Source organism: Chrysemys picta, unplaced genomic scaffold (assembly GCF_011386835.1).
Source record: "Chrysemys picta bellii isolate R12L10 unplaced genomic scaffold, ASM1138683v2 scaf354, whole genome shotgun sequence".
Taxonomy (NCBI): domain Eukaryota; kingdom Metazoa; phylum Chordata; order Testudines; family Emydidae; genus Chrysemys; species Chrysemys picta.
Genome location: NW_027053061.1, coordinates 1 through 65,492, shown reverse-complemented (window position 1 = coordinate 65,492; position 65,492 = coordinate 1). Strand labels below are relative to the sequence as shown.

Below are 65,492 nucleotides of genomic sequence, written 5' to 3'. Positions count from 1 at the left end.
CTGGCATTTCCAAATTAAGTACTTAACTTTATAACTTAAAGTTCTTTTGACATATTTTTGTATGTTATGTATTAATAGATGATATGCAGTGTTGTAGCCATGTCAGTCCCAGGATATTAGGGAGACAAGGCGGGTGAGGCAATATCTTTTATTGGGCCAGCTTCTGTTGGAGAGAAAGACATGCTTTTGAACTACACAGAGTTCTTCTTCAGGTCTGGGAAAGGCACTAAGGCCATGTCTACACTAGCGAGCTTACAGTGGCACAGCTGTGATGCAGCTGCGCTGCTGTAAGATCACTTGTGTAGCCGCTCTATGCCGATGGGCGAGAGCTTCTCCTGTTGATATAGCGCTGTGCACACTACCACTTATGCTGGCGAAACTTACGTTTTTTTCATACCCTGGAGTGACATAAATTTTGCCGACATAAGTGGTAGTGTAGACATAATCCAAGTGTGGCGTGCTAAACTATCTGTTCCATCTTGTATTTAGCTGTAAGTAGTTAGCACATATTCTAAGGGACCATTCAAGGTGAAGTGGCCCATTAACATATGACTACAGGGGGGTTAATGGGCCACTTCACCTTGAATGATCCCTTAGAATATACACTATCTGTTCCATCTTGTGTTTTAGTGGTGGGCATGACTACACTAGAGAGTTTACAGTATCATGCAGCTGCGCCGCTGTAAGCTCTCTGCCAATGGGAGAGAGCTCTCCCGTCAGCTTAATTAATCCACCCGCAACGAGAGGCAGTAGCTATGTCAGTGGGAGAAGCTCTCCCACCACCATAGAGCGGTCCACACCGGGGCTTAGGTTGGTGTAACATATGTCGCTCAGGTTGGTTTATTCACACCCCTAAGCAATATAAGTTATGCCGACATAAGCTGTAGTGTAGACATAACGTCAGTATCTTTCCCAGACCTGAAGAATTGCTCTGTGTAGCTCGAAAGCTTGTCTTTCTCACCAACAGAAGTTGGTCCAATAAAATATATTAACTCACCCACCTTGTCTCATATATTCATAGAGTTTAAGGCCAGAAGGGAGCATCAGATCATCTAGCCTGACCTGTATGTAACAGGCTGTTAAATTTCACCTTGTTGCATCTGTTGTGGAGCCCAGTAACTTATGTTTGACATACTAGTCATTAAGTTAAGCAAATAAGACTTTGAATACATCCAGGAAGTAGAATTGCTGCGGAAGAAAGTTACATTTTAATGTCACTTTTTGGGGTGGAGCTACACTTGAAGAGTGTGGAGGTAAATTAGAAAAAGCAAGTGAATTTAGAAAGCCATAATTCAATTAATTTGAGGTGAATAAGGAGAATTCCAGTTTTGTCTGGTTCTACAGAAACTTTGCCCACCAAAGCTTCTCAGAAGGATAACCAGTTACATCATGAGAACAATGTTTCATTGGCTAATTACAGCCAGAGGGTGGGATGCTGTTACTCTCAGATCTTCCTAGATGTCTCTAGCTTTTCTTACAGATTGGAGTCGGTTTCCCCCTACCTATCACAATCATTTTAATAGATTATGTAATTCTCATGGCCTTTTCACTAAATTTAATGAAGTGTATCTAGTGAATATAACTTGGGCTTCAGTGTCTTTCTTTTGCTAACTCTTTGTGGCAGAACACATCACGTTTTCGGAAATTTAAAATGGTCTGTTAAGAAATATTTATCTCCTATCAGACAGTGCCATCTAGTGACTAGATGTAGAAACGGATATAAGTATAATGTAACTAATGGAGCTTCTTGTCAGATAAATAAGTAGTTTCAGGATAAATAAGTAACATTTTCAAAATGAATGAGTTTTACAAATTGAGTTTATCATTGTAAGTTAATAGCATTTTGGCAGACGCAAAAATGTTATGCTTGTGCATACAGTATGTTGCTTGTATGGGGATCATCAATGGGTAGTAACATTTACTTATTTAGATTTTTATGGCACTAATTTCTGACACTGACACTTTGCAATATTTGAAATCAATTCTAGTAATGTATCAAATGTGTATATCGATAATTTGCTTCTGGCTCCACCATTATCAGTAGTTAAGCAACCTTTTCCACAGCAGAGGCAACAATCACAAAAGAAACCCACCACCTCAAGCCTGTCACCAAACTTCACCCTGAAGCCCCTGAAAAGATTGGGATCATAAAGGTCAAAGGCCCAATCCAAGGCTTATTGCATATATAGGCCCTAAATTAGTCTAGAAGAAGTTGATTGTAAATGTTAATGTCTTCATAATGATCTCATTTCATCTGGCCATGCTCTGCCTATCCCTCCTGCACTACTTCTATTGTTGGGCCACACCCCAGGCTGCCCTTTTATGCCTGACACAAAATGCTGCCATTCTCTCTTCATTCAAATCCCTCCGTAAAATACAATTCTTCCTCCATTCCCACCCCGAGTTAGCACACGCAACTTGTATGTGCTGCTACACACACAATACCAGGGGTACTCAAACTGGGGGTCGGGACCCCTCAAGGAGTTGTGAGGCTATTACATGGGGGGGGTGAGTTGTCAGCCTCTACCCCAAACGCCGCTTTGCTTCCAGCATTTACAATGGTGTTCAATATATTAAAAAGCCTTTTTAATTTATAAAGGGGGGGTGTCACACTCCGACGCTTGCTATGGGAAAGGAGTCACCAGTACAAAAGTTTGAGAACCACTGCACAATACTTTTTATTTTCTAGTTAAACCACTCTGATAGAATTCCACTGGTGATCCAAGGGAATTTGTATTGTTCTGCTTATCCATTTAGATGCTGATCTCCATAAGTAGGGACCGTGTCTTCCCGTGGCTTTTATGGCACCACACATGGAATAAGAATTTAACAAATATTAATATTTGTATTTAAAAGCGACAATAAAGGGACATTATTTCTCCTGTACCTTAGAGTTGCATTCAGCATTAATCAATGGGAAAAGATGCTCCCCTTTAGGCCCAAAGCTATTTCTGCTTTTTCCCCCTTCTTTCTTCCCCACGTTCCTTTCTTGTTTCTCTCTGCACCTTAGCTGAGGCTATGTCTACACTACTTATGTCGGGATAACTTATGTCGCTCGGGGATATGAATAAGCCACCCCGTGAGCGATATAAGTTACACCGACCTAAGCACCAATGTGGGCAGCGCTATGTCAGCGGGAGAGCTTCTCTTGCGGACACAGCTACTGCCGCTCATTGGGGGAGGATTAATTAAGTTGACGGAAGAGAGCTCTCCCATCAGCTTAGAATGGCTACACTTGAGAATGGCACAGCTGCATCAGTGCAGCCATTGTGCTGCTGTAGTGCTTCAGTATAGCCACTCACGGCAGAGATGGGAGGGGTCCTCCCATTGCTCTAGTTAATCCATCTCCCCACAAGTCAGGAGCTAGGTTGACAGCAGAATTCTCCCGCTGACCTAGTGCTGTCTACACCGGGAGAGCGGGGGGGGAGATTAGATCAGTTTAACTACGTCACCCAGGGGTGTGGTTTTATCACACCCCTAAGCGATGTAGATGGGTATACTTAACTTTTTATTGGCCTTAGTTTTCTATATTTCCTTCCATGCAGCAACTCCCAGCTCCTGTCCCCAGCTCCAGTCCTATTTCATCCACTAAATGACCAGCAATGAAATAGTTCATGCTTACATTGAAGTGTCCTTGTTGGACCTTAGCATTAACACTTCATCAAGATTACTTGTGGGGGGGTGAAATCTGAAGATGTTCATACCCCCCAGCCTCATTGTTTCAAGCTGGCTGCAGACTCAGGAAGACAACACTACTTTGTTTACCCTTGGTTACATTTAGAAAGAAGGTTCTCTCTCTGACCATAAGGCCTAGTAACTTCTGTTTTGTTTTATTTAAATCTTAAATTCCAAACATTATCTGGGTCCCGTGTAGCCTGCCTACCAAGCGTTTGACACCACTGACACAGAGGGAGAGTCCCTACCCTGAAGAGTTTGTAACCTTGATTAAGATATAAAACATGAATGTATTAAATAAACGAAGAGAAAGAGAGGGTGAGAGTAAAAGTGAAAGGAACACTTGGCTCCATCAGTAGCTTTGTGAACAATTAGATCATCTCAACGCAAAAAAAATTAATTATAAGAAATAAACAAAAACCAAAATAGATTTCACTAATGGCTGCTGGCCCCCTGCCTAGCCATGGAAGAAAAAGTCATTATCATTTGAGTTACTCTGGTTACAAAAAATAGACTACAAGGTGCACAGCTACTCTCATTCCAGTGGGAATTTAATTTAATTAGTGTCTAATTTCAGATCACATTTCTGGCAGCTGTGTTTATTGCACATTCTTTAAAGCCAGAAATTAGCATGCATTGAAGTTACCATCAAAGCTCATTTATCCGTATGTCTACATCCTGCCGGCTTGTAGCAATCTGGGCTTGTGTGTTTATTTAGCACTTTATTAAAGTTACAGTAAATAAGATTTCAGTAGATATTCTAGGTTTGTCACAGTATTTAGTATGGACTTGTTACACTGTCATGTTACAGCCTTCATTGGAAGTTTGATCAGAGAAATGCTGTTCAGTATAGTAGATGGTATATTAATATGGTGGCATATTGGTAACAAGAATATGCTCCGATCTTGATAACAGCATGCTCGCTCTCTCACACACCCCTCTCCTGCTCTCTCATTAACAATAAAAGCTCTAGTTGACCTTTCACTCCTAAAGCTACTGAAAACTTTATGAAACTGTAAGTTGATCACGTTGTTGGTCTTTGTAACTTCTTATAGGTTTAGGAGAAAGATTTGCTCTTTAGTCAACCCAGCAGTCCCTGTCATAGCTGCTTGGTCTATTTGCCAGCACTTGCAGAGGCACTATCTGATGAAACAAGGCAGTGTGACAGACAAGGAACTGATATATATTAATTTATGAAGATTGATATGGAATAATGGTTTGAATATTGTAAATGACCTAGTCAATCAGGTAAAATTATTGTATAACTATGTTGGGTTATTAGAATTACCTGTATGGATCTAACTTAATAGGGGGTAGTGGGAAAAGCAAACAAGAAAGCAACACAATATATCTAAATAAGAACACACCACCAGCACAGATTTTAAACTCTGCGACAAACTATCATCTCCAAGGATGCTGTCTCCATCAAGTTGCAAGCCTTTTTTTGCCAACGCTAGGAGCCTTGAAATGAAATAAACACTAAAGAGTTTAAAAGTACTTCTCAAGGGAAGAAAGGAGTGTCAGCAGCTGTTTAGGAAGACAGGTAGAGAGAGAAAGATGCTGTAGAGGGAGCCTAAAGAAGGTTTCCTTCCCAGATCCAGGGAATGGTAAGACTTAGGGAAAAGCCAGAAATGCTTTCAGTATATTTGTTGTTTTAAGATCCATTTTCTCTTAAATGTTTTTGTTCAAAATAAATAATACTTTGCTCCAAGGAGGCTGTTCACTCCCAGTCACTGCTGTCATTGCTCGTGGAGAGAACAAAACTTCAGAGTCTGAGCCTAAGTCAGGCCTGCTGAGGTCTGGTTAATGCCTGGGGACTGCAGCCAAGGCCCAGTCTCGGAGTGGGAGAATTGCATGACTCCACTCAAAGCCAGGTGACAGCTGGAGGCCTAAAAACACGAAGGGGATGCACTCGACAAGACCAGAGGTCAGGGATGCAGTTTGCCTGGGAACTGTGACAGACAGCGTAAGCTGTATTAGGCTAGCAGGGTTGGGGAGAAATACAGCTTTCTGTCTGATGTAAACAATAATCTTCATTGAGGTAGTAAAGAACTCCCCATAGCTTCATTACAGCTGAGTCCTGTCTCTTCTTTTACACGAGGGATGCTCCAGGCCCAAATAGAAACACCAAATCCAGTTCTCCTTGAATCCTGAGGAAGTCCTAATTTGGGTCTACATCTGAAAATAACTGTTCTAGCCAGGAATGGCACTAATGGAGGAACATGAGAGTGTCCAACAACCTAATCCCAAATATGTATCTATAGGGGGATGTGACAGGGAGGCATCACACCCTCTACATTATAAAGTTTGCTGGCACATCAGTGATTGTGTTGGTACACTTAGAAATCCTGCAGAGGGAAACAAAATCAGTTACCAGTATTGTGCATTCCAGATTTTTGTATAGATTTATATTTGTTGTATTGTCCAGAACCACTGTTCTACAAACAAGGCTCAGGACCTTGTGTTTATTTGTGGCCTGCTCCTCTCTGCATAGTAGGCCCCTGTTGACACACAAACTTTCCAGTGGAAAGAGGGGGGGAAATGAAGATGTTCTGTGTTATCAAGGGGCTTATAAAGGGGATGGGTGGAGAAGAGGAAATCAGAACTTTTACAGATGAAGTCTGCATCTGACCCACTAACCTCCTGTCTCACCACACTCAGCACCTTGTTTAACTTGCAATCCTGGATTAAGCTCTTACCCTCTGTAACACACTGCTGGGGATACGCAGAACTGTGAGTCACTGTGTTACCTCTCTGCCTGAGCAAGAATGAGTTTAGCTGGCAATTAGAGTGTGTGTCAGCTCCCTGCCACACCAGCCTGTCTTCCTCAGTAGCAAACTCCTCAAGGTTCGTCCAGCCCAGACTTTGCCTAGCAGATAACCATCAGTGAACTCCAGCCCCCCAAGTTCCTCAAAGATGTTTCTCTGCAATGCACAGTCCCTACATTCTTCAGTCTTCATTCACAGAAGAGATTGTTTGCTGCTCTGTTAAAGAGTCAGTACGTCACAGCTTATTAATTTAACTGAGGTAAATACTCCCCTTCAAACACAGCACTGAATTGGTTTATAGTAAAAGTGAAAAGTTTATTAACAGAAGAGTATGGATTAAGTATATCAAGTAAAAGAGATAAAGATAGAAATGGTTACAAGCAAATAAAAGTGAAAACACACATTTAAAAGTCAAAAACTTGATCTAGCAAGATAGTTTCTCTTACCCCGAGTCTCCTTTCCAGCTTTTTACGGCCTGGCCTGGCCAGGACCCATCACAGAGATCCGATCACTTGGTTTAATTGTCTCCTTAAGGTGCAGGATCAAGATGGAGAGTCTCTCTGTTCTTTCTATTCCCAAAGGGATATCTTCGTTTTACAGGTCAGAAAGGTGTCCTGGGACTCAGTCACCTGTGTTCCTCTGGGGTGCAAGAGCCAGATTAATTCTCTGTCTTTCAAGTTCAGTCTCAAGATAACCCCCACTGCTTTCAATGATTTCAATGAAATCCTAGTGAACTTTAAAAATCCAAAGTACTAGAATCTAACTCAAAACATTCATCCTTGGTAATAATCCTACAAAGGAGCAGCAGCCAAACAAATCTCAGTTTTGTGCTTTTTCTTTCATTACTAGGTAAAAATGAGAAGACTATTTCAAGACCTGAAGGATGAGCTGAACCGCACTTATCAACTAGACCCTTCCATCAGCTACACTGGCATACAGCATAGTGATACCAGCACCTTTAAAACATGTTTTTAGCGTATTACTATCAAGTCACATTGATTTTTTTTCCATTTCCAGACACTTCAGGAGACAAACATAGAAAGACATCAAACTAGACTAATTAGCATGAATTGTACTGCGAGCCTTGCACAAAAAGGAAAAATCCAGCCAATGCATTCTCTGCAACAGAATATACAATTGTTTAATATCACTGTTGTAATCAGGGCCGGCTTTAGACCGATTCAGCCGAATTGGGCCCCGCGCCAAGAGGGCCCCGCGCTGCAGCTGTTCACCCCGCCCACTTCCCCCTCCTCCCCTGCCCTGCACGCCCCGCCCCCTCCCCTGCTTCCCGCGAATCAAAGATTCGCGGGAAGTCTGAGACTAAGCAGCAGGGGCGGGCCGGCCGGCAGCACGAGGTAAGCTGGGGTGGGGGCGGGAGAAGGGCTCTGGGGAGGCGCAGCCCGTTCCCGCAGGCCCCAGCACGGCCCCCGTGGCCCGGCTCCGGCCCGGTCCCCGCGGCTCGGGCCCCCCCGGCCCCCCTGCGGCTCGGCTCGGGGCCCCCCGGCCCCCCTGCGGCTCGGCTCGGGGCCCCCCGGCCCCCCTGCGGCTCGGCTCGGGGCCCCCCGGCCCCCCTGCGGCACGGCGCGGCTGGGCTCGGGTCCCCCCCTGCGGCGCGGCTGGGCTCGGCTCGGGGCCCCCCCGGCGGCGCGGCTGGGCTCGGGTCCCCCCCGGCCCCCCTGTGGCGCGGCTCGGGTCCCCCCCGGCCCCCCCAGCGGCGCGGGGCGGCAGGGCTCGGGGCCCCCCCGGCGGCGCGGCTGGGCTCGGGGCCCCCCCGGCCCCCCTGTGGCGCGGCGCGGCTGGGCTCGGGTCCCCCCCGGCCCCCCCCGCGGCGCGGCTCAGGGCCCCCCCGGCCCCCCTGTGGCGCGGCGCGGCTGGGCTCGGGTCCCCCCCGGCCCCCCTGCGGCGCGGCTCGGCTCGGGGCCCCCCGGCCCCCCTGCGGCGCGGCTGGGCTCGGGTCCCCCCCGGCCCCCCCGGCGGCGCGGCTCGGGTCCTGGGGGTGGGGCTTACAGCAAGCCCCGCCCCCAGGAATCGGGCCCCGCTCTTGCTAAAGCCGGCCCTGGTTGTAATAGTCAGATTACTGTACACAGAACAATACTGGAGTGCCAATGACAGCATTTGTATGGAGACTTTCATAAATCAAAATGGAGTGTTAAGGACAAGTGTGCTTTCACTGATGATTTATCAGCCCTGGCTCAGAAAGTTGCCTTAATTTATACAACCATCTTACCTGGAATTTACTCTAGGAATTCTTCTTGTTTTATGTACCACACACCTGATTAGAGATAGATTAGAAATTAAGAACTGAGGGTAAAATGTTCAAAATCACCTAAACAACTCAGGAGATCATGTCCCGTTTGTTTCCAGAGACTTAAGCTCCTAAGCAATTTGGGAGCCTTTGAAAATTTTATCATACAAAAAAATTAAGTTTAGAGGGAGTTAAGGTAGAGAGTCCATAGCACTAAATCACATTACAGGAATGCTTTAAATTTTCCCAAAACTAAGCACCACAAATGCAGGAAATTCAATGTTAAAGTTACATTTAAAAAGTAGTACAAATAGATTAAGAAATTAAAATACACAGTTAACACAACCTTAACTCTTCCCTGTAGTGACACCATGCAATAACCGTAGGACAATAAATGTTTTCGTTTTTGTGACCTCAGTTCAGCTAAAACTGATTTTTTTTAAAGACTTTTTTCCAAACTCGTCTCCCTCCTGTCGTCACTACAAAGTCAAGATGGGATGGGAAAAATTATAAAACCCCTATAATCTCTTTTACCCTTACATTACTGATATATACTCACAACCATAACTTCATCTTAATGTACATTTTGTATGAGTTTCGTTAATTTTTAATTACCAAAAATTTCACACATGATCACCAAACAAGGAATCAAAAGAAAATGCTACTACGATATTTCTAATTAGTAGAAGATATGCAGTGTCAATCTTTAATCATTTTATTTTAATTTTAACTTTCAAGGTCAGATTTGCTGGCATACCAGAACAGCCTAAAGCAGCCAGGACGCATTGGCCATTTAAACTTAATGCTAATTGGCATCACTAGAACAACACAAAGCCGATAAAGTATAGCGGTGAATCTGTCTCTTAATTTGCAATTGACTGGTTGCTTTAGAGAGCGGTATTATTGAGATTCATGCTATGTGAAAAGGGGGTGGGTAAAGCACAGTCTGCAAGTCTCAATATCTGTGAAATTTAAAGACTCCTCCTATGCGCCTCAGTTTCCCTGCAGGGGCTGCCTGGGTGCACAATAGAGATAAGGCAGCAGTGTCATCGGGAGCCTTTCAGGCATTGATACCCAAGCTAGTGTGCCAGCATGGAACCTTCAAAGAGCTGCGAAATTGGGCCAACTAATCTACCAATAAGCACTCCACTCATGTCCAGTCTCCTTCATCCAGAGTCATTACACCCCATAGAACTATTGCATGAAAAATAACTTGAGAGAAAGGGGGGTGGGATTGGTGAAATTGCATCTGATGTCACAATGGTCCCAATTAAAAGTTACCTGACCGGTTGAACTGACCCTGTGTGTAGTCTATATAACAATTAGATTAAAAAAATCCTTAAAATAGCTTAATTGCAACCTAATTTCTTGCAATATAGCCTACACACAAGTTTTCAATTAATTTTAACTATATAAAACATTTGAAGAGTTTATGTTAAGATCATTTGGGACATAGAAGAGAGTGATACAAATGCTAAATTTCTTAAGGGTCCCAGTTTTCAATTAATTTAACTAATTAATTTATTTTCTTGTAATTCTCAGAAAATTCATTCTGTGCTCAAAAGGAAAGTACTGTAAGTTTGAGCAGGCAGGATAATGCTGTGTTTTCCATACATAAAAGACGTTGAATCCTTATTTGAGTCTAAAGCTCAACCTGAATTATGCTTAATTTTTTCTTCCAACTCAGATCAGTAACAACTGAAGAAGAGAGACTGTAAAAAGTAGAAGATACAAAGAAAAAATGAAATCATCTATATATATTATGCAAGTTACAGTCTTACAGTGTTAATATTAGTGTCATAGCCGATCTGATTTTTCTAATACATGGCCTGGATAGGGAAACATGATCAGCAATGCTTTGGGAAAAGTCATTTCTACTCAGTTGGACAATTATTGATTTTAATTGATTCGGCTGATGTGACCCTTTATATGTTCCACTGCATTGCGGTGGGCTGCTAGATTGAGCCCACTGAGGCCTTTTGAAGTGATGAATACATTTTTTTAATGTAGAGTTTATTTGGAATGATTTATCCCAAACTCAAGTGCATTATGATGAACAAAGAGGAATTCCCATTTTTACTGAAATGCAGCTAGGCTTGTAGACATTCTACTGTGGACTTAATCATCCACTTGTATGTCATCCTTTGTCCATTAAACTTTGTTATATTTACAGTACATTCTATTAATAGCCTCAGGTAAAGATGGACTGAGAAGTTGAAATGATAAGAGCTGGAGGCCAAGACCTCTGGGAAACCCTTCTTCAGAGGTTTAGCCGTTAGATGGTATCTTCTGCCTTTCCAAGTAACTGGAAGGAGTCCAACACCATTCTGCTGTGCAAGAAGTGATCGTGAAGATCTAAAGAACTTTTGTCCAATATGCCTGCTCTCACATGTCTACAAGCGGTTCACCAAAATAATAACAAACCGACTCTCACAGAGTGTGGACGAGCAACAGCCCAGAGAACAGGCAGGTTTTCGGAGGAATTTCAGCACATGGACCATATTTTCACTATATTCCCTTTATGTATTGCCTTTGTCGACTATGAAAAAGCGTTGGACAGCATAGAGATCAATACAGTGTTGAATGCTCTTGCAGAGCAGGGCATCGACACAAATGATATCAAACTATTAAAGGAAGCAAATTGACGGCACAACTGATACAATCTTATTTGATACTCCCCATCCCAGTTAAGAACAGTGTGAAACAAGGCGACATGGTTTCACCGAAACTCTTCACAGCCTGCCTCAAAATAGTAATGAGGCAGATGAATTGGAAGGGTGGAATCAACATCAACAGAGAGCAGTTTTACCATCTTGGATTCATGGGCTATATTGTGTTGATTGCCAAAAATGCTAGCAAAACTACAGAAAATGCTGCGAGAACTCAACACAAAAAGCAGCCAAGTCAGATTGAAAATTAACCGCTCCAAAACAAAATGTATACGATATACCACCTTGCCAAAAGCCCAAATAACAATGAAGGGAGAACAAATAGAAGTTGAGCAATATATCTATTTGGGCCAAGGAATTAACATGCGCCACGATCAGGAAGCTGAACTCTCGCGAAGAAAGAACGCACATTGGTGTGCATTCAGTTCTATCAAGGATGTCCTCCAAGGAAAAATCAACAAGGCAACATGTGCCAGCCTCTTCAGCTAAACAGTACAGTAACTCCTCATTTAAAGTCATCCCTGTTAACGGTGTTTCATTGTTATGTTGCTCATTAATTACAGAACACGCTAGTTTAAAGTTGTGCAATTGTTAGTGGGGGAATGGTCCCGCTATTGTGGGGAACTTTCCTGGCTTCTGCACTACCCCGGTGAAGTGGGCTAGCGAAAGGATCTGAGTCCTCGCTCCCACTCCCTTTACCCAGAGGCCTCCCTGCCCTTGAGGGCTCCCCTTCCACTCTCCTGTCTGGCAGAGTCCTCGTAACCCTAACAAGGCTGGGCCCAGGATTGCTGTGCCCAGGATTCCTGGGGGGCTCAACCCCCAACCCTGCTGTGGTCACCTAGGACAGGGGTTAGGGTGTCCCCACTCTGGGGTACCCTCTCTGCACTGGGCACCTCCCTGACCCACTGATTATTCCATACAATTTAAAGCAAATACAAGTTGTTTAATTAACAATTAATCTAAAGAAAAGAACAAGGAAAAATGGGAAAGGTTAAAGGAAAACACATCACCCTGCTCTGTGGCAGGGAACATCACAAACAGTGTCTCTGGACATCAGGGCACTTCGCAGTCTGTTCCTTGTAGGTCCCAGATTTCCTTCTCAGGCCCTGGCTGTGCTGCAGGTATGCTGCGGGTTGGACACTTGCAATGGTGGTGGCCACACACCTCCGGGCTTTGAGTGGTGGGACCCTTCTTTCCAGCGTCAGCCCCCCGTCAGGTTAAGGTCCCCCGCCCGGTCTGGCGTGCAAGGGCCCTTGGCTAGGGGTGTCTTTCTGTGCTGGGCCCTTTGCCCGAGGTCCCCCTTTGGCTGGTCCCAGTTGCTCACCACACCTGGCTCTGTGGCTGCAGCTCTGCTCCCAGCACAGGATCTGCTCTCCCTGGGCTGCGTCTCTGGCTGTGCCTCTGGGTCTGGCACAGTTCTGCTCTCCAGCTCAGCTTGGGCCCCTGCTTTCTCCTTAGCTCGGCCCCACTCAGTCTGACCCAGGCAATTCCAACTCACACGGAGGACGGGACCCACCCTGGCCTCCTGTCATGCTGATTAGCCTGCCTGCCCTGTCAATCAGGCTGACCTGAGCATTGGCCTCTCGCCATTGTTCCTGGGGACTGTCAGTCTCAGGGTCCTGATTTCCCATCGACCCCTCCCCTTTTAGTGCTGGGAGCTAGCCAACCAAAACACCCCCACTGAATGTTAGTAAGGGGCAACGGTCCCCTTACACAATGCTGCCTTATGTCATAACAGATAGTTAAGGGTTAATGCCTCTTTTATCTATAAAAGGTTAAGAAGTTCACCTAGTCTAGCTAACACCTGACCAGAGGAACCAATGGGGGGATAAGATGTTTCAAAAGGAAGGAGGGAAGTTTCCTTTGTTTAGTTTCAGTTTAAGTTTTGACCGGAGTGGGCAAGCTCCAGAATTCAGCCTCTTATCAAGTAGTGAGTATTAGTGAAGGAAATAAATAGGTTTATGTTTATTTTCTTTGTAACTTGTCTTGGGCATTAGGGAATAATCAAATTGGGTATTTTTTGTGTAACTAAGTTTTTGCCCAGGGGAACATCCTCTGTGATTTGAAGCTGTTGTCTGTGAGAGTAGCTGGTATGCTAATCTCTCCCAGAGGGTTTTCTTTTACCTTTCTTTTCTTTAAGTAAAAGCCTTCTTTTTAAGAACCTGCTTGATTTTTCCTTGTTTTAAGATCCAAGGGGGTTGGATCTGGACTCACCTGGAATTGGTGGTGGGAAAGGAGGGGGAATGGTTAAATTCTCCTTGTTTTAAGATCCAAGGGTTTGGATCGGTGTTCACCAGGGAATTGGTGAAGAAGTCTCTCAAGGGTACTGTAATAGGTCCTAGCCGGGGCTCGACCCTTCCGGGCAGGAGGGGAGCCACACCGACTCGCTACTGTGGGAACAAGAAGTCAGTTAGTCTCGAAGCTCCGGCTCTTTGGTGCAGGACCGGCGCGACCACAGTTAAAGCTCAGGCCCTTGACTGCAGGGGCCGCGCGAGCCAACAGTTCAGAGCCCAGGCCCTGGATCAGGGCGGGGCAAACACAGTTAAGCTCTGGCCCTTGTTGGCAGGGGCTGAGCGAGCAGGCAGTTCAGAGCCCAGGCCCTGGATCAGGGCGGGGCAAACACAGTTAAGCTCAGGCCCTTGTTTGCAGGGGGCTGAGCGAGCAAATAGTTCAGAAGCCCAGGTAAGGCACGCCTAGGCTTTCTGTAGCCGAGCGTTGGGTGAGGGGGAAACCTGCCACCCGTGAGCAGGGGTGGCAGGGGGGAACGCAGGCCCACCCACTCCACTGCGTTCCAGCCTGGGGCCCTAGCAGCGGTTACTGCCGCTGCTGGTCAGTGGGGTATCCAGACCGCAACACACTGACATAGGCTCACACTCGGTTGCAGCTGGACCGGGGTCGGCTACCCCTGGGCTACTTCCACGATCCCCCTCAAAGCCTACCTCGTTCGTCGCGCCGGGCTCGGGCCAGTCCATCTGCATGGGCTCCTCTCTGCCAGGGCTCGGTGGCAGGTCCGGTAGCTCTGCCGGGAAGTCAGGCCAACGGTCCTCAGGCGGCTCCTCTGGGTAGCAGCAGGGGCGGAGGGGTTCGGGTACAGTCTCACCCTCAGGGTTGGTGGGGTGGGGTTCCCAGGGATTCTCCCAGTGACGGGAGCGGACGGGCTCCGATGGCTCCTCCTCGTAGCGTGCCCGGGGTAGCTCGGGCCAGCTAGGGTCCAGGCCACGGTCTTCGGCGGTCTCCTGGCCGGGAGCTCCCGGCCACACGTCTGCTCCCTGCGGTGGTTGGCCGCCAACTGAGCTCTGGCGGCCGGCCTTTATACTTCCTGTCCCGCCCCTTGACTTCCGGGGGGCGGGGACAGGCGGTGGTGGTCCCACCCACTCTGGTGCCTGCACGTGGGCTCCCTCTTCTGGGCAGGAGGGGAGCCACACCGACTCACTACAGGTACCCAGGAAGGGAGTTAGCACTTGGGAGTGGTGGCAGCAAAACCAGATCTAAGCTGGTAATTCAGTTTAGAGGTTCACATGCAGGCCCCCATCTCTGTACTCTAAAGTCCAGAGTGGGGATGAAACTTAGGACACCTTATAACGTCGTTTGGCAGCCGCCTGCTTTGTCCACTGCTTGCAGGAAGAGCAGCCTGTTGCAGCTAGCTGCTGAGGGCTTAGAATCTGGGTGGACCAGCAGCCTCCCCTTTCAGCTCCCCACTCCCCTAGGTTCCCTGTGCAGCAGCTGCCCAGCCAGCTATCAATTGCGGGCAGTTCAGATGTCCCTCCGCCCACTGCCATGTGCTGCTCCTGCCCTCTGCCTTGGAGCTGCTCTTGGGAGCCTCCTGCTTGCTGTGCAAGGGGGGGGGCTAATATCAGGGTTTCCCCCTCTCCCCTGCTCCTGCACCCCACTTACCCCTTCTCCATATACAGCAGGGTGGGGACACTGATGGAGAGAGACAGAGAGAGCTTGGGGCAGCAGCTGCTGTCTCAACTCCCAATAGACTTAAAAAGACAGTGTACTTACGAGTGGGGTCAGCATACTTAAAGGGGCAATGTGCATATCTCTCTCCCTCTCCCACACACAGGGTGCGTGTCTCTGTTTGCCATGCTGTCTCCCCCCATTGGTGCTGCCTTGTAGAGTGTGAGGCTACATTAACAACATTTTAACCCTTGAAGGCTCAGCCAAAAGCTAGTTCATCATTTAGCAGTAAGGCATTCCCTGGGGAAATATCTCACTCGCTTCCACCCCCTCAACCAAGCTTCACAATCGTCATCGCTGTGTACAGTATTAAAGTGTTTGTTTAAAATATGGTGTGTGTGTGTATAGTTTTTCCTCTGGTGAAAAAAATTTCCCTGGAACCTAACCCCACCCATTTATATTAATTCTTATGGGGAAATTGGTTTTGCTTTCCAATGTTTCGCGTAAAGTCATATTTTTCAGGAACATAACTACAACGTTAAGCGAGGAATTACTGTACTGCAATGTTGTATGGTAGTGAAACATGGGTGCTGACAGAGGAGCAGCAACTGTTGTCATGGAGAGTGTGATGGAAAGAAGAATTCTGGGAATTTCAATCCACGACCGAGTCCCCAATGAAGAGATCAGACAGCAGAGTGGAGTGCTGAACGTCGTTGTTGAGAGCAGGCATAGTAAAATGCGATAGGCGGGCATATAGTGAGGCTCACTGACAATCGATGGACTAGCAGCTGCACTCGGCCAAACTCCAAAGAGATGGGAAGATGTTACCATGAAAAGACATGGCCGCACATGGAGAAGGAAGGCCATGATACAAGAAGAATGGAAGACGTGTTGTGATTGGTGCAATCGAGACGAGGGCTGAAGGACCAATCGATCAAGGTGATCAAGGTGAACTTCTAGTAATGAATAGTCTCAGAAATGTGTTTTGGAAATTTAATGAAACATCTATATACAGAAGGAATACTGCTAATGTAATATGTGGTTTGGTATTTAACTGCATTTCTATTAAATTTTATCTCAAACAAGTTTCTACAGAATTATTTACAGAACATTGTACAGCGATCAGCTATATTACCAACATGTTGTGAAATAAAAATGGATATGACCATTCTTTCAAGATAGCTTTCCTGACATAGTTCTCAGGAAATGTTTAACAACAAGACCTGTAAAAATGATTTAGTGTTCAAAGTATTATACAAATTATTTTGACAAAAAATAGTGAGCATATAGTTTTCATTCCTAGTCATGAAAACTATTTATCTTCCAAAGGTTATCTTGATCTGAAGTGATATAACTGCAGTGTAGAAGTTTCGTGCCGGGGCTCGACCCTCCTGGGCAGGAGTGGAGCCACACCGACTCACTACTGGTGGAACAAACAACCAGTTAGTTCAGGGCTCAGGCCCTCTGGTGCAGGGGCTGAGCAACCGTATAGAGTTAGGAAGCTCAGGCCCTTTGGTGCAGGGACTGAGTAACAATATAACAGCCAGTTGGGAGGCCCAGGCCCTGGATCAGGGCGGGGCACAAACAGTCACAGCTCAGGCTCTCTGGTGCAGGGGCTGAGCAAACAAGCAGCAAGTTCAGGTAGGGCCCAGGCCCTGGATCAGGGCGGGGAACAAACAGTCACAGCTCAGGCCCTTTCGTGCAGGGGCTGAGCAAACAATATCCCAGTTGGGGTAAGCGCAGGCTCCTACACCTCCTGCAGGGGGGGACGCAGGCCCACCCACTCCACTGCGTTCCAGCCCGGGGCCCTAGCAGCGGCTATCACCTCTGCTGGTCAGTGGGGTATCCTGCCCGAAACACGCCGGGCTCGGGCCAGTCCAGCAACATCGGTTCCTCTGGTTCGGGACTTGGGGGCAGGTCTGGCAGCTCCTCGGGGAAATCCGGCCACTGAGGCTCCGGCGGCTCCTCCGGGTAACAGCAGGGGTGGAGGGGCTCTGGGGGCTCCTCGCCTTCATAGTTGGCGTGGGGCAGGTCTGACTGCTCCTCCCAATGACGGGAGCGGACGGGCTCCAGCGGCTCCTCCTCGTAGTGGGCTCGGGGTAGCTCAAGCTAGTTAGGGCAACAGCCTCGGGCCTCGGAGGTCTCCCGGCCGCACGTCTGCTCCCTGCGGTGGCTAGGCCTCACTGAGCTCTGGCGGCCAGCTTTTACACTTCCTGTACCGCCCCTTGACTTTCGGGGGGCGGGAACAGGCGTCGGTGACTCCGCCCACTTGGGTGTCTGTAAGGGCTCTCCCTCTGATGGGCAGGAGGGGAGCCACCCCGAGTCACTACATGCAGGCTAGTAACATAAGGGTCCTAAAGTCAATCCAACCCTAACCCTGTCCCTTGACCCATTAAGCCCCACCCCTTGACCCGTCAAACCCCGCCCACCTGTCAAAGGAAGTCCCGCCCCAGAGGGTATTACTTCCGGGGTCAAAGCAGCCACATGATTATAAGCAAGGTGCCTTCTGTGACCCCTGTAAGAACTCCTCCCACTTCCCTCTACCAATCACCATGGGTTTTGCCCTGATAGGACCTCCCAGAGAGGAGATTTGACCAGTCAGGGTGAGTCCTAGGGCGGGGTGACCTGTTCGGAAGTGGGTCGTGTTACCCCTCTAATAACTCCTCCCAACACCCTCTGCCAGTCAGAGTGCAGCACCATTACCCCAGAAGTCCCAGCTACGGGCAGAAGAGGCCGTCTCTTACCAAGGACACGTGTTTTAGAAATTGTGGAAAGGCTGCTGAGAGGAAAGGTGGACTCCTTTACCACCCCCGTGAGAACTTCGGACTTTGTTTTAGACCTGAGCACCTTTGGACGTGTGTGGAGAAAGCGCTACATCAGTGACAGTTCCAAGGAGGACCTTTTGACTCAACCGTTGATGGATACGTTGGAATCCAACCCCAAAACCCTTGTGAGGCACCCCGATGAGTGTGACGGCCTCTCATTGTTCAACCCCCTAGAGGTGGAAGGTGATCATGGCTTGGAGGAGTCACCGGCGGGCAAGGTGAACGGAAAAGACGTTGCTCAGGTAAATGAATGATTAAGAAGCGAAGGTCGAGGCAGGGCCGGCTCTAACTTTTTTGCCGCCCCAGGCAAAAAAGAAGAGCACCGCCCCGCCGTACCCCGCCCCGTGAGTGACGCACAGCTGAACCCGCCCCGACCAGCGCCGCCGAAATCCCCACACCCCCAGCAGCAGGCTGCCCGAAGCCCCACCCCCCGAGCAAGCCCCTGGCCCCCCAGCGCCGCACCGCCCGAAGCCCCGCCCCCTCCAAGTGCCGCGCCCCACCTCCGAGCGACGTGCCGTTCCAAGCCCCTGCCCCCCCTCTGACCGACGCGCCAAGCCCCCGCCCCTCCGAACGTCATGCTGCCCAAAGCCCCACCCCCGGAGAGCCACGCAAGCCCCCGCTCCCCCAGCGCTATGCCGCCCGAAGCCCTGCCCTTTCCGAGTGCCGTGCCAAGCCGCTGCCCCCCCCTCCGAGCGCTGTGCTGCCCGAAGCCCCACCCCCCGTGCGCCGCGCAAGCCCCCGTGCCCTCGGCGCCGCACCACCCGAAGCCCCGCCCCCTCCAAGCGCCGCGCCGCCTGAAGCCCCCGCACCTCTCCGAGCGACACGCCATGCCAAGACCCTGCTCCCCCTCTGAGCGCAGTGCCAAGCCCCCCGAGAGCCCCGCCACCAAACCAAAATAAATAAATAAATAAAAATCCTAGCGCCACCTCGCTGTAAGGTGCCGCCCCAAGCACGTGCTTGGTCGCCTGGTGCATGGAGCCGGCCCTGGGTCGAGGATGGAGTGTAATGGGGCTAGGAACCAGGGATTGCGTAAATTAACAAATTAAAGCCTTATGGGAGGTACCGTCACAGCATCGTCGAGCTGTTGAGAGATTTTCAGAAAAGCAACAGTGTAAGCACCCCACTGCTGCTTGTTAATTTACGCAATCCCTGGTTCCTTGCCCCATTATACCCCATCCTCGACCGTCGCTTCTTAATCATTCATTTACCTGAGCGACGTCTTTTCTGTTCAGCTTGTTAGCTGGTGACTCCCCTAAGCTATGATCGCCTTCCACCTCTAGAGGGTTGAACAATGAGAGGCCGTCACACTCATCGGGGTGCCTCACAAGGGTTTCGGGGTCGGATTCCAACGTATCCATCAACGGTTGAGTCAAAGGGTCCTCCTCGGGACTGTCACTGATGTAGCGCTTTCTCCACACAAGTCCAAAGGTGCTCGGGGCTAAAACAAAGTCTGAAGTTCTCACAGCGGTGGGAAAGGAGTCCATGTTTCCGCTCAGCAGCCTTTCCACAATTTCTAAAACACGTGTCCTTGGTAAGAGATGGCCTCCTCTGCCCGGAGCTGGGACATATGGGGTAATGGTGCTGCACTCTGACTGGCAGAGGGTGTTGGGAGGAGTTCTTAGAGGGGTCACACGACCCACATCCGGACAGGTCACCCCGCCCTAGGACTCACCCTGACTGGTCAAATCTCCTCTCAGGGTGGTCCTATCGGGGTAAAACCAATACCGAGGAGGAGTTCGTAGGCGGAGGGTCACATGACACACCTTGCTGCCGGTCATGTGGACGTCTTGACCCCGGAACTAACACCCCCTGGGGCGGGACTTCCTGTGACAGGTGGGTGAGGTTTAAGGGGTCAAGGGGCAGGGTAAAGGGGTCAAGAGGCAGGGTTAGGGTTTTATTGACGGTAGGGCCCTTATACTACTCAGGTTTACAGTATTATACAGTTTTGGCCTTCTTCATTTTGCTCAGGTGATGTTTGTGTGCTCAAGGAACATCTGCCTTTGTGAATGTTAATATTCTCCCTAGAGGTCTGAGCAACAGTTTTTGTGGGTTGTTCATTTATGCAAAGAGATCTTGAACTAGATTCCATGGGTTCAATAGCTGTTTCTGCTTCGCACTGTTGAGTATCATCTACCTGCAACACAACAAAAAATAGTCTTGTTAAGTACCAGCAGAAAGTGAGAGACGCATTCCAAGTAACCAAATACCATGAATTAGCAGACACCCGCTAAATGCAAGAATCTTCAGTGTTTATATTGATCACTTTGAAAATACAACAGTGCTGTGCAGAATGCTTTACAGCAACTACCTACTCCTCACCACGTTCAAGTTTTACAAATCGCAAGTCACATAATATAACAAGGTATAGGCAAAGCTAAGGAGTAGTACACAGTAATTCCTTGTCTAGTCTATTCTTGCTCAATCACTAATCTGCAGAACTGTATTTTGAGATATGTAATTTAAGTTTAATTACTGATATTTCATAATGAATTTGTAAATGTCCTATAGTTTATTCTGTAAATAGAATAACACTTGAAAAAGTTGTTTTCTCCTGAAGCATTTACACTGGCCTGCAGAGGATATCTTGTCCAGATGTTCTGCTGTTCAACACTAGCTCTGTAAAACTGTTAAAAAATTTCACAATATTTATACCTTTGGAGTTATCTCAAATTCCAGTCCCCACTGCTATTACAATCATCCTTGGCTCCCCTGCACTTCCCACCAAATGCTGACATGATTTTAGCATTAATTAGTTAAAACTTAAGTAGTTATAAATGTGTGCTTCACGACAATTGAAATCCCAAATGCCACAGCTTCTGATAGTGTAGGTAATTGGTCTCAATTCTCATCCCACTTACACTGATGTGGGTCCTGTGTGAGAGATGAGCATCAGGGCTTATCCTTCTAGCGCCGATATTTATCAAAATAAAAGCTGTTAAAATGTTGATGTCAAGTGGAAAAAGGGAAGACAGTCCTTACAGTTCCGTAATTGTAATAGTAGCTTGAGAAATCTACGGCTAAGTCTAAAAATAAATGATTTTTACCACTGAAAGCAGACACTGTGGAAGCATTCCTTTTTAGACCTAAGAGTTGTGGAGATAGTGTGCCACCTCTCTAATTGTTCCGTCACTCTAACAGTGTTTTTCTAGCAATGGGCAAAATCTCCGATTGTGGACATGCAGTTACCAGGGTCTGGTTGAGGTTATCACAATACAAGCATTAAGACAAAGTACAGTACCAAAACTTCTAAAGAATGAGATCAATTTTCATTCCAGTGTCCTCAATAATTAAAAGCAAAGGAAAAAAATCAGATCAAGTTTGCATAAGGACTGAGAAACGACTTCAGGGTCTGGCCCTAAAAAATGAAAACTCTGGGAACAGAATATCTCTTTAAACAATTTGTTGAAGCATGATTGTTTTTGTAGAGATTGTTACTTAAAGAATGATTTTATGTGTTGTTCACAGCAATGCAACAGCAAAAACAAAATTGTTACCAACATATATTACTGGCAAAGCTAGTAGGATCATTTATTATTAAGGTTACCTGTCTCCTCCCATTACAAGACCCTGTTTTCTGCTGCTTATAACTTTACAAACTTTAATTGCTTGGGCTGAAATTTTCCATGCTGTATGTCTGCCTCATGCTCTTTTTCTTCGGGGGTGGGGGACAGAGGCAGAATTTCAGCCAAAATGGCTAAGCTATTCCCAAGAGCAAGGCTAGGGAAATCTACATTTTTCTCATATTAAAATATTCTGGCAACTTTTCTTTGAAAAGCTCCATGTGTTGGAGCAGGAACTTGTCATTTGGCAGGGAGTGGCCTTTGTGTCAGAGAATGTGCTTTTTGCCATCCCCAGGAAAACTTGCCCAAATTTGGCCAAATTAGAAGCCTTTGAAAAAAAATCACAGTTCACAGACGCTCAGCAGAGAGAATTCTTATATTTTTAGCAGCTAAAATCCCTGAAGATTTCATCCTCGCTGCGTATACTTGGATCTCGCACAGCTCTTAGTGCTAACCAAACTGCGCATGAGCTATTCCCCACAGAGTGACTGCACATCTGCCATTTCCCCCACAGCTCCTGGATATGAAAACACAGCACTGAGCCATCCTCACAGAGCAACTGATATGCTCCAACCCAGGCCTACAGGGGTCAACGCCAGAGTTTCCCTGCAACGGTTCTTCCCAGCTGCTTTGGGCCAAGCACCAGAACTGAGACAGGAACCTTTCTTTCCTGTACTCCCAATGACCCCTCCAAGCTGGTGCACATGCCCGGTGGTGGAGGAAGATACTGGACTCAAATGCAGATGGGACAAAAGGCAAATGGGGGTGGGAGGGTGGGAGGGCAGACTGGGACAAGGAGTATGCCAAGATTGGGACTGGAACGGGGGTGAGGAGAGGGGGCCAAGGACAGGGAGCCAGTAGGCGAGGCTAGGGCTAGAAGACTATGAGAGAAGGCGGGGGTACGGGGAAAGGAATGTGTAGGAGACACTCAGAGAAGACACAGAGCTAAGAGGAGGAGGAGAAGAGAACTGGGGCTGGCTGAACAGAGAGATTGGGACAAGGAGCCTTCATTCCAGCATATCCGAACTTTTGAGTGCTTTTGTGTGTAATCCATCTATGCACGCACACACGCACCCCCTGCTCTAGGCAGCCAGGTCTTTCAAGAAATAATCAAATATTTGTGATGAGCATTAAAGTGGGAAGATTTACCTCATTTCTATTTACCAAGTTAATGAGCACTTGGCATGAGATCACAGATTTGATCACACCAACAATTTTAAGTTTACCATTATGCCCAGATCTTTGTTATATGCCATGCTTTATTGATTGTATTTACATTGATGACCTTGTCTTCACTATATTCATGGCAAATAGAAAGGAGATGTGAATAACACAGCATATCTTCAAACTCACTTGGAGAGATAAATACATGATGTGGATTGCCCATGCCCTGCACATTCAGATACATTTTTAAGATCAGTTACCTTTTGTGATTTGCTGCCACCAGCTGTCGGTTTACAGATCTCCCCAAGATTATCTGACCTGCCTTTTCGTAAAAGTTGGGAACCTGGTGACAATTTTTGGCTTTGGGCAGCAAGACGGGGACTGGTCCTTAGGTGAAAAGTTGTTCTGCACAAAATGTAAGGGTCGGTTTTCACAATAGGAATAGCAGGAAACCCTAAAAAATAAACAGCGTCTATTAACCAAGGTTGCTTAAATTACTTTATTGTTCTAATCAATCTGATCTTGCTCATTTCAAGATGGTGATGACAACTGGTAATAATTTAAGACAGTAAAATGGCATTTACTCACTGAATAAAATATAATGGGGGAATTATTAGGACTATCTTGCGTTCCTAGAATTTTATAGGTGAACTCAGGCAAGGGTGTGGATCTGTGCAACAGCAGCTTTACTAAAATGGCCAAAAGCGTTTTCCCCAAGAAAATGTTCTCTTTTTCCTTTAAAGGAACACCATTAACTGGAAAATCATTTCCATCTGAAAATGATGTCTCTTCTACTGTTCTAGGTGGAGCTGGCCGGAGGGCGACAATTCTGTTTTGCGACACCTTTCGAGGTTTCAAAATTTGTTTTTATTCTAGATTGGAATGAAAACATAAGCCTTTCAAATGCTTTCACAAAATGAAATTGAATCAAAAACATCAGGTTTTCAATTTGGGGGCCTTCCTCCTTGCAAGAGTCCACTTTGCACCTCAGAAACCTTCCCAGCAAAAACTTTGTCTGAATCAATACATCTCCGTGAAACATTTCGGCTTTGACAATGCAGCACATTTCAATGAAAAAACATTCAGTTAAAAATGTTTCAGCAAAAATTTCCCCCCTTCCTCTCAACCAGAAGAAAAAGGTGTTTTATACTGGGAATGGCTGGGCCTAGAATCCCTCTCTTTTTGCCAGAGGTCTTTTGCAAAGTTTTTGGAGGAGTCCCAAAGTCAACAACATGTATCTAGACTGATTTTCAAAACTACAACCTGATATTAGGATTCTGGATTTCAGAATTTTTGGCTGTTTTGCTTTTGTCATCAAATACTACAAAATTGTACAGATGGGAAGACATCACACAGACCAAAAACCAAAACCACTAGAAATTACATACATCTACAACAAAATATACTAGCCCCCTATAGCCTCAATTGTATACTAGGGCTTTTTTTTAAAGCACATGCGGCTAAACTCAGCTCTGACAAGCAGTTGAGTTAAATGGACTTATGCAACCTATACGAGGGCTGAATCTGGCCGATGATGTCCAAGTTTTTACAATGCTTCCAAGTCACGCATATGACAAGACGATTCTCTAGATAAGCGTGCGCGCACACACTCCCCACCAATGTGGTCTCTTCTCCTCTAAAGAAGTAACAATTACCTTTTTTCACCACCTCTGGGAGTCCGTCTAGCTCATACTCTGGCTCATTCTCATGTAGGGAGATGGCAACCTCATCAGCACCTGACCAAAGGAAAGAGTCATTACCTGTACAAAAAACTTTAAGGAGACTCTGGAAAGATGAGTTTAGAATGCAATGATCTCAATCATTCATTTGTTAGTTAAGTACATAAGATGTGTGCTTGTGCAACCACAGTAAACTATACCAAATAAAACAAACCAGACATCACGTAAAGGTTACTTTACAGAAGAGATCTCTGTTGATACCATATTTACTGTCAGGGTGCCAGGTACCCCGATTCGTTGGAATCTGACCCTGGACACACAAAGCATGGGCAACATTAATTCTGGCATTTCCTAACATTTAAGTGCTTAACATTACCACCTTACCATTATTTTAACAATTTTTGGGTATATAATTGAATATAGCTCGTCTCAGAAATATGGATCTCTTTTTATACCGCTAGTGATTCTGCTTATTGGACACTCATGAATATTTGCTAGCCTAACTTACCCTAGCTAATGGCAGACAAGTTGTAGTATATTTTACACACTGTGGTGACCACTTTAAACTGTTGTCCTATTAGCTCTATACTTAGCCCCTGACAACTCTTGAAATGACTGAAGCTTGTGATCAATAAAACCCCAATGTATGTGTCTTAAAAAACATTTGTTAAAGTTAATAAACTCCAGCATTTCCTGGTCCCAGAAAGCTGCAACTAGTACCAGGCTGATGATAGTTAGAAAATGGAGGAACTGTCTGAAGCATGTTTCTTCAGATGCAAGTAATGGAAATTTCCAGAGGCAGGTATAAATCAGTATGGAGATAACGAGGTTAGTTCAATCAGAGAGGGTGAGGTGCTCTGCTAGCAGTTGAGGTGTGAACACCAAGGGAGGAGAAACTGCTTCTGTAGTTGGATAGCCATTCACAGTCTTTGTTTAATCTGATCTGTTGGTGTCAAATTTGCAAATGAACTGGAGCTCAGCAGTTTCTCTTTGGAGTCTGGTCCTGAAGTTTTTTGCTGTAAGATGGCTACCTTCACACCTGCGATTGTGTGGCCAGGGAGGTTGAAGTGTTCTCCTATAGATTTTTGTATATTGCCATTCCTGATGGCTGATTTGTGTCCATTTATCCTCTTGCGTAGTGACTGTCCAGTTTGGCCAATGTACATAGCAGAGGGGCACTGCTGGCACATGATGGCATATATAACATTGGTGGACGTGCAGGTGAATGAGCCGGTGATGTTGTAGCTGATCTGGTTAGGTCCTGTGATGGTGTTGCTGGTGTAGATATGTGGGCAGAGTTGGCATCGAGGTTTGTTGCATGGCTTGGTTCCTGAGTTAGAGTTGTTATGGTGCAGTGCGTGGTTGCTGGTGAGAATATGCCTAAGGTTGGCTGGTTGTCTGTGGGCGAGGACTGGCCTGCCTCCCAAGGTCTGTGAAAGTGAGGGATCATTGTCCAGGATGGATTGTAGATCACTGATGATCACTTCAACCTCCCTGGCCACACAATCGCAGGTGTAAAGGTAGCCATCTTACAGCAAAAAAACTTCAGGACCAGACTCCAAAGAGAAACTGCTGAGCTCCAGTTCATTTGCAAATTTGACACCATCAGATCAGGATTAAACAAAGACTGTGAATGGCTATCCAACAACAGAAGCAGTTTCTCCTCCCTTGGTGTTCACACCTCAACTGCTAGCAGAGCACCTCACCCTCCCTGATTGAACTAACCTCGTTATCTCCATACTGATTTATACCTGCCTCTGGAAATTTCCATTACTTGCATCTGAAGAAGTGAGGTTCTTACCCACGAAAGCTTATGCTCCCAATACTTCTGTTAGTCTTAAAGGTGCCACAGGACCCTCTGTTGCTTTTTACAGATTTAGACTAACACGGCTACCCCTCTGATACTTGTCTGAATCATAACACTTTAAGAGTTGCTCCTCTCTCCCTGTCTACAAGCCAGAAGGACACCAAAAGCTGTTTGGAAGGACATATGTATAAACTCTAAAAGATGTCAATTTCTCCATGGTGGATGCTGAACTATCAGCCATCTATACCCAGAATGTGAATTTTCTTTGTTGTGATGGCCAGCAACGGAAAGAACAGACACACTCCAACATTTTACACTCTCATGTCTCAAACAAAGCATTGTAAGAAGTTATACACACCACTCTAATGTTCTTTAAAAAATAGCCTCCCCTTCATCCTAAGGTCATTTTTGATTTCAAAACATAGGCATTGGAAATCTATATTCATAACATATAAGGAGACTCTGAAATTTGAGGAGACAGATCTTGGGCCAAATTCTCAGCTGGTGTGAATGGCAGAGCTTCAGAAACTATACTGATTTACACCAGCTGAGGATGTGGCGCCTCATCTGAATCAAACGTAATAATGCATGTTTTGAAAACATATTGTATAAATAAATGCATTAAGGTTAGAAACAGGATCATGATTAAGGCTATGTTTTAGTCTCGGGTATTTTTAGTAAAAGTCATGGAGAGGTCACGGGCAATAAACAAAAAGTCACGGCCCCATGACCTGTTCATGACTTTTACTAAAAATACTGGTGACTAAATCTTACCTACTGGGAAGGGGGACGCTCCTGAAGACTGCTGAGGAGTGGGGGAGAGAGAACAGGGTGACGCTGTTGCTGGGGGGATGCCCAGGATCCCACTGCCACTAGTCCCAGACTCCTGCTCCAGGGCAGTACCTGGGACCATGCCTAGTGCTGCCGGAGCAACGGCCAGTGCAGCTGGCTCCGGGGCTTCCCCAGCTGATGGGGTGGTCCTGGGATCAGCTGCACCAGCACTGCAAAATTCACAGAGGTCACAGAAACCGTGACTTCCATGAATGATTTGCAGCCTTACAATAACATTCTAGTAGAGCATTTCCTTCTTAAAACTACCCCATACTTGGCTTTTGCTCCTTTAATGGAGCACCATGTTCAGCAATTTGTTTCTGCAATTTTTTTTTCCCTTCTCTAGCTGCTTACAGGATTTCATCCACGTCTTCGTCTCATTGCAAGCAAATCCATTTTGCTTTTTCAGTTGAATTCTAGACTTCAGATTGTCCAACTATAAAATAAAAAATTGTTTGTAGTTGCTAATAGGAAACTTCATTCTTCTGTATAAGCATTATACTCTCACTAATGGCATCTCACCTGTCATTAAAAGTTCAGTGCAACTAAAAAACCAGACAAAAGTTATAATATGCATTTGTATAATAGATTCACTTAGTAATATACAATTGAATTATAGCAGCTTCTAATTCCAACAGAGAAACATTAAAGTCATGTTTCTTGGAAAGCTACATGTGTGTAGATTTCCTTGATAGAGAAATAATAATCTAAATAGAATATTCAAAATAACCAAATGACAAAACCCAGCTGAAAAGCATGTGGTCCAGGCAGGTTTGTCCACCCTATGTGCATTGGAATGCCAAAATAAAGGGATGGTGGATATCTGGCAGCCTTATAAAACACACTTCAGGATAACGTAAATATCAAGCACAGTGCTCCATTAGCTGGGCATGGAGTGAGCACTGTAACTCAGTGCCTGCTTGCCACAATGCAGGCTCCACACTGTGCTACATGATTGCTTTTTCATGTGTTTATTTCTGAAGCGAGAGCACAGAACTACAGTCCGGCATTCACCGCAAATGGAAGAGAAAAAGACTGCAGGCTAGAAAATGAAGAGGGAATTGATAAGAAGAAATTCACCTAGATGGACAGGTTTAAAAACTAAAAACGCCTATCTAAATTATTAGCAAAAATAGTGCTGTCATAAGAAGAATCACTTAATTAATAATTTAGATGGAAATTCTGCATACATCAGAACTGATATGCTCTCACAAGTTGCGTGTGACATAATGAGGTAATAGAAGCAGTTTAAAGACAATTGGGGCACGTCTACAGTGGGAAGTTTCACAAGGTATTAATTAATGTGTTCATTAACATGATGTTACAACATGCAGTGTAGACACTGCATTGTTATGTTTAATATCACATCAGTCAGTTATGGTTAATCTTAGGGGCAGAGTGAAAAGACATGTTTAAACACGGTCTAATTTTGAAGTACAGACCCTGGCAAGTAAGGTATTGTTTCCTTTGCACCATAAGTGGAGGCATGGCGATGTCTCTCTCTGGTAGGACTACTGCTGCACTTAGGTTCCCCAAACTTTCAAATTTTCCTTACATTTTAGTTTAACATCTAGTTTTAACCGGAAATGATGATCTCAAAGGAGGAAAGCATGAGAAACTAGATAGTTTATTATTATTGAGGTTTTTTTCAAGACACTGGCTTCCGGTGATGGGAGAGTCATGTGGGTTTGGGATTTCTTTTTTGTGTGGTTGTGTACATGGGGTACTTCCCCCGATTGTTTACAGAAGTGAGGTAGCACGCTAATCACCCTGCTCTGGGCATTTCTCAACTAAGTAGGGGTACTGAGACAAATGCTGATTGTTGGAATAGCTTGCTAGATGGCCCCAGGCGCCTGAAAGGGTGTCTGTCTACATCCTTCCGAAGAGAATTAGTACCACTTGGGGGTTTTTACTCAGTAAAGCAGGAGCCATTTTGAACATGGGAAGGGATTTCTCCTTGATGCCTCTGTAATCCCCTGATGGTGCAGCTACATAAGGAATGGAATTCTTATGTGCCTCTGTTCTGGGCACACACTGTCTAAAGTGCTCTTTAATCCTTCAATGCTGAGCAAGCCTATGGAGAGGGGGAGGAGACTCCAAACTCCTTTCCCTGGTAAAGCCTGGGTCCTTCACCTGATAAACGGACAGGGACAATTCCCACTCCATTGTGACCTCAAATTTGGGCCCCCTTCCCTGGTTGAAAGAGGATCCCAGGTTGAAAAGCAGAGATGAACAATTTACATTACCCTGCCACCTGAGACAGGGCTTCACAGAAGTAACACATGTCTCTGCACACCCAGATGTACTCCAGGGTGGGAGGAGGCAGTGAGTCTGATACAGAGCACTCCAGGAGACCCGCATATAGGAGAAAACCCCAGCAAACACATCCTAAGGATGGGAAGGCAAGAGAAAAGATTTAAAGCCTGATGTTTATACTTCCTGCTCATTAATTATACATATTACTTCCTTACAAAGGGGACAATTCCATTTGTCTTTTTGGGACCCAGAGCATATGGAGTTTCCAAGTGTTATTCCTGAGCAGACTATGTGGAGTTCTCATCTCCTTGAGAATCCTCATGCTCCTTCTCACAATGGAGTCAGGGCTTCAAATGGGTGTGTTTATGTGCGCATGCAGGGCACTAGTGCGCTGGCCCAACAAAGCCCCATCCCCTCACACAGCAAGGGTTGGTGGCTTGTAGCAGCAAGACGTAGGTTACCCTCTAAGACCCCTAAAAAGCTGCCCACTGAACTACTTGGACTTAGCTTGATTTTGCTGGGCTTTTCTACCACAGCACTAGTGGTCAAAGGGAGTTATTGAGAAGTGCTGTGTTTGCGGATCCAGAGAACTTACTTGAGGAGAGAGAAAGAGGAGCAAGAAGTTGAAATGAAATCAATGTAGCAGAAAAATGAACAAAAATTCATGATAAAACAAAGTTGTCGGGAGAAACTGAACCGCCAACTTGTTCTGCTGGTGGACACAATTTCTGGTGGCCTGAGGTGAAGGATGGAGCTTAGTCCTGGAGCCTTCAGCAACAACACTGGTCCACCTCCCAGTTCTACGGGTGAGAGGAATCACCTCTTTGTTCCAAATGAGGAGAAAAGCTGGGCCACAGAACAGACAAAACGTGCACATTTTATCATGTTTTCAGGTGTCCCGCTAAAGACCTCCTGTATCTTTGATAGCCAGAAGTTTATAAGGTAACAGATTTAATGAGATTTCCATGCTACTAATGGAGAAGTTATAGCAAATGTTATATTAGAATAGAGACTAGATATTATAAAGGACACAAATAAATATTTTGGCTCTTAAAAGCTTAAGTATAAAATGCCTTATTAAACTATATGAAAAACTTATGTTTGTTTCTAGTAAGTCTACTTTTTCTTCTTCTAAAGCCTTCTTAAGGGTTCCATTTTCAAGCTGTAGCTCCTGGACTGAATCCTGGAGCAATTTATTGTTGTTTTTTAAATGCTGAAGCTCGGCTTCTTGTGCTTCCAGTTCTATTTTCTGAGACAAACTCTTATCTATAGTAATAAAAAAAATTAAGTGGTTAATTTGTGAAAGCAAACAATGTCAAATATGCAATATTAGCTTTTATGGGTAACACTATAAAATGGCAATATTGACAGTTTTCAATTTTTCACCTAGCAATAAATTTTCTTAGTATTTCAGAATATAATTACGTATGTGTTCTAAAACTGCCTTTATTCCCAAACCATGAAATTGTATAGCATTGCCAGAATTCAGTTTTGCAGAAAGAACATACTGCTAGTCAAATCGCTCTATGCTTCACAATTGTAACTCTGTTTCTACAGCCCATCTTCACTGAGGTCTGATGGCTTGTACTCTGAAACTCATGGTTGACAGGTAACAGTATCAATGGCTAGATAAAGAATTTTGGTGCCCTATTTGTCCATTTTCCTGTCTTCAAAATCCAGAATATATAAAAATGATCAAGGTGTTTGATGGACTGATGTATGGAGTAAAATTAAGAGAGACAGACAATACAAGAGATTTCCTGTATTGCAAAGAGAATTCTATTGAATAACACCAACTCATCAGTGATTGGGGAGGCAGCTACAGCTGGGCCACGCCCCCATCAGGCCACAGCTGGCCCTTATAAAAGGGCTGTGAGCCAAACACTCAGTCAATCTTCCTCTAGCTCTGAAGGGAGAGGGACCTAGCTGTTTGGGAAGCTAAGGGTACTGGAGTGAAGCAGGGCTAGGGAAAGGCCAGAGGAGCTGGGGAGCTCCAGGCTGACAACTCCCCAGGCTGCAGGGCCTTGTCCAAGGCCCAGAGTGGTACTGAGTTGTAGGGAAAGGCAGCAGGTCCAAAGTCCCCTGCCAATGATGAGTGGCCATTACAGACTGCAGTCGGCCCTAGTGAAACAGGGCTAGATGGTGACTGGCAGTAGCCACTGAGGCAAGGTGGAGGATAGCGGGGGGGGGGGGGGATTCCCCTGGGTGGGAATCCCCAGATAGTGGGTTACTGTTGTGAGCAGGACCCTTACAGGGGAGGACACCAGGGTCCGGGAGGGACATGGGGGCTAATGTCGAGCAGGATGGTGACCATCAGAGGGTGCTCTGGCTAGAAATGAGCTAAGTCCCTGGATGACCAGAAGGGGGCGCCGCAGGGGTGAGTCCCACACCATTACAAGGGGGAAAAGGTATAACTAGAGAGGATAATCAGAGACTTCTTAGAGAGGAAGAACCGTCCGGGGGTTAAGAGTGACAGTCTAGGACTCTGGGCACCAACATTCAGTTATGTTTCAATTAGGACAAGTTATTGTTGGCTGCAGTGAAGAGCTACAGCACAAACATCTTCTGACTTATTTTTTTGTTCATAATTATTCCCTCCAGAAAACTGAGAGAATGCTCCCATTTGACACCTTAAGAACCACAGATAAAAGGTAGCGAAAGCAAGAAAATGGGCTTAGAAGGCATTACATTTTCTTAGCTAGCCGAAAGTGCTGCCACTTGCCAAGAATAAGATCAAAACGCAAAGCAGTTATTTGGATGGCCTCATGGATTGGAGAGTGCAGAAATACTGATTAAAATAGGAGCAGGACTAGGTCCATAAATTTAATTTTGAAATCTCATTAAGTGAGGTTAGACTTCTACAGCGATAAGTGGGAGCAGTCTCCTTCTTTACAATGGCTATTTAGCAGAATTACCTGTTCTCTCAAACCTCAGTCTGCAAAATGCATTTTCCCAACCAGATAGACAAATGTAGGGAAAAGTCAAATTAGGGCTCGGCGGGTAACATTTCATCACGTTTTAGCTTGATGGAGTCCATATACAAGCTAAAGGATAATAGTTTGAGGTATATTTGTTTGCTTGGGATTTTAAAACACAGGAGCACATTGTAGTATTTAATTTGCTGACCATATAGTTTTGTTTGGGACATATTTATTCCTCATTTTAAATCGCTTTAAAACCATATAATTTTATGAGTTAGTATATTTGTATAAAGAAGTTCCATCTCAGTTTGGAAAGAGAATTGCGTGTATTAGCTGAAAGTTAATTGAACTATATCACACAGTGGGAACTTATTATTTCTTGGGGATGCTTCAAATCACCATTTATAATGAAGTTTACAGATCTCCCACACTGAAGTAATAGTTTGTAACGGGATTTAAATGGGTAGAAATGTGTCACTCACTTTTCATCTCTTCAGCATTCTTCCGGGTCTCTGTTAGAAGGTGTTGGGCTATTTTAAGTGCTTCTTCCAGCTGATGGATTTTTTGTGTTTTTTCATCAGACTGGCAGCAAAGAAGGTTTTTTTCCTTCTTCATTTCCTACAACAAAACATTAGTTACAAAACAGTCGATTAAGTCAATAAACTGAGAGTAGTGTGATGTGGCATACTACCCCTCTGAGTCCCATGAAGACTCTGGAAAGTTGGGCCTTGGTTTCTAAGCACTTACAGTGGTTAGGAACACAAACTGCACTCTTGGCAATCCTCAGAGGGCAGACAATCCTTTTGGGACATCTCCCAGCTGGCACAGATCACAGCAGTACTTAGCTGGCTCAGGATATGGAACCAGGGAGCTGCAACCAGTTCTCTGTTGCCTGCCCATAGCAGATCTTGACACAGGATAGAATCTAGCCCACAAAAACTGAGTCAGTGAAGTTAAGTGACTTGCCCAAAGCCACAGAGGGGAGTCAATTTCACTGCCAGTATCAGAACACAGGAGACGTTTCCAGTTCCAGCTCCTGTTCTCTGACCACCCATCTCTGTGTGGATGATTCAAATATATGAAGTTGCTCTTGTTAGCAAGATAGCATTAGATGCAAAGTATTATTACTCAATAATACCTGGGGGTTCGGGAAAGAAAATTTTCTAAGCATCTTTTTTCCAAATAAGTTAAGAAAAGTTAGAATACCCCATACAACTATGTCCTACCTGGGAACTTAAAATAAAAGTGATTTCTAAGAAACTAACTCCTTCCACCCAAACTCCTGCATTGCTGGGTAACAGATGGCATGGCTCTGGTGGGACTCTCTTGGAAGCAAGCCATCATTTATTCATCTACTTACTACTAGCAGATGGGCACTAGTGCACAGAAGCCAAATTCAAGAAAAGGGAGGGTCTGGATGGAAAACAACCTAAATCCTTGCTGGCACAGCAGGTCTGTATTTTCAGCTATTTAAACAAGTCACCCAAAGAACATGAATAAAACCGTTGCTGCTTCTAGTTATTTTCCTTTTGTTTCACAACCTCCTAGTCCAAAATATCCAACTGTTATATTGAGAAACACACACACACACACACACACACACACACACACACACACACACACACTCTATCATCAATCATTCTAAAATACACAGTTGTCAAGAGACAAAATTTTTAGACAATGCTGATGTCTGAAAAATGTCTCAAAGCTGCAGGAATTCTGAGCTTCCTGTGTTCAAAATACCAATGAAATTCAAGGGGTTTAAATGGCTGAAAGGCCCGCCCCTCTTGCTGTGACTCAGCACAAGTGGCTCTAATTAAGAAGCATTCAACAAAAATCTGGAACCAACAACCTAACATAGCTGCAAAAAAATCCCATGCTCTGATGCTGGACTTTCACAAAACCATTTACAAGACATGCATTCTGCCACCTTCATGTACATCCCATCCCATCATTTGCAATTATAATTTGGCCTCAGTCACATAGGCCATCATTAACTCTTGCTTGAATAATTGAAATCCAATGTATTTAGACTCGAATGCATCTGCCCTGAAAAATCTGCAACAGTTACAGAACACAGCAGCACACCTCCTCAGTAATACAGGTTCACTTGAGTACATCAGTCCTATGTTTCACTCACTCCGCTGATTCCCCAACAGAACACTCAATCAAATCTGTCTTTATTTTTGAAGTTATAAAGAACATGGGCCCAAAATTCCATCTTACTCTCTCAGACTTCAGTAGCTGTGTTTCTCGGGAACAACTGTCTACACATCAGAAGTAAAACTAGCATATGCAGGAGACAGGGCTTTTTCAGGAGCTGGCCCAATACTATGAAATTCACTCCTGCAAAAACTTAGAATGACAACTAACATCACCATTTTTCATATTTACACTTCCCCCACCCCACCCCACCCCACCCCACACACACACCCTTTACCTTCTGGGACAATGGCTTTCAACCTCTTTTCCATTTGCGGACCCTAGAAAATTTCAAATGGAGGCGCAGACCTCTTTGGAAATCTTAGACATAGTCTGTGGATCCCCACAGACCACGGGTTGAAAACCACTGTTCCGTTGTAAGGACAACCTTTCGAGGACCTCTTAGACAGTCTGCAAACTCCCAGGGGTCTGTGGACCAGCGGTTGAAAACCACTGCTCTGGGGGATATGGGAGAAATAGAAACCTCAAATAACAGATGCTAGTCACCTTAATTATTCTTAACTTTGGAAAGCATTCAGATACACCAGCAATTGGCACAATATAAGAACTTAAAAAAAAAAATCTCGGCTGTTGCTTCTATGACTATTCTGACTTCTCTTCCCTTTCATTTTCCTTCTAATTCCAAATTAAAAGGAAAATCTTTTAATCTACAATCAAGGTTTTTTTTTAAATCAAAATTTACAGCCAAATCCTTTTCGTGTAAATTGGAATAACTTTATTGATTTCAATGGAGCTATGCTGATATATTCCAGGTCAGGATCTGGCTTCATAGTTAGAATTTTGATGATAATGCTAGTGCTTGAAAAAGTAAAAATGTACAAATCATTTTGGGGATTTTCTCTTGCTTTAAATTGATTGTGTGACCAAAAAAGTACCCATTCCTCCACGAAATCTTGGAATTAGGCCAAACACACTTATACTTAGGAAGCAGCTAATGATTCTAGAATTTCCAAATGAACTCAACCCGATATTTAATATATTTTATTTTTAGGACTAAACAAAGAGTCTTTTGAACCATACGACATAATTAGATTAGACAAATAATTCCATATGAACTGTAACCCTATCTGTAGTATAGCTAGTGCAAAATAATTTTTTGAAACCCTGACCATACAACCAATTTTGTGCCTGGGGTCAGTCCACATGGAATCAATTGCAAAAACTGCAAGATCAGGGCCTTATTTTGTATCACTTCTATAGGTCTTGTGACAGGGTCGGGCCAGAGGGCTACAGGAGAGTGATCCTATTGGGATCCAGGAAGTGCTAAAAGATCCCCCCAGCCTTAGCGGGGGATCCACAAGACCTGGAAACCAAGTGATTTTGGGGGACAACTAATGAAATAACAGGGACAGGAGTGCGGTCAAAGGGTCCGAAGGGAACCTGAATGGGACAATGAGAAGAGAACCCCGGACAGTGCCCACTGCTCCTCGAAGGCGTCAAGGGAGTCAGTGGACGCCGCCCAGAGGAACTCTGCCCAGATGCATGAATGGACGGAGGATCAGAAAGAGGCCCCACAGTCACAGGAGACTCCATCCGCCAACCTCCTCTCCCTGGTTTTATAGATGACCATTTTAGCCAGGACCAAGAGGAGGTTGACCAGGAGGTCCCATGACTTTGTGGGGCCACGGATAGAGAGTGCATAAATAAGGAGGTGAGGGGAAAAGTGCAGCCAGAAACGCAACAGGATATCTGTGAGGACCCGGAATAGGGGCTGCAACCTGGTGTACTCCAGGTAAACGTGCGCCAGGGTCTCCCTCAGGCCGCAGAAGAGGCAGGTGTCCCGGGACGGGGGTGAACCGCGCCAAGTACATGCCCGTGCTCACAGCCCCATGAAGGAGCTGCCAACTGACATCCCCGGCAGGCCTTGGGAACAGGGTGGAGTATAGGCTGGCCCACCGGGGCTCCTCACCCTCTAGAAGTGGCAGGAGGTCCCGCCACTTTGTGTCGGGGTGTGACGCGAGAGTGAGGAAGTGCAGGGTGTGGAGCACGAGCGTGTATAGATGTTTCCTTGGTGCAGTCTGGAAACGAACCAGCTTCAAGTCGTATAGCCGGCTTACGGTGAAAGGGCGGGGAGGCCGGTTGGGTCCACAGGGCAGGGTCCCGCTACAGGAGAGTGAGAGAAGGCAGATATATTAGCCCCAGATTAAGCAGGTCCCTTTTCCCTGGGTAAGATAACGGGGCAGTTTCAGAAAAATCAGGAATTTTCTGAAACCAATTAAGGCAGGCAGGCTAATTAGGACACCTGGAGCCAATGAAGAAGCTGCTAGAATCAATTAAGATAGGCAGGCTAATCAGGGCACCTGGTTTAAAAAGGACCTCACTTCAGTCAGTGAAGGGTGCGCAAGGAGCTGAGAGTGAGAGGGCGTGCTGCTGGAAGACCGAGGAGTACAAACGCTATCTGGCATCAGGAGGAAAGTCCTGTAGTGAGGATAAAGAAGGTGTTGGGAGGAGGCTATGGGGAAGTAGCGCAGGGAGTTGTAGCTGTCACACAGGTGTTACATGAAACTCTGTAGACAGCTGCGATCCACAGGGCCCTGGGCTGAAACCCAGAGTAGAGGGCAGGCCCAGGTTTCCCCCTCTCCCTTCCCCCTATTGGATATAAGAGGAGTCAGGGTGACCAGACAGCAAGTGTCAAAAATCGGGACAGGGGGTGGGGGGTAATAGGAGCCTATATAAGAAAAAGACCCAAAAATCGGGACTGTCCCTATAAAATCGGGACATCTGGTCACCCTAAGAGGAGTTGACTTGGACTGTGAGTCCCACCAGAGGGGAAGGTCCCTGGCCTGTCCCCATGACCCAAGGTGGGTCAGGAGAGACTACGGGGATTGTTCTCCTTCCTTTTCCCCATGCTGGCCAGTGATGAGGTTAGCTGAATGAACGGCAGGTTTGAGCCACAAAAGTGTCCAAACTGAGGGCTGCCCTGAATCTCTGAGGTGAGCAAATCCGCCAATAAGCGCAGGGCTCACCAAGGCAGAGGAGGAACATTGTCACAGTCTCAAGATGGTCCAAAAAAGGACAGCCAGATTAAGACAGTATCGAAACACAACTTCTGGTGGAAATACACTATTCTCCAACACACAGCTTGCAGAGTTCCCCTGTGAGTCAGTAAGGCCTAAATGGCACCAGTTCTTACTGATTTCCAGTTTAAATTGTTAATTATTCCAGTTGCCCCTCTGATTTCTTTACCTCAAAGTTTCTCCTCAACTCATTTTGCTTTGACTGGCTTGCCAGTAAAGCCTCTTCTGCTCTGCACAGCCTCTCTGTAAGCTCATTGGAGTTGTTTTCCAAATGATGTTTCACTGCTATTGCCTATGAGGAAAACACATCACATTTTATTTGTAGTCATATTTAATCTATTTAAAAAAATTAACAATTCCTGATGTCCCTTGAAATGATGAGCTCCAAAGATACGTTATAAAACAAAGCAAAAAGAATAAGCTATGTTCTGCTTCCTCTTACAGAAAGAGAACTTTGGAGTAACTGTTGACTTCTGCGTTGTATAACTAAGAGCAGAATTTGGCCCTAATCCTTGAAACTCGGCATGATGGCTTTAAAAAAGTACAATTAAAAATAGGCCAGATATCTGAAAAATCCATCCTCCTTTCACTGTCCAGTCCCGGGTTCTAGATTCTGTATCATACCAAAACATGTTAAGGTAACACAAATCTTTAACTCAAGACTGGGCAAGGATATGAAAAATATTTTCAGGCACATTTTCAAGTATATAGTTGTAATGTATAAATATATTCATAATTTAAGCAATATTTATAGTACAGTCTGTTAATCATTGGGAATCCTAACCAGAGCTTTCTTTTAAGTTCAATCATAAGGGCAGCAGATTTAACACTTGCTCTCAATTTTTTTTAACGTAACATATTTTGTCAAAGCAAGCACCTATTAGGTTTAGAAGATGCTTCCCCATTCCCACTCAGTCCTCAACTGCTCATTTGAGAGGTAACGTTTAGGTGTTGGACTGATGATCAGCTATCACCAAATATGCCATTGAACAGCCAACAAACAGAAAGGATCAATACCAAACTAGACTCAGTTCTGTACAATCCAAATGTCGGAGAAAAACACAGTTCTCACTTTTTGTTTGGGTACAGCAAGTCAGATGCTTTATTTCTCTCACACAAATATCAAGAGATTGACAAATTACTCTACCTTTCCCACTTACTATATATTCAAGGAATAGGTTACATGTTCTTAAAAACCAGTATTTGTACACCTTAATTCCCTGTATTTATGGACCAACAAAGACATTCAGCTTGCACCTCTGTCTCCAGAACCACATTCTTTGGGGATAAGGGAAATTAGTGTAGTGCTATGCTCAATCTTAAATTTATCACCTGACTTTATATCACTATCTAAACCAGGAAGTTAACGAGACCATAACTGTGACACCACCAAATTCTACCTGGTTTTCAACCTTTTTAATCTGTTTTATATCTGTCATAAGAGCTCTATAGTACTCCAAATTAAAAAGGAAGTAAATTTATTACCAACATCAAGAGAGAAAAAAATGAGAATGAAATAATTTAGTTCCATTCTAGAAAGGAGTACGCTTTTCTGGATAAAAACCTTTAGACGTCCAAGTTTCAGTATGAAGCGAGTGTTTCAAGAGTAAACATGGAAAGAAGAGTATGTGTAGTGGTTAATATTTTCTCCTCTGTAGAAAATGTTTGATTAATGTGCTCACACAGCTAGGATGACACATAGCTATGCCGGACAGCTATCGTGGACAAATTTAGAACCTCTGTATTAAGTCAGTGTAGACCATGTGTATCAAAAATAAAAAAGCAGTTTTCTATTAGAGAGTGTGGGTAGAAAAGAAGCAGTGCTCAAATCCGAACAAGTCTAAAGGTAAGGGTTCCAGGGCATTACCCCCAAACTGCCTTTGGGCCCATCTGCTACCTCAGTTTACCTTCAATCTTGCATCAAACCAGCTATCACATGTGGCAATTTTACAGTAGTGCTCTCTTCCAGTTTGGTTTATTATCATAACACAACACTCAAACATACCCTTATCAGCCTCAATTATTCCTTTCCGTTTATAATGCCTCAAGTTTTTCCAGGTTTTTATCAGAACATGCCCATCCCTGCAGTCCAGCCCCTCTCTTAGCTGGGATTTCTGCATCCTGCAGGTCCATCAATGGAGGCTTATCCCTGCACAGTTTCCAGTTCCTTGTAAATCTCTTCCCCCCAAAGTCTTCTGCCTTAGAGTTCTGGAAAATTGTCACCTGTCCTCTTCACAGGCTCTCTGCCTGGGAACTAAGGAGAGAGAGTCTCTCTGAACTTTTGGCGCGTGGTGAGGGGGTCTCTCTCTTGAATGACTACAGGCTGCCATGCATCTAAACCAGCAGGCCTGGTTTAGACGCATGCTTCTGTCACATGACCCTTGTATTCATTCCCATCATAAAGGGAGATGGGCTAAACCTGAGAAAAAGTGCAGCTGTGCCCCAGTCTTTGAATGGACCAGCTCACCCTGTGACAGGAACATAGCGCAGCTTGCTCTCACCTGTGATGTATTTAGTTGCACTTAAATATTAGTCATGTATAGATCTTTAAACACAAAAAAGAGGACAGTTAAAATTTTACATGAAATAAAAACTCAGCATCACCACTTCCATTTGAATAGTTCAGATATTAAAAATCCTACGTTGTCAAGTTCTGCCCGTAGACCATTGTAATCGTTCTTGGCTTGCTGCAAGTCCTGGTTGAGTTTCATCTCCTTGCACTGCTGAGCCACTGTCTGTAAGGCACGGAGCTGACGTAATACTTCCTAGAAATGTAGAAGATGGGGGAGGGGGAGGGAGGAGGGAGAAACACACTCCTGTTACATGTTTCTAGTCAAGTTACTATAACTATTAACACTGGAAAACATGGGGGAGGGACAGTAAATAGTCTCTGTAAATAGTTACCAATTACACTAAAGCCCTCTCTTACAGAAGCAAAAAGAGTTTAAAAACCATTTTTAAGTAAAGCCTAAATTCGGTTATGGCCACTAATGGCCATGACTCAGTTTGGCCAATCAGAGTAGCCTACTGAATCTGTTACACCAATACAGGTGGATCAAAAAAATACTAGCAAATAATGGAATGAAGCTTATATATCAATTCAAAAGTAGATCTCCATAACAACATTGAGCATTACAACTAAGCAACCAGACTAATCCCCAATAATCATGATCCTTTGGGGGAAAAAAATCCCTTCTTTGCTATGATTACATGTTTAACTTACTGCTGTAAAAATGTTTTTTGTGAGGAAACTGCCTTAGTTTTTTTCAATTTGACTTAACATAAGACTGAGTAGCAACAGAAGTTTGGTAGAGGGGCATTCACTCCTCCCGCCTCAGTTCTGGGGGAGCAGAACTTCACTAATGCACACCTCCGAAGATCCTTAGGAATCCAGCCCATCTCCTGCAATCTTTAGGAGATGCAAAGTAGATATCCATCCAGGTATAATTAGTTTTTGAGGCTTCTTCCCAGCCCCACGGTCCTTATGGTTGGGGCTCTACATGAATTTGAGAGGGAATTTATGTGGGGGAATAGGGCTATGAGGGGCACGGAACTTTTAGTAGAGGGTGTTGAGGTTGGTAAGGAAAAGAGAGAGCTAAGTGGGGGAGCAGAAAGTGGAGGAAGATAGGGAAGGGAAAGCACTAGTGGCGTCTCCTGGCAACAAACCTCTCTGCCAAACTTCTCTTGGCAGCAGTTGCAGGACTCCCCTCTAACAAATCATAGCAGGTTTGTCAGATGGAGAAGGTAGTGAAGTGCTAGTGCTTCCCCTCTGCTTTCTCCTAAGCACCCTCCTATCCTCCAGCAAGACACCTGCTCCATCCCATGTCCTCAAGTACCCCCACAGCCTGTTCCCACTCTCATTGCCAGCCAGAGACCCATCCTATGAAGTCCCCAACCCTCTTGGATCCCAGTGATCCATTTCCCCAAATCTTTGTCTCCCCCACTTACCCCCAGCCCCTCTGCCCTCATAACCTTTCCAAAGGCCCACTCCTACCCTGGGCTGGCCTGCCAGGAGCAGAAGAAGGCAGGTGGGGAGGGTCACACTCAGGAATAAGTGAGCCAATTACTAGCAAAATGTTCACGCTTTTTTCTGATTTTTTTATCGTCTAACTATAAATTAGAGGTGAACAAATTGGTAGCCTGCCTGCCCAGCCTACCTTGAAGAAATACGGATTCACTTCCTCTTACCAAGTTATAACCACCAGACTACTATTATCAACAGGTAAGGAACATGGCTTTAGTCAATTTAATTCGTGGTAGGCCAATAAATTGTTTCACTAACAAATGCAGATCCATCCAGCTGCCAAACTAAAAGAAAAGAAAAAATCCAAATAAAAGTAGCAAGGGAGAGTGTGACAAAGGAGAAAAAAAATGAAAGAGGGAAGGTCAGAGTGGAGATACTTAAAATATTTTCCCACTAACTTTCCCTCAATTTGAATACGAGCTACTAAAATTTGCCCCTTAGTGGCAAAATCAGAATATCATGTTACAAAAAAGTTATTTTCTTTACACTAACTGGCTTCTTTTGAGCTGTTTTGGCTACATGGATCCTGCTCTAGGTGTGCACGTGCCCCATGTGCATGAGATTGGGTTCTTTTGGGTTGACAGTGCACAGTGTAGCATCAGCAGGTATCTTAATATGCACGCACACACACACGCACCCCCCTTTCTGGGGAGCTTCCTGGGGGGAGTATGGATAAGGTTTTGGGCAGGTAGCGGGTAGGGTCCCGGGGGACAGTTGGGGGGGGTCTCAGGAGGGGGCAGTCAGGGGAGAAGAGGCAGGGAGGCTTAGGTAGGGGGTGGAGTCCTGGGGGGCAGTTAGGTGCAGGGGTCCCAGGAGGGGGCAGTCAGGGGACAAGGAGCTGGGGAGAGGGTTGTGGGTTCTGAGGGGGGCGGGAAGTGGGAGGGGCAGGGGTGGGGCTAGGGCAGGACTGGGTGGGGCTAGGGCGGGGCTCCTCCCGTCCTCTTTTTTGCTTGCTAAGGCTATATGGTAACCCTATAATATGAGAAGGTGGATCTAATTTATTTAGTTCACAGAAGATCTTTATGCAGTCAAATATCCATTTCAAAAGTCTCTGGGTTGAAATAATGAGCCCTCTAGACCTGTCCCAAATATTACAAAAAAAGTTCTAGGCCAGTTATGGAAAGGCGTTGTTCTATGGAGGTGATAGAAAAGTGCCCTAAAGACACCACTCATATGAAGTTTTGCCTCTCCAGGAGTCAAATGAGGTTTTGGGGAAAACACTGAGGGTCTATGCCCTGATGCAAACAAAACCTGAGACCACTCTGAATAAGAACCTAGGGCGAGATCAAAGAACAGTCATCTTGTCTTTGTGAAATATAGTAAAAGAGGTCCTGCCATTAACACCTAAATCTAGCTTATCCTTTGAGCAGAGATAACAGTCACCAAAAATCCTGTCTTGATAGAGAGGTGATAAAGGCTCTAACAGGGACAGGGGGGAGATCATTAGGTCCAGGAATACAATACTTTGGTCCCAGGAAGGTCCCTCACTTGGGGAAGTGTAGTTGCTGTAGCCAACTACACTTGAGCACCACAATCTCCAGCGGCATGGTTCCAACGCAGGGCACAGGGCAGCCTCCATCAACATGGCTTTAATCAGATATCCCTGTCTTTAAGAGTGCGAGGTCTGAAGTTTTTGCAGATCCTACACTTCTCTTTAATATGCGCCTCTCTGAGGCACTTAAGGCAGCTCGTGTTCATGTCACTAATAGACATAGGTTTGCTGCACCCAGCCCATGGCTTAAACCCCAGGGACCCGGCCATACCCCGTCCTTGGGGCTATGTCCCTAATGGGATTCCGCTCCTAAATGCTAACACTACAGTAACGATATACAAGAAAAACTCAGAGTCCAAAGTTAGAGAAACCACTATCGGACTTGTGAAAACAGGAAGCGTTCCAACAACCGTCACTGGTGGAAAGAAGGAACTGAGAGGGCATGGGACCAGCAGGGCCCAATGTACCAGCGCATAAGCACAGGGCTCCAGAGGTTGCCAAAGCCGGCCCTAGGGGGCGCGCACACATCAAATATGGAATCAACATGAGCAAGCATTCAAAGAAGAAGAATCCAATCTTGCGTGCCTGAGGCACATATGCACCTAGAGTGGGATCTACATGGACAAATACTCAAGGAACAACTTGTTCACTCTGGTAACAGCAGTCTGGAGGCAACTTTAAACTTGTGAAAAAATGGGTCTTGTCTTACCTTTTCCCGTTCTTTTCTTTTCTCTTCTAAGGAGCGACGATTAATTTCAACTTCTCTTTGCCATTTCTGTACTCTTTCCATGGTTTGCTCCATCATTTCAGTCTATAAAAAGTTTAATCATAAATCACAGTGATGCAAGGGGAATACTTATTATTTGTACTACAATAGCAATCCCGCCCCCGCAATCAGGATTGAAACCCCACTTTAGTAGGCACTGTTAAAAAAAAAAAAAAAGACCACATACATACGAGGAAGTCATGGTCTCTGCCCCAAAACTGCTTACAGTCTTCCATGACCTAGTGAACACCCACACAGGTATCCCATCCCAAACTGATAACAGATTACACTTGGCTATAGTACAGGTGTTTGCTAAGTTTCAATAAATGAGCAGCAAAAACTAAAAAAAAACTAGAAGTGTTTAGGCACAAGAGATAAATTCAATGCAACTTTCAATTTACAGTGAATCAGCACATTGATTCAACTGAAAAAAATGAGTGAACTATTTTGAACAGCAAGAACAGAAGAATTTTCATTGTTTAAAGTAGGTTAGACTGAAATTTTAAACTGAAAATCAATATGCTAAGAATTTCCTTTTTAGAGGAAATTCTCCTATTAGAAGTGTTTCAGTTTATCTGTCATAGAGGAAATTCTCCTATTAGAAGTGTTTCAGTTTATCTGTCATTTTATTAAAATAATATATTGCTTGTAATTTTGGTGGTTTATAAAGAACTAGAGTACACTGAAACCCCATTTAATAAATTCCCAGGGTAATTTCTATTGTGAAAACAATCTGCTGATAAAAGTCTGAAAGTTGTCCAAAGCACACTACTATACATTTTCTCAGAACACAATACTACCGCCGCTCCTTTGCCTCTTACAGTTTCATTGTATTCACAGCATGTTAGGGAGACTTACAACCAATTTACACAGAAAGCTGTCCTAGCAGAATAACTGTTTTTCTCTCCACAGAACACATTTTTATTTTCTGAAATCTTTTCTTTAAGACAAGTAACTATTTTTAAAGGTAATAAAAAAGTGAACTGCTGCTAAGATTTAAATCATCTTCATGGTTGGATGCTTTTAAAATAGAAGATGAACAATTTACTTGAATATAATTTTAAAGGGATGTGAAAAAATGCTTCTTTTGCTTTATTTCTTAGTAGTTTAACACAATACAGTACTGTATTTGCCTTTTGCGGGGGGGTGGGAGGGAAAGGGGGTGTCTCTGCTGCTGCCTAATTGTGTTCTTCTGGTTCCAAATGAGATTTGTGTGGTTGACTGATCAGTTTGTAACTCTGGTGTTCGTAACTCTGAAGTTCTACTGTAAATTATGGAGCCACCATGAGCAAGCACATACATAGTTAAGCTTTGTTGGAGAACTGTGTAATGAATTGTGTTAGTCAAATATGTACTAAGTAATGTTAGAGAAATTATTATATATAAGACTATAAGAAAATAGGAAGGAATTTTTGCTTTTTGTATGTATTTCTGCTGCTTTAGATCATCAGATTTTGCTGAAACAGTCTGTAAATCAGAAAACTGATTGTGTGTCTCAGAAATAAAGTTCTTGACCAAGGAGAGAGCAGGGTAGAGAAGAGAGCTGTTAGCTTTCAGTAAGTCAGGTACAATCCCTCATCCTCCACCCGTCCAACAAGTAAAAACTCAAGACCACAAAAACAGATGAGTAAAAAGAATAAAAATTGCTGTAATGTAAGTACAACTGCATGGAGCCAGTGAGCATGACAGCAAGGAATAGATTCATTGGGAACTACATAGATATAAGTAAGTTTTAGCAGAATAAGCAAAAAATGTATTAATTTGGGTTAGTTATTGTGATTTATGCAGGAGAATCTTTTAATTAGGGGGTTAGAGTGGAATATATACGGATAAAGACACAGATGAGGTAGCTTGCTATACTGAGTCTGTGCAAAGTTACAGAACAGAGGATTAAAAAAAATAGATGATTGACAGAATAGTGGAGAAGATACAGAGGAAAAATAGCCAAGCATAGCAGAGATTTGAAAAGAGTCACCCTGTCCCCAAGAAAGATAACTTGAGCATTTCCTTTTCTTGTCTTATCTTTTTTTGCATGTTTATGTAATTCATAGGTGATAATAGCATTGTCTGAAAACATATATAATAAAGGCTAAAATAAATTGTTTCAGCCTAAATTGAAGTGGATTTGGTTCTCACCCAACAGGTTGACATTGGCATTTAAAATGGAACTAAAAATGCCTGTTTCACAGTATAATAAATTAATCTACTTTCCAAGTTTAGCAGAGTTACACTTTAGATGACATTAATTTTCTGCATAAAGTAGTTTCTTACTTTGCCAAAGAAAACAATTTAAAAAAAAATCACAATATTAATAAAATTCACCACTTGTTCTCTCACCTTTTCCTTGGCTTTGAATATTCCAGTGACAGACCACCCCAGACTCTTCATATATTCCATATTTAATAATATAATTTGTAATTCAATCAGATTTCCAACTCATTTAAAGAAGCTAGACTGTAATAAGAAAAACTCTTAACAGTCACACCTAGAGGTTATGGTGACAGAGCTATGCCAGTAACTCAGGTGATTTATAAGTAGCATCATTGTGACATCAGAAGTAGCAACCAATCAATCTTTCCTCTGCAATTTGCTCAGTAACTCAGGTGATTCATAAGTAGCATCATTGTGACATCAGAAGTAGCAACCAATCAATCTTTCCTCGCAATTTGCTATCAGTCACTGAAGTGGAGAGGGCCTAGTCACAGCTCAAAAGTTCTCATTGTTAAATTACTTGAACATCTGTATACAAACATGGTAATAACACTGGATTGGCTCAATGTCCCTGGCCTCAACCTTCTCCCAGCCAAGACCGTCTCTCGATGGGCTCCTCACAGAGGTAGGAAAGAACAGCCCTTACTGTACCTCTCCAGAGGGAAATTCTTAACCCCCATTCATCTGATGGTATAATCTTCAGCATCCTGTAGATAGGGTGTAACATTCTTAAGTAGGCAGCAGAATCTGCATGCATCCATTAAAACCCTGACAGCAAAGGGTAGGTGACAACCATCACATCTACAGAAGACACATGTGGAGGTCCCTTTCTCCACGGCAACATAACTTCTGTCATCTAAGTGTGTATGGAGGGGCACAAAGGGGATGGGAAAAGAGTTAAGCTAAAGATAAATATGAAGAATCATGGAATCCATGACTTGCATGAGCTACAATGTTCTACCAAATGCACAGGAAAATTGTGGAGCTGCAGCAATTGGCAGAGGCCAAAATATTCAGCTGGACTTCCCCATGTTCTCAGGAATTCCTGTAGCCCCTCAGAGTTTCTCCACTAATCTCAACTCAGAGTGCCTGCAAAGTTCAGAAGCTCCACCAGAACCTGCAGTCCTCCTGGTAACAACAGAACCTGAGGAATACAGACTGGTTAACCCCTATCATACTTCTAAGCACTACAATGTTCCCTGTTACTTAGCTCCCCCATTGTTCTCTGCATAACACCGGGGACTCTCTGCCAGCTTTCTTTCTTTGCATGGAAAAGATTTCAAAATGTCTTAAAAAAATAATCAAGAAAATCCCCAGGCAGAAACCAAACCAAACAAATCATTAACATCTGTGAGTAAAGTTGACAGTACATGTAAGTGTTTTTTTAAATTCATAATAATGCTGCAGTTATTAAAAACAAACAAAATCAAGCATTAGAAACCAAGGTAATTCAGAGTTAAGATCAAAATAAAAGACAGCCTAACATTTGAAAGTAGGCAAGTCCCTCTGCTCCTAAAGCAGGGGTGGGCAAATTTTTTGGCCCGAGGGCCACATCGGGGTGCAAAACTGTATGGAGGGTCTGGGGAGGCACAGTCTTCCCTACCTAACAGCCTAGCTGCTTTACGTATTTCCACAACAGAAACATATCAGCGATGATGCCTAAGCTCTGTAGAATAAATGCTGAATGAAGCAGGAGAATCCATATTAACCACTTATTAAACAGGCCCTCACACAGTCATCTATGCACCTAACTGGATGAAGATCTAAAAGATTTCATCCTTTGCAAATTAACATGCCAAAGCACGTCTGACATTCAACATAGAGAGCATAGCAGCAGCCTTAGAAGCGGGTGGTTCAGAGAAAAATAGAGGCAGATGAATCTGCTAGTTCAGATGTAAGTCTGTGACAACTGTCAGTAGGAACACAGGATGTGTCCTAAAGACGCTTTGTCCGGACATAAGGTAGCATAAGTTGGGCTTTGAGCAGGGAATTGGACTAGATGACCACCTGAGGTCCCTTCCAACCCTGATATTCTATGATTATATGACCCAGGGCCTGAAGCTAGTCTCATTGCTTTACCCATTAAGTACATCTGGAGCAGGGCTTCTCTAGATTTGCAGGTCCTGCAAGTGAAGGACTTGCAAATAGAACATTTTCCAGAGATATTCCCCCAGACAAAATAAATATTTTAAATGCCAAACATTAAAGGGTATAGTGCCCTTGTTTGATGGGCAGTATGTAAATCCAGGGGACTTAGAAGAAGCCATCCTGGCACCAAAGAAATAGCTATTCTGGTTAAAAAAGCAAAATGCCAATGGGCAACAACTAACTATCCCTATCTATACGATGCACAAATTTGAAAAGAGCCAGTTATTTTGTTAGCACTGCTCACTGCCCATGTTCTTCTTGAAGCCAGGAGGCATGAGAGCAACTGAGTGGTGGCTGGCCTGCTCCACCCTTTTATGCACTCGGTGCAGGACATGAGGCTGCTCAAGGTGCATGAGACTCTGAACATGGGTGAGTGGGGTACATTGCACACCGTCAGCAAACTGTGCATATGGATAACCACTCGAAGGGGAAAAAGTTACAAAGGGATAGCAGTGGTCTGTTCACTAAACCGATAATACACTGGCTTTTACAAATTGTCCTTGAGCCAGGACAAAAAGCCCTTGATCAAAACACCAGTTCAGTATGGAGACCTAATCTTGCAAACTCTGATGTGAAGGACTTGTAAACAGCACATTTTCCAGGAAGAAAGATTAGAGGCTAGAGTCACTGACGAGGCAGAGTTGAGGTGGTTTGAGAGCCTTAATGATACATTTCCAAATTTTTAAATGTTGGGTTGCAATTTCCGTTTAACTTAAAAATACAGGAAATTCAAAGTTAATACTTGTTAGTTTTAATTACTACAAATTTATTGTAAGGGACTCTCATTCTTAACTCGAGTTTACCCAAGTATTTAGCCTGCGATAGTTTAGAATCCAAATAACTTTCCCGTGAATTTATGGTAGTTTAGGCTGAAAATGTTAAACTATATGACAGTGTCCCTTTAAGGTCACAATTGGCCACCAGGTGTCATTCTTGCTCTATGTAATATTATTGGTAGGGACTACAGTCCATTTTGGTCAATTTTACCGTCATAGGATTTTAAAAACCATAAATTTCATGATTTCAGCTATTTAAATCTGAAATGTCACAGTGTTGTAATTGTAGGGTCCTGATCCAAAAAGGTGGTGTGTGTGTGTGTGTGGGCGGGGGGGGGTCACAATATTATTGTGGGAGGGGGCGTTTGCGGTGCTGCTACTCTTACCACTGTACTGCTGCTGGTGGCGGCGCTGCCTTCAAGCTGGGAGGCCGGAGAGTGGTAGCTGCTCGCTGGGAGCCCAGCTCTGAAAGCAGAGCTACTGTCAGCAGCAGCACAGAAGTAAGGATGGCATGGTATGGTATTGTCACCCTCACTTCTGCGCTGTTGCAGGTGGGGCACTGCCTTCAGAACTGGCTGCCTGGCCAACAGGCACTGCTCTCCGGCTGCCCAGCTCTGAAGGCAGCACAGAAATAAGGACCCTCAATTTGAGGAACACTGGTCTCCCCCATGAATCTGTATAGAATAGGGTAAAAGTACACAAAAGACCATAGTTCATGGTCCGTGATGCGTTTTTCATGGCTGTGAATTTGGTAGGGCCCTACTGGAGAAGATGTTCCAGATCTTCAGTGAATCATGCCCGAAGGCATGAGGCTGCAAGATGCTAAGTACCTGCTGAGAAGTGCTTGGACCCTTGCAGAAAATGGCAAGCTAATTAAGAACTTAAGGTTGTCCAACATAATGCATACTTTCAATTCATTATCCTCAGGATGTTCTAAAAAACATTATTCAAGTATCTTGAATCTTGTAAATATGACTGAATGTTTGACACACACTACTGCTAACAATCATTATAAAAGCAGCCAGAAGAGGCCTGGTGCAACATGGTACAGTGCCTGGGCAGTACCTTGATCATGTTGTGCTGTCATTCTATTCAATTCATCTCTAATTTTGTGCAAAGCAGAATCTTTTTTCTGTGAATTCCAATTTTGTTTTCTCCAGCTGGAGTTGAATTTCTTGAAGTTTGTTCATATGGAATTTCTTTTCTTTTTCTTGATCTTGTAGCAGATATTCCAGTTCTTGAACTTTAAAGTTTAATTCTTAATTTAAAAGAAAAAGGATTAATATGATGCCTTCTACTTAAAAAGGTATTTACTGTATTAGTACTTTAAAGCAGCCTACACATTCTAATTAGACATATTCTATGCACTTGATAAGATGCAAATAAAAAAATAACTACTTAAAAACTGCTTATCAGGTTAAATATGTAGCAATATAAAAAATTTTAAGACTCTATTATCAAATTAGGAAAATTGAAAGGCCTTTAAAAGTCTAGTTGGCACAATTTAGGTTTATTTTTTGAGCTTGGATAGTGACTGTAGATCAGTTTCACTTTGTTTTTTACTAGCTTCATTTTCTGCTTCTTATGCATTGGCACAACATCACAGTGTTTAGGCCACAAATTTTGCAGAGGCTCTTTGTCAGGGGTTCTCAAACTGGGGGTCGGGACCCCTCAGGGGGTCTTGAGGCTATTATGTGGGGGGTCACAAGCTGTCAGCCTTCACCGCAAACCCTGCTTTGCCTCCAGCATTTAATATAGTGTTAAATATATTAAAAAGTGTTTTTAATTTATACGGGGGGGGGTGTGGAACTCTCAGAGGCTAGCTATGTGAAAGGGGTCACCAGTACAAAAGTTTGAGAATCATTGCTCTTTGTTTATAAGAACTACCTCCACTGGAATTTTCTAAAACGTTATTGAAACATTTCTTTTTGGTCTTAAGTTTTGAAAAAGCTGCTTCTTAAGAAAAACTATTACAAACCTGTGTTTTGGGCCAAATTTAACCAAATGGTGTTCATTTAACTTATTCAATGCATGTCTCCCTTTTTGGAAGGGGCTTTAGTAAATATAATATAGGCTCTTTTTTCACATCACTAAAACACTGTGTATCTAAAAATCGAAACTGCTTTTGTCATGATACGCATGTGTGTTTGGGGAGGCTCAGAATCTATAGTTTCTTTTCCACAGACTTCAATGAAATTTTGCACATGAAGAACAGTAATCATCAATTTCAGATTATTAGCATGTGAAATAAATGATCTGATCATTCTTTTATGAAGACCTATTCCACTGGTACTCTATCTGCAAACAAACAGATGGCAGCCAACAGCAGTTGAGAATTTTCCTTTTTTCGGTCATTGACCCTTCACCCTGCCCCATCCCCTTCCTCCTCCCCCACCCATCACCCCCCCCCCCCCAATCAAACAAAAAAAAACAACCTTCAGGCTTCCAAAGCTGAAACTTCATCTTAGGTTTGCAATTAACTTTACGATGTGACCGTGCATATAAACTAAGCCTTGAATGAAAACTCTTCCCATTTAAACTAACGGTAAGCAAAGGGTGAGTGTTTGAATTGAGACGACTATCCTGCAGAACAGCATTACCATTTAAAAAATTATCTTTTCCGAAGACCATTTGCCAACGATTTTGGCTTAATTGGATTAAAGTAGAAATCTAAGAAAGGAGACCCATCCAGTCACTGAAAAAAAAAAATGTAGGATACAGATACTGTCCCAACAATGTAACAAAATTTACTGACAGAAAATCTGAAGACCAAAGACAGATGGCAGAGCAGAAGACATGAAATGGCCTTAAGTCACCGGTCACCTTATCTGCTGAAGATAAGGTTCATCCTATAGTGTTTATTAAATGTTTACAAAGACTTCCAAGGGAATATTCTGCACAGCTGCACTGACACTATGGCTACACTACAGCTTAAGTCGACATAAGTTGTGTTGCTCAGTCGTGTGAATTAGTCACCCACCTGAGCAACATAACTTACACAGAGTTAAGCGTCAGTGTGGACAGCACTGTGTCGGCAGGAGACATAGCTACCACCGCTTGCGGGGCCCGGAGTAATTAAGCCAGTGGGAGATCTCTATCCCATCGGCTTAGAGTGGCTACACTAGAGAGCTTAAGCTTAAGCTCTCTAGTGTAGCCGCAGGGGGGATTGTGGGGGGAAAGACTTCTCAGTTGAAGAAGCTCCAGATGCTCATTCTACTATGGTTTTAGTTTAACCAGGCAAGGATCCCCATGAAAAATGAGTTCTTGATAGAACAGATTACTCTACAGAATCTTCCAAAGAATTAAATTAAAAAACACAATAAAACAAGTCAGTTTCTTAGCTCCGTTAATTTTTTCATACTGGAAAAACTTTATAAATCAATAAAATAATTAATAAACATGTACATAGTGTTTTTTACCCAGAGATCTCAAAACATCTTACAAATTGAGTAGGTATTTTACCCCTATTTTATATATAAAACAGTCTTCGGTGAAGTCCTTAAACACTTGCATCTGAAGAAGTGAGGTTCTTACCCACGAAAGCTTATGCTCCCTATACTTCTGTTAGTCTTAAAGGTGCCACAGGACCCTCTGTTTCCTTAAACACAGAGGGTTTTAATTATCTTTAAAAAAATAAGATGTTCTTATTTACAAAATAGATTTAAAGTCAACTACACTTGCAAGATACCTTGGTTCTGTGTTTTTAATTGCTCGATGACAGAAGAATTATTGCAATTGTCAAAGAAACTGTTGTTGAAATCTGTCTTCTTTGATCTTAAGCCACGGTGGCTAGGAGTTGCCTCTTGTTCCCATGGAGAATGGGAAAAGTAAAACTTCTCTTTAAAAGGGTTTCTTGACTGCTGGATGAAGGACAGCTTGGTGTCTTTTCTTGTTGCCACGAGAACACCGATGAAGAAGCCTGATGCCGAGCAATCTCTCTGTGACTCTTAGTACTTTGAGGATGAGAATGATTTATTTTCTATTTAAAAAGAGGGGGGGAAAGCATATCTACCTTTACACAGCTGACAATTCATAAGAGAATTAGTTCACTACTGTATGGTGGAAATAAGATAGGGCAATTGGTCAAGCTGTCAGTTACAATTTTTGATAACAGAGTCAGCGACACAGATCATCCATCAACACAAAGTACTATATGATTCACATGAGTCTGCTTTTATACCTCCAGCAGTCAACTGACTGGAATACTGTACCGATTAACATCACAAGCAGCTGAAGAGCGTTGGGAGAATACTATCTGCAATTCAAATATATCTAAGCTGGCCAGCATCTCAAGGATAAGAAGTTTGACTTGTGGTTCCTTATATTTAGTAGATCAAGTTTTTTGTTGGGCATCCTATCAATTAATATTGAGGTACCTTCCCTGCACATTCCTCACCATCAGATCAGTTTTGTAAAGCTAGATGTTGACATGCATAACATTCATTTTTGTACTTCATTCTAGACTTACTGTAAATTAGTTCTGATCCTCCTTTGTGTTCTGTGGACAAATATAGCTACATTTTAGACTATGGGCTCTATTCATCTCCAAATGTGTGGTGATCGCATTAGCAAGAATTCTACATGTAAATCATTCCACACACAAAAAAGAGACTCATTTATTTGCACTTCCTTTTATAAAATACCTGGACTCCAAAAACATGTTTTGGCTCTAATATCAGATATTTTTCTGTCCCTAAACCTCTGACTGCCAGAAGCCGGGACTGGATGACAGGGGATGGATCACTCAATAAATTGCCCTGTTCTGTTCATTCCCTCTGAAGCATCTGGCACCATCTGGAAGCCAGGATAATGGGCTATATGGATCATTGGTCTGATCCAGTAGGGCCAGTCTTATGTTCTAAAAATACAAAAAAGCTGCTATTGATACTTACAGAACTTGGTTTTTCAATACATCTAACATTTGAATGGGGTTTTTGACTAAAGCACTAAGGGCCCCAATACTGTGTGATTATTTACATGAAAACAATATGTTTAAAAAGTCCTTTTTGTGTATTCTAATTAGTACTAACTTTTCTAAAATGCTGCCAGGAAATTAACCATACCCACTGCTTACTCTTCTTAAATCTATACTTTAATCTCAATGGCATGACCAGTGAGCAAATTTAATTTTACCAGTTTCCCTGAAAAATCATATGGCTAATTTTGAAGAACTGCACCTTTCTCCATTTCACACATTAAATGAGATTATAATGCTGAGATACTCTATACCCATACTTTAATCTGGATATTTCTCAGATCTGCCTCCAGTTTTTTTCTTTCTTCAACTCTTTATTGTATTTTTCTTGGAGTTCTTCAAACTTAGACTCTACAAATTGACAATGAATATTTGCTAATAATCTGGTTCATTTTATACATAATATCTTTCCTATTCCATTTCTTATGTCTAATATTAGACAAGGGTGATAAAAGCAACAGCTCTCATTAATCTGTAGTGATATATTAAGAAAACGACTCAAAGGGAGTTCTAAAACCAATAAAACTGAATAATTCAGGGACTGAAACCTGAGATCTGGAACTCAGTGCAACAATGAAAATGCAACCACTAGACTCAGGGACCAATACCAGGGGTACAAATGTATATTGTAATATGGCCTGAATGAAGAATTTTTTCCCCCCGTCCCCCTGGCATTAACATTCGTTTGTAACATGACTGAAAAATCAGGCATTGAGATTCAAAGGAGCTTAAAAAGAAAAGTCAGTGGGAGTTGGATACCTAACTTCTTGCTAATGGGACTCACCACACATTTGAAAACTCAGCCTAAAGTCACATCACTCAGATTCCTATCTTGCTTCTCTCCACTTCCTTCATAACTGTAGCAGCCACTTTCTCAAGGAACACCATAGCCAGAATGTTTTGCATCTTCTGAAAGCATCTGAAATCTCAGCTTTCAAATGAGAACAAGGACTGATCTCCAACTCCAGTTAGTCAGGTAGCCAAATGCAAGTCAAATGGCAGTACCTTGTTTTAGTGTCCATGAAATTTGTGTGTTTTGTTTTGTATTGTAGATTCTGAATTTCACAACCCTAAACTCAAGCCAATTGTGCGATGGTACATTGTCACTGGTAAGCATTTTGAACTCTGAGCACTTACTCCTAAATCCCTCAAGCCCCCGATTCGCCAGCCAGCGAAACTGAATTTCAATTGTTTTTAATGAAAACTTCACCTGAATATTTTGTTCTAGAACATAATTAGTTAGGATGTACATATGTTATGTCTATATTAGTATCTGCATTTGTACCTCCCCTGAATCAAGACAAAGCATATTCTCGGACTCATAAAGCATGCTCACTTAAATTCCTACATATTCACTCATGGGAATTAATTTTCAAATATTGGAAAATTACAGACATTGGCAGATTATAAGCCAAACAATTCACCTTTTGTTTTCTTTTATGCTTTCTGGAGTGACATGTACTTTCAAAGGAATTTACATTTTATTCAATTGCATACTAGACACGGTGGGTGGGGGGGTTACCATTGTGATTTTGATTTGGTGTTAAAGGAGCAGCAAAATTCTTCTGTGGTGTACTCCTAAATGATAAGTCTCCTGTAATCAATGTTTGCTAACTTCTTTCAAGTTCAGATTTGTACCTGTTTAAAAGAGAATTGGAAGTGCAATTAATTAGTTACAGAAACAAATAGGGCCCAATCATACATTTTTAAGAGCCCCAAATGCACATTGAATGGCAATTTTGGTTCCTCAAGAAATATAAAATTAGGCATAATAAAGATATATCACTAAAAATATGATTCTAGATGACAATACGACACCTTCAAATAGATATTGGAATCTGTACTTTCACTTCTAGTGATATTGGGTTGTTGTTTAAATTTGTTCTTATATGAAAGAGACAGTTTGTTTATATTTTATATATACACTCAAGGTTTGATATTTCAGAAGACTGAAAACTAAAAGAATTATACACAAAAAGGACACATGGATGAACAGCAATTACAATGATTATCCAGTCACAGCTCTGATAAAGCTCCCTCTGCTGGACATTCACAAGACTGCTGTGTTTGGGTCCCAATATGCTTGATTTGTGCTCTTAAGCTACCCTTGGCCTGAATAGGCTGCAACAACTGCCTTTTCCCTTGGCTTCTCTGGTACACTTCCAGGGCAGAGGCTCCTAATTCCACTTCCCAGAAATAGGACCAGACGACCTAGCTGTCTTAAGCACCCAGGCCAGCACTGACCCCGCAGACTGAAACACACCCTTTTCCCAAAGCTTCAACATTGTGGGCACTCTGGGTACACAGTTCACCTCTTCAATGATATGTAGTAGTTGAACACAGACACACAGACTTTACAAGGGTTCCCAAAAACCACTCTCTGTTGGCAAGCACAATAAGTATACAGATCTGGACAAAAAAATAATAAAACCCTATACGCAATTCCCTGCCTCAATTTCCTCACCACTCTTGGAGCATAGCATTGAATTGTATTGGCAAAAACATGCTGCACTCTGGATAGGCATTCTAGTGTTACATTCCCAAAGACTCAGCATTCAAAGACTCAACTGAGTCTAACTGGAAAATAAATGCAGAGGCTATTCATGGAACAACCACATTTGGTGGAGTGGGAGTTTTGAGCCTGTCTAATGAGTGGTGGGACAATCAGTGGTTCTAGAACTTTTAGAGGCAGAAGTTCATTCCTAGAGTTGCATGCTCAGCTCACCCCACTCCCCCAGCACAGAAACAGCAAGGCGAGAGCTGCCCTTACAGTGGGGAAACAAGTGGTGATTGCCCTATGGAATCTTACACCACCAGTTTGCTATCAATTAGTGGGGTAATCAATTTGGTGTTACAAAAAAAGATCAATGGTAAGGACACTCATCACTGAGGTATGCAAGACAAAAAAGCATCCCCATTCTGTGCTCCCCCTTCCCAGCTTCTGAGCATATTAAAAAAAAGGTACCTTCAAAATTTATGCAGGCTTTGGTAGGTCAGAAGGGACACGTTACTGACAAACACTGGCTGGTTCAGAGAAATTCAGGACAACCACGGCTTTAGAAACACTGTGCTTTTTGACATATTGAAAGCAGACTCCCCACTCCATCCAACTGGAATTAATGACATTTCTGTGCCAATCATAGTTTATGGAAACTGCCTACCTTTAATTCTCTGGCTTAAGAAATCATATACTAGCAAGCTAGACAGAAACAAGGAAAGATTTGACTCTCACCTGTGCAGCTGAAGAAGGAATGTGAAGTGGGCAGAGTTGGAAGACAACAGGATAGGTGGAGGGGTCTCATGCCAAAGCTCCATATCAACAAGTAAAACATTCTCAGTTCTTATGCAATGCACCGCATGCAGCACTATCTGAGAGACCCTATTGCCAGGGTGGATGAATGAGGTGGACGGGCTGGATCTAAAATAGACTAGCTAACAGTTGCATTGCTAACACAGTTCAGTTAAAGGAAGCCTTAAAAGCTTACTTCGACAGTAGGTAATGGCCTAATCCTGTTTCTATGAAACTATTAATAGAACAGGTGTGTTTTCTGTGATATACATTACTTTTAAGGAATTTGTTATTGAAGTATGGAAAATGACTGGACTAATTGACAGTTATTTCAATCAGCATAGTACAGGTGGTGTATTTCTAGACTCAATAAAGGCTAGCACTTCTGTAATATACATGCATTGACTTTTTTTTTCCTTTTTTAAGAGGTATGGAAGCCTTTCTGGTTATATTACTTTCTAGCACCGCAATACCAAAAAGTCACAATAAAGTTGCACCAACTTTCAAGTATGTACGTTATTACCACCACGGCATGCTAGACATACAAAAAAAAAAGATAACTTATAATTGACTTTACTAGCTATATAATTTGACTAGGTACAAGTACAACACGCAGCCTGGATGTCAGTGCATCACAGATGACTGTACGTGTAATCAAAGTTCTTTGTTCCCTGACAAGTTGTCCATGGGAGTAGAAAACACCAGGAACTGACACAAGGGGATGAGGTGTCTATATCCCTGCCAACACCCCATATTTATCCATGCTTTGGAGTGGGTGAACTAATGCAGTGAGATTCTTAATCAATAATTGATCAACAATTCATTTGAGCAGCTGGGTCAGCAGCAGCAGCATTTATTTTTGATTTTTGTCCTCCCTCTACCCCTTCAGCAGCTGTTCACACCCCTGCCTCATTGCCCTTGCATTTCACTTTTAGACCTGCATAACCTCACAGAGCATGTCCTTCTCTGTGCGCTTCCTCTTGGCTCTGACAGTGACCAGACAGCTGTGGAGGTGTTAGGGAGAATCTTGAGGAGAGCCCCACTATCAAGGTTAGCGATAAACACAGAACTGTTAGGTGGAAAGGAAGGGAGGCAGCCTTCCCTGACATAACTGTCGCAGCTACTCAGATTTTCCCACCCTGTACAGCATAACTATGTGGATTGCCTCCAAATTACTAAGGCATAATGAGTGCTAGACCTTACATGAAGAGTAGATCAGGATTTCTTAACCCAATGCCTTGGGGAGGGGATGGGGTTCATTCTGATATAGAAAAAGGATAGTATTTCATCAAGACAACTGCACTTATTTCAGGAAGTCATGCTCCTTGATGAGCCCAAAGTGACAAAGAAAGAGCTGTTTAAGAGGTCTTAGTCTGCCCATGGAAGTATGCAGTCATGCTGTTTTCTGCAATGATCCCCCTCAGAGGTCCTGGAAAAGTGGCACGGGGATGTGCCATATCACGGTGGGCTGGCCAAAGCGTATCTTCAACATAATGTTTGGGCAAGTCTTACATACTACTCACTGAAAAAAAGTTCTGTGAAATTGTGCCCACAAACCAGAAAGCTTTGTGTGTAAAAATCAACAGGCTGCTCTGTCTGTACCTCAAAGTACCGCAAGACACCAACTGATGGAGTGCCAACTCATGTGTGTTTACTTGCTTCCGTTCTCGGCCTCTGCTATTGATGCAGTTAGAACCTTCCCAGTAAAAATCGTTTTCAGTCGTTTATTTAAGGCGATAATCACTTTCACCTACCATAATCTCCCTTCACCCAAGGAGGAAACATATTGGTGCGTGTCATGGCTAGGTATGAAATAGCCCCTGGCTGTCACCCGCCTTGCTGTATCCCTCCTTGTTGTCCCCCTCCTGGTCAGGGCCAGATACCTCTTGTTCATCCATTGCTCCAGGGAGGGATTTCTTTCTCCTCACCAGAACACACAGAGTATCTACAGAGTTAAAAGGAGGAGGTAAGGTCCTTCCAGAATATAGCACCCAGCTCACTATGAGAGAGGTCATGTAATATGTAGCAGGGAACAGGAACAGGTGTCGCTGTGAAGAAACACGCTGGCATATAAAAGTGAGGTAAGGACAACTTCCAGGTCGCTGCAGAAGCGCGGGCGCCGCTTCTCCCCCTCCCTCCCAGGCGCCCAAGCCTGGGAGGGAGGGGGAGGAGCGGCGTGCGAAATGGCCGCTTGGGATCTCCCCCTTCCTCCCAGGTTTGAGAGCCTGGGAGGGAGGGGGAGATCCCGAGCCGCCGCGGCGTGCAAAACAGCTGATTCGCGCGCCGCTGCTTCCCCTCCCTCCCAGGTTTGAGAGCCTGGGAGGAAGGGCAAGTAGCGGCGCGCGAATCAGCTGTTTCGCGCGCCATGGCAACGGGAGCGGAGGTGAGCTAGGGCAACCGGGGCACCTTTTTAGGGGCGGCATTCTGGCGCCGGCCATGCTGCCCCTAAAAATGTGCCGCCCCAAGCACCAGCTTGTTTTGCTGGTGCCTAGAGCCGGCCCTGGTGGGAAGGCCATTGTTAAGCAGATGGTCAAGAAGGGAGGAACGAAGACACTTATCAAGATTTGTTGATGCCAAAGAACCATCAACACGTATCCATGATTGAGGAAGGGCAAATTGACAACCCTGAGGTGAAGGCTGGCACCCCTAAGGACAACTGATTAAATCGGAACCAGGACAGGATGACTCTCTTGGAGGTGTATTGGAATGTTTACATCAAAAGATACACCAATTAAGAAGTAACCCGGTCACAAAGTGACACAGCAAAATCCATAGACTTCAACAAAGAAAAAGGACTATAAGAACAGGGTGCTTGGCCATAAGACTTTGGGGGTTTGTCTTGCCACACTCCCGGAGCATTGGATCGCGACCGACAGAGCCATGCTCCCCTCTGCGACCAATCTGGCTGGCCACTAGATTGATCCAGACTCTGGACTGATAACTATAAACATCAACTGGCAGGACTGTGTGCACAGTATGTGTGTGTGTGAGAGACAGGGCCGGCTCCAGGCACTAGTCGAGCAAGCTGGTGCTTGGGGCGGCAGCTAGTAGGAGGCGGCATTCGGCCCAATCGTAGGGCGGCACGGCTGCTTTTTTTTGTTTGTTTGTTTGTTCCGCTCCAGCCGCTGTGTAGGGGGCGGCGGCGCAGAGGACGGGAGCACCCTGCAGCAAGCCCAGCAGGGCAGTCCGCGTCCTTCCCTCCCAGCCGACCGGAGCGGTGCGGAGCCTCCCAGCAGGGGGCATGTCGGGAGGGGCCGTGTGGCAGCGCCCCGCTGAAGCCCTGGCCACCCCCCTTCTCTCTCTCCCCCCCCGCCCCCTCCCCCTGCCCCTGCTAGCAAGGGCAGGAGTCCCCCTGTACCCTGGCTCTGGCCGCGCCGCAGGTTTTTTTTTTTTTTTTTTTTTGCTTGGGGCAGCCAGAAAGCCAGAGCCGGCCCCGGTGAGAGAGATTGAAAAGCATATGCTAACTGTTGTAGTCTCAATAAATGCGGCATGCTGCCTTCTTCCCTATAACGATCCCTTGTGCTTCTTATAAGTATAACAATGTGGGACTCAGGAACCTTGTTTTAGGCACCCAGGTTTGAAAATTTTGGCCACAAACTCAAACGTCTATTTAAATATGGAGTACATTTAAAGTAAGATACAGTGGACAAAGACAGTAATTTGACAGTCATTTACATGTCTAAGCAAAATAATAGTTAAATGGGATAACAGCCACACTTCAGTTAAAGCAGAACAGTTTGGTCTCACCTTTTAAGTTCTTGTTCTAGTCTTTCAATTTGTTTCTTGCTTGAAGTTAGTTGTCCCGCTTGATAATTAACTTGTGATTCTTTTACTTGAAGGTCACATGAAATTTTATGCTTTGTTTTCTCAAGATTATCACACAATTCCATCAAGCTCTGGTTTTCTCTTTTTAGTGTTGCTCCTTCATTTTTTCCATTTTCAACCTAATTTAATTAGTCAATTATAATATATATATATATATATATATATATATATATATATATATATATATATATATATATATATAAAGATTTTGATCAAGCCTGGGAATACACATCTTTATTCAGAGTGAAGCGTGGAGAGCACTTACCAAAATAAACAATTTCTGCTTTATAAAAAAGCGGTATTTGAATATTTTTATTCACTACTTTTCAAAGCCCTGACAGCACTGAACATTTTAGTTACACGCAAAGCTATATTGCTATTCTACCAATATCCGTATCGCAAGGCTTCCCTGTGTAACATTTAAAATCAAAATACATAATCACCACAAGTCATTTAATTTCCACCTAGGTATTAATATTAAAATGATTTCTCTAATCAGTGGCCCCACACCTGTTCTTGGAAGAGTTTATTGGCTATAAAAAGCACCTATCCTGACCAGTAAAGCGCTTACAGCCCTTGCACATCATCAGAAGAGCTAAACTTAAAAGCCATATGACTCTGATCATCATTTTGCTCCTCTCCCTTCAAATCTGTCCATGTTAGCAACCAGTATTTCCAGAATGACTAGAGTAAGAGACCAATGCTCAAGTTGCGTTTCCTTAAGATAGCAGCTGGAACTGCCATGTCTGATTTGAAGGAGGGATGCAAGATAGTAATCAGAATAATGCAATTTCAAGATCCTCTCTCTCATGATCTGTGTTGCGTTATGTAGCATTGGAAAACAGATTTGATATCCCCAGCCTTTGCAAAGTATACGGCATACATTCCTATCCCTGACAGTTTATGAGATATTGGACTTAGAATGGTCCCAAAAAAGTACTACCAGAGCAAGAGGCTAGTGACAGTTTAAGACTGAATACACAGCAAGGCCTGGATAGTGGGCTAGTGTCATTTCCCTTCACTACTTTACACAGGTGTCAATCACCGCTCACAGGGTGAGTATTAGCACAAAAACTGTTAGTGAGTAGTCTACATTTTACCGGTATGTCAATTTTTTGATGGCAGCAATGATGTTATACAGATATTAATCTTATCAGCTATCAACCTAGGTGTTATGGCTTTTTTGTGACTAAAGCCCTGATTAAATTGGAAGCTCTGTACCTAAGAGTTATGTCCTTTTAGCTCAAGCGATAGCAGGCTGTGCTACAATGATGAAGGTTTGGGGTTCAAACTATGCTGATGATGCATAAGTGGGGGATTCTTACTGTTGTCCATAATATTTTTAAATGTTTAAGTCAAGATTTCTCTAAAAGATCTGCTCTAGGAATGATTTCTGGGAGGTTCTGTGACTTGTGTTATATAAAAGATCAGAACGGATGATCACAGTGGTCCCTTCTGGCCTAAGAATCCATGAAAATAAAAGCAGCAATTTTTAATAAGCCATTACAACAGAAGGTACTCCAATATTTTAAAACCACCACGCTCAGATAGACAAGTTGGTGTAAATTCTGAATGAGCCTGTTGTTGGGTACAAAAAAAGTGGAGCTAATCGTTCACAAAATACCAGTGAGTATCTGATATGAGAAACTGGGTGCAAATTATCAACATGACAATTTCGGTATGTTTACAAACATTATATTTTTATATAGTGTTCACAGATGTCCATTTGTAGAAATAATTTGTTTTACAAAGCACCCTCTACAATCAATTTATCAAAACAATTTACATAAAGGTATTTAAAAAAAAATACTTTTTCCACTGTGCCTCATAAGATTAACGTTTGCACAGCATTCTAGACGCATTGTATAAGTGACTGTTTGCTATTACCGTAACACCTAGGAGCCCTCGTCATGGACCAGTACCCCACTCTGTTAGGCGCTGTACAAATAGAACAAAAAGACGGTCCCTACTCCAAAGAGCTTACAATTTAAGTACAAGACAAAGAAAAAGGGGAGAGTACAAGGAAACAGTGAGACACCATTGGTCACTAGGATAGGCAGCTTGCGTACTGAGACCACAGCTTAACTGTTGTCAAGTTTTTTGTAGGCATCACAGCAAAGGAGAGTTGTAAGGAGGACTTTGAAAGAAGATGAGGTGACTTTGCAGATGGTTATGGGGGACTCTCCCAAGCACAAGTTGACAGCATGGGAGCAAACACAAAGGTGAGTGTTTAAAAATTTAACAAAATTTATGTGTTATGGGCCAGTCAGAGGCGGGAGTTGACATTTCAATAGTGAATGAAAAAAAGGATGCCTAGGTTGGGGTAAGCTAGGAAGTGAAGACAAGCAGCTTGTTTGTTGCAACAGAGAATGGAGGGGCGCCGAGAGAGGTGACATGGTCAAAGTGACAGGCAGGGGAATCTTTGCAGCAGCACTCTGAATGGATATGAGCAGAACAAAATTGTATTAAAAGTTACATGGTGCATTAAGACTATGACCTTCTGCTTCTGTTTTTGCAAAGCTGCCGCCAGCGATTCAAGCTGAAACTGTCTTTTCTGTCGTTCTTTTTTAAGCTTGTCTAGTTGACTTTCAAGCTCTTGAATCTTCTGAAGGGCCCTCGTGGAAAGGCCTTTTACCACTCTTCCGCAACCCAGCTCATTTTAGATCAGCTTTTTTCCTTCATACAAAGTGTACATCACTGAACCTGGATCATACAAACTTGTAAAGACTTTGGACAAGTCATAGAATCATAGAATATCAGGGTTGGAAGGGACCTCAGGAGGTCATTTAGTCCAACTCAAAGCAGGACCAATTCCCAACTAAATCATCCCAGCCAGGGCTTTGTCAAGCCTGATCTTAAAAACCTCTAAGGAAGGGGATTCCACCACCTCCCTAAGTAACCCATTCCAGTGCTTCACCACCTCCTAGTGAAAAAGATTTTCCTACTATCCAACCTAAACCTCCCCCACTGCAACTTGAGACCATTACTCCTTGTTCTGTCATCTGTTACCACAGAGAACAGTCTAGATCCATCCTCTTTGGAACCCCCTTTCAGGTAGTTGAAAGCAGCTATCAAATCCCCCCTCATTCCTCTCTTCTGGAGACTAAACAATCCCAGTTCCCTCAGCCTCTCCTCATAAGTCATGTGCTCCAGCCCCCTAATCATTTTTGTTGCCCTCCGCTGGACTCTTTCCAATTTTTCCAAATCCTCCTTGTAGTGTGGGGCCCAAAACTGGACACAGTACTCCAGTTGAAGCCTCACCATTGTCCAATAGAGGGGAATGATCACGTCCCTCGATCTGCTGGCAATGCCCCTACTTACACAGCCCAAAATGCCGTTAGCCTTCTTGGCAACAAGGGCACACTGTTGACTCATATCCAGCTTCTCATCCACTGTAACCCCTAGGTCCTTTTCTGCAGAACTGCTGCCTAGCCATTCGGTCCCTAGTCTGTAGCAGCGCATGGGATTCTTCTATCCTAGTGCAGAACTCTGCACTTGTCCGTGTTGAACCTCATCAGGTTTCTTTTGGCCCAATCCTCTAATTGGTCTACGTCCCTCTGTATCCTATCCCTACCCTCCACCGTATCTACCACTCCTCCCAGTTTAGTGTCATCTGCAAACTTGCTGAGAGTGCAGTCCACGCCATCCTCCAGATCATTAATGAAGATATCGAACAAAACCGGCCCCAGGACCGACACTTGGGGCACTCCACTTGATACCGGCTGCCAATTAGACATGGAGCCAAGTCATCCAAGGTGGCACCAGAAAAAGAGATAACATCCTACCAGCAGACCAAATTGCTTGCCATTTGCTACAAAGAAAGAAGTTTTCTTACAACAGTTGACAGCAGTCACAAGAAAAAACAGTGCAACAGGAGTCAGAAGATGCTAAACAAAGACCTGCACACAAACAGACAGTTTTCCAAAGAGGAGTGTGCACAAGAGGGCTTGAGAAACAGTGACCTGCTGGCACTTGCTATGGAGTGTCTGCCGCAAATCTATTCCTACTGGCCAGTGACCTGTGCAGGCTGGGGCCAGCACAGCACACTCCCTGTGAGCACAGGCGGCCTGCTATGGGCCCCGCTTACACACGCAGCTGAAGCCAGGGCTGCAGCGGGTGGCTCAGGGAGGTTGATCTCTACCAGGGGTGGGCAAACTACAGCCTGCGGGCCACATCCAGCCCACAAGACCGTCCTGTCCGGTGCACCCGAGCTCCCGGCCAGGTAGGCGAGCCCCGGCACTTCCCCCGCTCCCCCTCCCCTGACCGCCCTCCCCTTGAGTCTCCACCCCATCCAATGCCCCCTGTTCTCTGACTGCCCCCCACCCTGCCATTTGCCATAGGCAGTCACACCGCAGGGGTATGCATATGGGTCGGGGCAGTCAGGGGACAGGGAGCAGTTGGATAGGGCGTGGGAGTCCTGGGGGACCTGTCAGGGGACGGAGTCCT

The 65,492-nt window shown here is 44.0% G+C and overlaps 1 protein-coding gene across 3 annotated transcripts; it reads right to left on the bottom strand.

Moving 5' to 3' along the window:
* Positions 1-19,631: 19,631 nt before the first annotated feature.
* LOC135978632 (centromere protein F-like) lies at positions 19,632-55,558 on the bottom strand. Of its 3 annotated transcripts, XM_065579509.1 has the most exons (11): positions 55,455-55,557; positions 50,023-50,215; positions 43,766-43,867; positions 40,183-40,305; positions 37,710-37,832; positions 32,783-32,918; positions 30,500-30,645; positions 27,478-27,559; positions 24,462-24,542; positions 23,067-23,260; positions 19,644-20,216 (listed from the first exon to the last, which is right to left on the bottom strand). In XM_065579509.1, exons 2-11 carry the CDS (start codon positions 50,029-50,031, stop codon positions 20,010-20,012), a joined length of 1,203 nt encoding a protein of 400 aa, XP_065435581.1. In that variant the 5' UTR covers positions 50,032-50,215; positions 55,455-55,557; the 3' UTR covers positions 19,644-20,009. The 3 variants fall into 3 exon arrangements, with proteins under 3 accessions (XP_065435583.1, XP_065435581.1, XP_065435582.1); XM_065579511.1 differs by lacking the exon at positions 37,710-37,832 and having other exon boundaries at positions 19,632-20,216; positions 55,455-55,558; XM_065579510.1 differs by lacking the exon at positions 55,455-55,557 and having other exon boundaries at positions 50,023-50,237.
* Positions 55,559-65,492: the final 9,934 nt, after the last annotated feature.

Bases quoted from the DNA above. Each gene is read 5' to 3' on its own strand.
- LOC135978632 (XM_065579509.1), bottom strand. The intron at 30,646-32,782 runs GTGAGTGACACA...TTATTACTATAG, and splicing joins GAATGCTGAAGAGATGAAAA to ATAAGAGTTTGTCTCAGAAA. The intron at 20,217-23,066 runs GTAACTGATCTT...GTTGTGTTGCAG, and splicing joins GTGGCAGCAAATCACAAAAG to GTAGATGATACTCAACAGTG.